Source organism: Marmota monax, unplaced genomic scaffold (genome assembly GCF_021218885.2).
Source record: "Marmota monax isolate L192 unplaced genomic scaffold, Marmota_monax_Labrador192_F-V1.1 WCK01_AAM20220418_F8-fsc00583, whole genome shotgun sequence".
Lineage (NCBI taxonomy): Eukaryota > Metazoa > Chordata > Mammalia > Rodentia > Sciuridae > Marmota > Marmota monax.
The window spans coordinates 38959-111047 of NW_026692367.1; positions in this window are offsets into that span (position 1 = coordinate 38959).

Here is a 72089-nt window from a genome sequence, read left to right on the forward strand (position 1 = left end):
ATAAAAGTATATTTTGAAAATGAATTAAACAAGCAAATTCAAATGGCAATCAATGAGCTTTACCAGGAGATAGAGATCTTTAAAAAAAATCAAACAGTAATCCTAGAAATGCAGGAAACTATAAACCAAATTAAAAACTCAAATGAGAATATTACAAATAGACTAGATCAAGTAGAAGTCAGAACATCAGATAATGAAGACAAAGTTTATCAACTTGAAAAGAATATAGTCAACACAGAAAAGATGCTTAAATCCCATGAGCAATCTATTCAAGAGATATGTGATGTCATAAAAAAAAATTTGAGAGTCATCAGGATAGAAGAAGGCATAGAGATTCAAACCAAAGGAATGGACAACATATTAAATGAAATAATTCTAGAAAACTTCCCAGAGATGAAAGATGGATTGGACTGCCAAATCCTGGAAGCCTACAGGACCCCAAACATTCAAAACCATAATAGACCAACTCCAAGACATATAATGATGAAGATAAACAACATACAGAACAAGGAGAGAATATTAAACACTATAAGAGAAAGAAGGCAGATTACATTCAGGGGTAAACCCATTAGGTTAACGGCTGATTTATCATCAAAGACTTTGAAAGTGAGAAGATCCTAGAACAATGCATTTCAAATGCTGAAAAATAATGGATTCCAAACAAGAATACTGTATCCAGCAAAATTAAGCTTCAGATTTGAAAATGAAATTAAAGTCTTTCAAGATGAACAAAAGCTAAAAGAATTCGCAGCCAGAAAACCAGCACTGCAAAGCATTTTGAGCAAAATACTACAAGAAGAGGAATTGAAAAATAGTGCCCAAAACTAACAGAGGGAGGTATCTCAGTAAAGGGGGAGGAAAATAACCAAAAAAGTAAAAACTAGCCAAACTAAAATATAATAAATAAATAAACATGACTGGAAGAACAAATCATATTTCAATTGTAACCTTAAATGTTAATGGCCTAAACTCACCAATCAAGAGACATGGGCTAGTAACCTGGATCAAAATAACAAATCCAACAATATGCTGCCTTCAGGAGACTCATATGATAGGAAAAGACATACACAGGCTGAAGGTAAAAGGTTGGGAAAAATCATACCACTCACATGGCCCTCAGAAGCAAGAAGGAGTGGCCATACTCATATGGAATAAAATCAACTTCAAACCTAAGTTAATCAAAAGGGATAAAGAAGGACACTATTCTGTTAAAAGGAATGATCCACCAACAAGACATAACAATTATCAATTTGTATGCACCAAGCAATGGAGCTGCAACGTTCATAAAACAAACTCTCCTCAAGTTCAAGAGTCAAATAGACTACAACACAATAATTATGGGTGACTTCAACACACCACTCTCGGCATTAGACAGATCCTCTAGACAAAAACTGAATAAAGAAACTATAGAACTCAACAGCACAATCAATAACCTAGACTTAACCGACATATATAGAATATATCAACCATCATCAAGTGGATACACGTTCTTCTCAGCAGCACATGGTTCCTACTCAAAGATAGACCATATATTATGCCATAGGGCAATTCTTAGTAAATATAAAGGCATGGAGATAATACCATGCACCATATCTGATCATAATGGAATGAAACTGGAAATCAATGATAAATGAAGGAAGGAAAAATCCTACATCACATAGAAAATGAACAACATGCTACTGAATGATCAATGGGTTACAGAAGACATAAAGGAGGAGATAAAAAAATTCTTAGAGACAAATGACAATACAGACACAATGTACCAGAATCTATGGGACACAATGAAAGCAGTTTTAAGAGGGAAATTCATCTCTTGGAGTCCTTTCCTCCAAAAAAGAAAACAACCAACAAATAAATGAACTCACACTACACCTCAAAAACCTAGAAAAGGAAGAGCAAAACAACAGCAAATGTAGTTGAAGACAAGAAATAATTAAATTTAGAGCAGAAATCAACAAAATTGAAACAAAAAAAAAACATTGAAACATTGATAAAACTAAAAGTTGGTTCTTTGAAAAAATAAATAAGATCCACAGGCCCTTAGCCATGCTAACGAAGAGAAGAAGAGAGAGAACTCAAATTACTAACATACGGGATGAAAAAGGCAATATCACAACAGACACTACAGAAATACAGAAGGTAATTAGAAAGTATTTTGAAACACTATACTCCAATAAAATAGAAGATAGTGAAGATATCGATAAATTTCTTAAGTCAATCGATCTGCCCAGATTGAGTCAGGAAGACACACACAATTTAAACAGACCAATAACAAAGGAAGAAATAGAAGAAGCCATCAAAGACTACCAACCAAAAAAAGCCCTGGACCGGATGGGTATACAGCGGAGTTCTACAAAAACTTCAAAGAAGAATTAATACCAATATTTTTTCAAGCTATTTCAGGAAATTGAAAAAGAAGGAGCTCTGCCAAATTCATTCTATGAGGCCAACATCACCCTGATCCCGAAACCAGACAAAGACACTTCAAAGAAAAAAACTACAGACCAATATCTCTAATGAACTTGGATGCAAAAATTATCAATAAAATCCTGGCGAATCGAATACAAAAGCATATCAAAAAAATTGTGCACCATGATCAAGTAGGATTCATCCCTGGGATGCAAGGCTAGTTCAATATACGGAAATCAATAAATGCCATTCATCACATCAATAGACTTAAAGACAAGAATCATATGATCATCTCAATAGATGCAGAAAAAGCATTTGACAAAGTTCAGTATCCCTTTATGTACAAAACACTAGGAAAACTAGGGATAACAGGAACTTACCTCAACATTGTAAAAGCTATATATGCTAAGCCTCAGGCTAGCATCATCCTAAATGGAGAAAAACTGAAGGCATTCCCTCTAAAATCTGGAACAAGACACAGATGCCCTCCATCACCACTTCTATTCAATTTACTTCTTGAAATACTAGCCAGAGCAATTAGACAGACAAATAAATTAAAGGCATAAAAATAGGAAAAGAAGAATTTAAATAATCACTATTTGCAGATGACATGATAATATATTTAACAGACCCAAAAGGGTCTACAAAGAAACTGCTAGAGTTAATAAATGAATTCAGCAAAGTGGCAGGATATAAAATCAACATGCATAAATCAAAGGCATTCCTGTATATCAGCAACAAAACTTCTGAAATGGAAATGAGGACAACCACTCCATTCACAATATCCTCAAATAAAATAAGATACTTGGGAATCACCCTAACAAAAGAGGTGAAAGAAGTATATAATGAAAACTACGGAACCCTAAAGAGAGAGATAGAAGAAGATCTTAGAAGATGGAAAAATGTACCATGTTCATGGATAGGCAGAACTAACATCATCAAAATGGCGATATTACCCAAAGTTCTCTGCAGGTTTAATGTGATGCCAATCAAAATCCCAACAGCATTTCTTGTAGAAAAAGATAAAGCAATCATGAAATTCATATGGAAAAACAAAAGACCCAGAATATCAAAAGCAACTCTAAGCAGGAAGTGTGAATCTGGAGGTATAGCGATACCAGAGTTCAAACTGTACTACAAAGCAATAGTAACAAAAAGAGCATGGTACTGGTACCAAAACAGGCAGGTGGACCAATGGTACAGAATAGAGGACACAGAAACCAATCCACAAAATTACAACTTTCTTATATTTGAAAAAGGGGCTAAAAGCATGCAATGGAGGAAGGATAGCATCTTCAACAAATGGTGCTGGGAAAATTGGAAATCCATATGCAACAAAATGAAACTGAATCCCTTTCTCTCACCATGCACAAAAGTTAACTCAAAATGGATCAAGGAGCTAGATATAAAATCAGAGACACTGCGTCTGATAGAAGAAAAAGTTGGCTACGATCTACATACTGTGGGGTCGGGCTCCAAATTCCTCAATAGGACACCCATAGCCCAAGAGTTAATAACAAAAATAAATAAATGGGACTTACTTAAACTAAAAGTTTTTTCTCAGCAAGAGAAACTATAAGAGAGGTAAATAGAGAGCCTACAGCCTGGGAACAAATTTTTACCCCTCACACTTCAGATAGAGCCCTAGTATCCAGAATATAAAAAGAACTGAAAAAATTAGACAATAAGATAACAAATAACCCAATCAACAAATGGGCCAAGGACCTGAACAGACACTTCACAGACGAGGACATACAATCCATCAACAAGTACATGAAAAAATGCTCACCATCTCTAGCAGTCAGAGAAATGCAAGTCAAAACCACCCTAAGATACCATCTCACTCCAGTAAGATTGGCAGCCATTATGAAGTCAAAAAACAACAAGTGTTGATGAGGATGTGGGGAAAAGGTACACTTGTACACTGCTGTTGGGACTGCAAATTGGTGAGGCCAACTTGAAAAGCAGTATGGAGATTCCTGGGAAAGCTGGGAATGGATCCAAAATTTGAACCAGCTATCGCCCTTCTCGGACTATTCCCTGAGGATCTTAAAAGAGCGTACTATAGGGATACTGCCACATCAATGATCATAGTGGCACAATTCACAATAGCTATACTGTGGAACCAACCTAGATGCCTTTCAATAGATGAATGGATAAAAAAATGTGGCATCTATACACAATGGTGTATTATGCAGCACTGAAAAATGACAAAATCATAGAATTTGCAGGGAAATGGATGGCATTAGAGCGGATTATGCTAGGAGAAGCTAGCCAATCCTTAAAAACAAATGTCAAATGTCTTCTTTGATATAAAGAGAGCAACTAAGAATAGAACAGGGAGGAAGAACATGAGGAAAAGATTAACATTAATCAAAGACAAGTGGGGGGAGAGAAAGGGAGAGAGAAGGGAAAGCATATGGAAATGGTAGGAGACCCTCAATGTTACACAAAATTACTTATAAGAGGTTGAGAGGGGAAAGGGGGGGCAAGGGAGAGAAGTGAACAACAGCAGATGAGGTAGAGAGGGAAGATGGGAGGGGAGGGGAGGGGGGATAGTAGGGGATAGGAAATGTAGCAGAATACAACAGTCACTAATATGACATTATGTAAAAATGTGAATGTGTAACCGATGTGATTCTGCAACTCGTATTTGGGGAAAATTGGGAGTTCATAACCCAATTCAGTCAAATGTATGAAAGATGATATATCATGAGCTTTGTAATGTTTTGAACAACCAATAAAAAATAAATAAATAAAGGTTTAAAATTGATTGGGAAGAAATCAGCTAAAAAAGGGTTGAGATGCATTCATTTTGCTAAGCAGAAACTTCGTTTTGTGTAGTTGTAACTATCACAAATTTATTTTACCAGAAAACTGGCTTTTGAAAATGCACATAATTGAGATTAAAGGATAATCCACCTACCTTCATGAAAAATTCATAGCATTTCCTATATTTTTCATATTTCATTTTTTTCGTGAATATTTTGTCATGGACCAGGTCTAGTCTTAGGCTATTCTTCCAGAATACTACCTCATCTGACAAATTGGTACAATGTGTTGGATTGTTCTTTTCATCTTTTATTTAATAGTTTCTAGCTGATAATGTGTATTTTTCCTTATCTTTGCATTTTATGTTTTACTGGGGAAGAGACTCATCAAAAGCTCTTTATTATATGTATCAACAATCAAACATTTAGAGCATGGAATTATTCTTAATTTTGCATGAAAATATCTTTGTAGCATTTTTCTTATAAAGATTTAGAATTATTAATACTGTCCCTACTGTAATAAGTACTTACAAGAAGAATTAAACAATTGACTTTATATCAATTATGAATATGAAAATTACTAAAATAAGTATTTGGCAATTAATACGCAATTGATAGAAATTGAAATCACAAGAAAGCCATTTAAAATGTCAGTGCATATGGCCCTTAAATAATAGGTTGTTCAAAAAAAATTTCTGTAATTCATAAGAGTTAATATGCCATGTTACAGCTTAATGTGATATAAAACCTTAAATTATCAGTATTGATAAATAAGAATGATACCTGTTTACTTATATATGTTTATTGGATTTTCACTGTAAGATGTTAATTCTGGAAGACTTGAGAATAAAGAAAGACTTGGCCTATATTATTTCTAACAGGCTAATCAAATTACATATATATATATATATATATATATATATATATATATATATATATATATATATATAATACATATGTATGCATATACATATGTATAATAAATGTATTGTAATATATCTATCAGGTGATTATAATTTTTAAATTTTCTCAAGAAAAAAGAATGACTATAAAAACAGTCTTAAATTTAAATTTCATAGCATACTACTGTTTGTAATGACATGAGAGAAAAATACATATGGAGGGAAAATGAAAAAGGAAGAGAAAGAAGGGGGAAAATGAGGAAGAAAGTGAGTAAAGAAGAGGGAGAGAAGTGTTTGATGATTAGATAAAAGTGGAGGGGCTGGGTTTGTGGCTCAGTGTTAACATTCTTGTCTAGCATGTGTGAGGCACTGGATTATATTCTCAGCACACATACAAATAAATAAAATGAAGGTCTATCAACAACTGAAAAAATAAACAATAAAAAAGGAGAAATATTACCAAAATTCCAAGCTTTTATGAATGTTAAATAAAAAAATTATGTTACATACCCTTATGTAATTTCTAGACTCCCCAAAATAGTCATTAAATATTAGATTACTAGTGCTATAACTAAAAATCCATTGCTCTTTCCTCTACATTCTGTGGCATGCTAGTGTTAAAATAAATTGTATTATAACACGAAAAAAAATTCTAATATTTCTACAGTAACTGACCCAGTTTAACATCAATGCAAGAAGATTCCTATGGGATATAATGTGTATTTTGACGTTCATTTTTATTCAACACTGGTACATTACCATTTCTCCAGTTTATGCACATCATAGGATGTATATTTCATTCACAATTTAGCAAATTTATATGCATTTGTTTTACTTTCAATCACTTCCTGCTTCAGAACACATATATTCCTCCATGTTTCTTGACTTCTCTTTTCATGAGACTTCTTTCCAAACACATTATTTTCGATTTCCATAATCACTTTTGAAGCAAAACTCACACACCCGTCATGATAAACCATTACCCTAATATTACCATTAGATGTAAAACTGGTTGGAATGAATGATTGTATATCAATATAAGATTTCTTCGTATATTTTCAGATATAAATTCAATCCGTTATTTAAAGTGGAATCAGTTATATTATTTATTCACAGTATGGTCTATTCATGCATTATCTCTATATTGATAGACACAAGGTACACCACTGTGTAACCCCAATAATAATTTGAATATCTTCAAAATATTGCTCCCAGAAATGGTGGAAGAAATACTCATGTAAACTGATCTACATATACATTTTATCACAGTAATATTCTGGACACAAAATGCAAGGGTCACACTTATGATTGTCCCAAAGCCTAAATGGAAAGTGAACATGGATTACTAAAAACATCCATGTCCAGGTTGCCTAATGCTCTCAAATGTCAATCATATTGGTGACTACATATGTGTTTCTTCCTAAGATTACATTTTCAATTTCAACCCTGTTGAAAAAGTCTAAACCTATCACTCATTTTATAGTTTGCCTGATTTACTAATCTCTATTGATATCTGCTTTCCTACTTTTTTCCCCAGTTCATCATTGTGACTGACTCTTCACATGTGCTGACATTCATATTCAATCTCTACCCGAAACCCTATTGCTAAAGAACTTTTGGTCCAAATCCTATACTCAATCTTCTTCCTAAACCTACTGACTATCTTCCTAATCCTAGAGACAATCCCTTTTTGACTGGATGTTCTCTTCGTTAATCAATCATCCAAGGTACAAGGTCCTATGCCATTGTATATCGATTTATCTGAGACATATGTGCAGAACATAATTCAAAGCTAAGTATCCCACTCAAGGGCCAAATGCCCTTCTGGGCTTCAAATCTTACCTAGATTTATTTTTCCATACTTATATTTCACCTATATATTCTTGTAAATATCGCAGGTTCCCAATAACATTATTCATTACGCAGAATGATTCCTAACCCATATTGAACATGTTATTAACCCTAACCATACACTGTTCCTCTATCTAACTTTACAGAAGAGCAGAGACAGAGTCGGTCTTACAATACAGGAATGTAGGGATCTTCCTCCTGCTGAGAACCTCAAAGGTCCATGCAGAAATAATCCCTGGAGAAGATGTAGGATGCTATGAAGGACCTGAGAGGGCAAAAGTCATTTTCCATGGCAAACAACATGGTCAGGATGAAGGAATGTGTCAGAATCAGCTTCTCTCTTCTTAATGTAGAGAAGATGGACCAAACCAGGCCTGTGTGGAGAGCTTTTCCCCAGTACCTATGGTTGATATACCATTCTAACTTATGAAAATGTCACAGGAAGTAGGGGCAGCATCAATCTCACGGGAACCTTGGAAGCATCTGTTAGGACACAGTGGTTGCCAGGGCTGTGACCTCATTCAGTTCCTGAAGGAAGTGACCTACCTCACTTCCTTGGTGATGGAACTCTCTGAACTTGGGATCCAGGAAACCAGGCACCCAGAGCCAGTCCCAGTCCCAGTCCCAGTGGTCTCACTTGTTTGGATTTACCAAGGACCGAGTCAGTCTTTCTTGGTACCTACTGATATGAGGATGGCCAAATGCCATAAAAGCTCTGAAGAGGGGCCCTTCATGAGAAAGCAGGTAGTGGATCACCGCTGGCTCCTCACAACTTCACAGAGTTGGCCAAGGAGAACAGATCTGATACAGGACAGGCCATTTTGGGGTAACATAGTATGGCCCACCAGTCAGAGGACACTCCTTATAGTCACAGACCTACCTGGGGGAAGGAGGTGCCTTTGTGGTTGTGGGTGTGAGTTTGTGGTTCTGTCTCATGTTCTGAGAATAGGTACAAAAGGCAGTTTGTTTGGTTTGGAGTGGACTCTTTATAGTAGGTCATTGGACAAGGCGAGTGTTTCTTTGTCTATGTATCCCACTGTGTCCATGGTTGAAGACATTAGAATAGAGAATGCATCAAGGATGTGTCCTGTCTAGTAGAAAGCTTCCCAGCATTCATCCTGCCCAATTAATGAATGGACTGTGGCGTGTCTTATGGATGGGCAACACCTACTAACTTCCTAAGTTCCTGTTTTCTTCCTGAATTCTGGCCACTCTCCAAAATAGGATTTGTGTCCAAGATATGTACAACCTCCAAGCTCTGTGACATGGCCATGTACTGGATAGCTGAAGTGAATGGGAGCATCTCAGAAAACTCAGATATCAGTGTGACCAGTAATGTCTCAGTGGAGAAACCCTGCTTTTGGCCTTTTGCTTACCTATTGTTCTGTTGCCCTGAATGTCAGTAAGGTCTTTGCCTCAGTCCACCCATTTGGGAAGCCTGAAGAAAACTGTTTTCAAATGGAAATGCATGGGCATAACCTGTGGCTCTTTGTTTAATTGCTTTGGAAAGGGATGTGTCTGAATCAGCCTCTTGGACCTGTGTGATGCTGTGGCTTATATTCTCAGCACCTCATGGATCTAAAGAAGGATCCCATGTGTGTATCCAAAACAAAAATGGTAAAAAATCAGTCATTGTGGATGAAGTCTCTTGCCTACCTCTGTTAGGTTCCTGACCTCCATCAAGTGAGAATAGTGATCCTTTGGGTCAAATGAGTTCTCCAAAGCCCTGCAGAGGGTAGACCATAGGTGCTTGAGATTTCTCATGACACCAAATCACATAAAGAATCTATACCTGACAGTCAGTAGGCCTCAAAATGTAGAAGCAGAGCAGTATTAACAGCAGTCCAATTTGATCACTCCTGGTTCACAGGAAGGGTGTCCAGGCCACCCGGACTTCAGGCAAATGAGTGGCAAGGGAGCTTATTTTGGACACTGTCTTAGGCTGCGCCCCTCGTGGAAACCTCCAGCAAGAGGTTATGATGAGTGTCTATATGGAAGAGGATGAGGGCCATGTGGGAGTGTTTTGGTTTTAATTGTGGTCATTTGTGTGGCGGTTGTAAGAGATGACTGGGTCCACCTGGGCTTGAACTCTGGTGTGATTCCCCTTAGAGACTGAGATCTGTAACTGATGTCAGAGAAGTATTGCAATGAATTGTGTTGGGATTTTAGGAGGCCATGCATGAGAGTCGCCCTTGGGAACTGAGATCTTGGCCCAGGGTGGCTTTCCACAGAGCACTGGGAATCTCAGCCAGGATATCCCATGATTTCATTCTGAAAGACTTGGCAGCCATAGTTGAGAGTCAAAACACACATGGACCTCATATTGTATACCTAAATGGGCCTGGCTTCATTTGACCTTTTGGCCACTTTTTGGGAAGCATTGCATGTGACAATTCTCCAGAGCTTTCATTGAAATGAGCTTCCTCAACATTTAATGGTTCCTGAATGAATTGAAACGCACAGTGCCTCCAACTTCGTCCTTGAAAAATGGCTAGATAAATACCATGAAATTTTTGAAATTCCCATGACCAGGTGGCACTGGAGAACCATTGGATATCCTGCTGCTGATCATGAGTGTACCAGACAGTGCCTTGATTGACTGGGTTTCATGAAAATGGCGTAGAACAGTGATGCCAGTAAGTTGGACCCTCCAGAGTAGTGGGCCTAGAGACTTGGTGGACACGAGTGTGATAAAACATCTGTGTTGGGATAATGTGGATCTGCCATTGGCTTCCAAATGGCTTGTAACTAACATGGTGCAGCCAGCATACCCTTATATGTAAAGGCATCTTGTTATATGGAGAGGTTCCAGGGAAATGTTCAGAATCAGGTTGCTATGGTCAAGGGGGCAAGCTATGTGGGATAGAAGCCTGGTTGGTGCATTCTCCTGCAGACCCTGACCCATCATATTTGACAGAACTCCCTCCAGCACTGTGTCCCAGTTGAACTCCTTGTATTTCATGAAGCAAATACCAAACTCCCAGTGCAGCAGCAAGAAATACCATGAAAACTGGAGGATGACGAAATAGCTTCACAGTCCAAATGGGGAGACACTTAGCCCCCAGTGGCCACAGTTTACCTACAAAGAGAGAATTCAGCACTGCTGCCTCATGTTCATTGGAAAATAAGAAACAATATCCTCCAAGTAACATAGATGCAGACCCAGCTTTGATGGTCTCACTAGAAATTAACCTAAAGCTCCTGACAACAATATATATTTCAAGTGCCCAACCTCAGAGGCAGTTTCTCAAGAAGTTTTTAGGCCAGCAGAGCTCCATGTTTGTGGAGTGTTTACCCTTTCCCTTACTTTTGGAAACTCCTCTACCACCTCCAAGGTTGTGAACTCTTGAGCATTTTCCATTCCAGATATATATTCACAGATTTTCTAATTCTTCTCCTCTAATTGTGTCTTACTTGGGGCGAAGGTAATGTCAAGGCATTTTTCTGGATGAGATCAGGAAGATTTTTTGTAGCATATGTTTGCATACACATTGGATTCATTTTCCTATTTTCCATTAGAAATACTGAATCCCTGACACTAACACATACGGTACTAGACTCTGACTACTAATCCTAATATGTTGGAGAAAAAAAACCCAAACAGAATAGAAATACAATCAGTTCAGAGTAGGCATGGTATATACTTGGACTTGCCTTTTGAATGATAAAGGGTAGGTGTTATAAATCTAGTCAATTTTTAATTGATATTGTCCTCCATGTGTTTTTAAAGTTAAGAAATATGTGAATTCCTGTCTCCCTTTCTCTGTATCCTATTCTGTACATGTATTTTTATATGCACATATAGAATCCTACATTTTATCACACGTATACTTTTGTGAGGTGGCTGACTTGGCAGATACAAATTTTGAGAAGAGATCACTCCTCCTAAATGCTGTTGTAACTGAAAATTCAACCTATGGGTGAGCTTCCTAGGAGAACAACATTATACATAAATCCATGTTCAGTGAAATGAATATTTTTGCATCTGTGGATGATATATATTTCATGATGAATTTCGATTGGCATATATATTGCTACATTTTAATGTCTCTGTGTGTGTTTTGTGTATATATATATATATATATATATATATATATATATATATATACTCTACAGATTTTTCAAAATATGAAATATATGTGTCTTATATACACTCCCTAAATTCATTCATGTATGTGGATTTACAATCAACTTTTCACAAGATTATTCTCAGAAATATTCATCCACCTGAAATACATATCTGTTTCCTAGTACTGAAAACTAACTTCAGTGAATGGTGCTTACAAATCCTAATATTTCTACAGTAACTGACCCAGATAAACATCAATGCAAGTAGTTTCGTATGGGACATGATATATATTATGACATTCATTCTTATTCAACACTGGTACATTACTAATTTTAAAGTTTTTGCACATCATAGGATATATATTTCATCCACAAGTTCACAAATTTATAGGCATTTGTTTCACTTTCAATCACTTCCTGCTTCAGAACACATGAATTCCTCCATGTTTCTTGAATGGACTTTTCATGAGACTTCTTTCCAAACACATTATTTTCGATTTCCATAATCATTTTGTTGCAAAACTCACACACTCTTCATGATAAACCATAACACTAATGTTTCCATTAGACAAATAACTGGATTGAATGAATGATTTTATATCCATATAAGATTTCTTATACATTTTCAGATATCAATTCAATCTTTATTTAAAGTGGCACCAGTTATACTATTTATTCACAGTATGGTCTATTCATGCATTATCTCTATATGCATAGACACAGTTTACACGTCTTGTACACATAATACTCATTTATACGTCTTCAAAATATTGCTCCAGAAATGGTGAAAGAAATACTCATGTCACCTGATCTACATATACATTTTATCACAGTAATATTCTGGACACAGAATGCGAAGATCACACTTATGATTGTACCAAAGCCTAAATGGAAAGTGAGCCTGGATTACTAAAAACATCCATTTCCTGGTTGCCTAATGCTCTCAAATGTCAATCCTATTGGTGACTACATATTTGTTTCTTAATAAGATTATATATTCAACCTAAACACTGTTGAAAATGTCTAATCCTATCACTCACTTTATACTTTGCCTGATTTTGTAATGTCTCTATTGATATCTGCTTTCCTACATATTTTCCCCAGTTCATCATTGTGACTGACTCTTCACATGTGCTGACATTTACATTCAATCTCTACCCGAAACCCTATTGCTAAAGATCTTTTGTTCCAAAACCTATACTCACTCTTCTTCCTAAACCCACCGACTATCTTCCTGATCCTACCGACTATCCCTTTTTGACTGGATATTCTCATTTACATTCAATCATCCAAGGTACAAGGTCCTATGCCATTGTATATCAATTTACCTGAGACATTTGTGCAGAATGTAGTTCAACGTTAAGTATCTCAATCAAGGGTCCAATGCTTTTCTGGGCTTCAAATCTTACTTGGATTTCTGTTTTCATACATATATTTCACTATATATTCTTATATATAAGAATATATAATCATCCATCAGTATGATTCCTAACCCAAATCGAACATGTTATTAACTCTAACCATACACTGTTCCCTAAATCTAACTTTACAGAAGAGCAGCAACAGAGTTGGTCTTACAATACAGGAATATAGGGGATCTTCCACTTGCTGAGAACCTCAAAGGTCCATGCAGAAATGATCCATGGAGAAGATGTAGGCATCTATGAAGGACCTGAGAGAGCAAAAGCCATCTTCTATGGCAAACAACCTGGTCAGGATGAAGGGTTGTGTCTGAATCAGCCTCTCTCTTCTTAATGTGGAGAAGATGGACCAAACCAGGCCTGTGTTTAGAGCTGTTCATGGGTGCCTATGGTGATATACCATTCTAACTTGTGAAAGTGTCACAGGAAGTAGGGGCAGCCTCCATTAATTGGTACCCTTGGAAGCAACTGTTAGGACAAAGTGGTTGCCAAGGCAGTGACCTCATTCAGTTCCTGAAGGAAGTGACCTCACCTCAATTCCTTTGTGATGGAACTCTCTGAACTTGGGATCCATGAGGCCAGGCAACCAGAGCCAGTCCAGTCCCAGTCCCAGTGGTCTCACTTGTTTGGATTTACCAAGGACAGTGTCAGTCTTTCTTGGTACCTACTGATGGGAGGATTGCCAATTGCCAGGAGAGCTCTGAAAAGGGGCCTTTCCTGAGAAAGCAGGTAGTGGTTCACCGCTGGCTCCTGACAACTTCACAGAGTTGGAAAAGGAGACCAGATCTGAGACAGGACAGGCCATTTCTGGGGAACATGGTATGGCCCACCAGTCAGAGGACACTCTGGATAGTCACAGACCTACTTGCGGGAAGGAGGTGCCTTTGTGAGTGTGGGTGTGGGTTTTTGGTTTTGTCTCATATTCTGAGAATAGGTAGGAAAGGCGGTTTGTTTGGTTTGGAGTGAACTGTTTCTAGTAAGTGTTTTGACAAGGCGAGTGTTTCTAAGTCTGTGTATCCCACAGTGTCAGTAGTTGTAGACATTAGAAAAGAGAATGCATCAATGGATGTGTCCTGTCTAGTAGAAAGCTTCCCAGCATTCATCCTGCCCAATTTATTAATCGACTTTGGCTTGTCTTATCGATGGGCAACACCTGCTATCTTGCTATGTTCCTGTTTTCTTCTTGAATTCTGGACACTCTCCAGAATAGGCTCATTGTTTTGTGTCCAAGATATGTACCACTTCCAAGCTCTGTGACATGGCCATGTACTGGATAGCTGAAGGGAATGGCAAGCATCTCAGAAAACTCAGATATCAGTATGACCAGTAAAGTCTCAGTGGAGAAACCCTGCTTTGGGCCTTTTGATTACCTGTTGTTATGTTGCCCTGAATATCAGGAAAGTCTTTGTCTCAGGCCACCCCTTTGTGAAGCCTGAAGAAAACAGTTTTAACATGGAAATTAATGGGCATTACCTTTGTGTTTTACAATAAAACCTTCACAAATTTGGATCTCATTAACTTAAAAATACATTTAGATTGTATCTCAGTGTAAAAAGTATCATGGAACTGTACATTATTATTGATAACAAGTCCAATTATAGAACACAAATGATATACATAAATCTCCAACATGTTTTTCTTTTTAGCCTAGAATTACCATACAACCTTAGAACACCAGCTTGATACAATGCTCTTTTGAAGCTTCTACCTTACAGACATGTATACCTGGAAGATATGAACACATTAACACCACAATTACATTGATGTTTTTGTATTAACCAAGTTTAGCTTTTTAAAGAAATAACATGGCACAATTTTATAAAAACAGTACTTGTTTAACCAGCTGTTTAATTTTTTAAGATTACTTGCTCAAAACTTACACATATAACCCACTTACACAAACCTTTTTTTATTATTTACTTAAACCCTTTTAATTACTTAATCATATAGACTCTCTTATCCAGAAACACATTTTCCTTCTATTAAATCTATATCTAGATACTTTTAGTTTCTCTTTTCCATCTGTTTACCTCTTTCTGTTCACATTTTGAAAAATACTTGTAAATTTCTGAATTTAAGCAGATTATTTTATAGACATCAACATTTTATTAGGGCCTTTTTGAACACCTAGAAAACTTATAGGCCTAATTTTAAAGACATCTTTATTTTTATCTGTTTACCCAATTTGAATTGAACCATTTGAATCACGTGAATCAAAGATATTTGGATCCATTTTTAAATTTTTCATGAGCGCTCCTCATCTGTCAATTGTCATATCACTGCATGATATATGGACATACACACATACAGACATACCGACATACAACACGTAACACAAATGTAACACATAACACAATAGTAAAGGCCTTGTAGCTTTCTCAGGTGAAATCTCCACTGCAATGTTTAAAAACTCCACAGTTGATCAAAAATAGAACTGATCAGAAAACATTAACCCGTCTGCAGGATCAAGATCATGAGCTCAAAAAAAAAAAAAAAAAAAAAGTACAGAATCTAAGTAAAAGCAAGAGTCCTAAAAAAGATGACTGGCCAGTAATTAGTAAATACCATATAATGTACTTTTTAGTTGGGTCTAGTTTGAGTTCAGGTAAAAAGACACTTTTACTTCTTTTTATCTGTCTCCTGCTGAGTGCTGAAGGCTTCTTTTATTTGCATATCAACTTAAGTCCTGGCTGAGGTCTGGAAAACTGGAAAGACTGGAATTCTGAGCAGAAACCTCATGCCTAAGGCATTTTAGCTATAAGTCATAATTTCCAGGTTTGGATGTTGAAAATTATGATGCAAGTTTAAGATGTAATTCTCAAAATTTTATCATTAGATTTTTCTACACTAGAAAAACTTGCTCACACAAAATTGAGAATAGGATCATTTTTTGATAATATAAAAGCCACCATCAGAAGAAGTTTCTATAGGATCATTAAGCCACTTTCTTTGTTCTGAAGTTTCTAAAGTAGTATTAAGTTACATTAAATTGGCTGAAAAATTTTTAAAAAGAACCACACACTACCATGTGTATCCAAATTTAAGCTTTTAAAATTTCCAAGACTGTTGCTAATTAATGTCTTTTCAATAAGCCAGACCAACATTTTAATTTAGCACCTTTTTTAGAAATCTTACACACTGACAGGAAGAGATACCATATCACAATTTATTATCTTTGCCCAAGTTAATGCACTGGTATATCTAGTGAAATTTTCTCAGGCTACCTAGTTCAAAATTAAAACTCTTTAATTTTTTTTTATCCTAAGTATTTAAGTTTCCTAGCATGAACTATCTGAAATCAAACTAAACAATTGTTTAAACCCAACTTTTAACTGTAAGATAGTGCAATGCTTTAGAAACCCATTTAGATACCAGATTGTTACAATAAAAAAAATCATTTTTAGATACACATTCAGCCAAGGTCATCCCTAAGAAACAATCTATAATATCAACATATTACTGCATTCATTGTCCCTTTTGTTAAGTAAACAGAGGTGGAGTAATCCTTAAAGTGCAGGTAAGGAATAAGGGAGTTCCCCACAGCAAAATGGCTCTGGCAGCTGCTGGGAGTCCCTTAGCCTCACCATCTTCTTACAGGATTATTTCCTCTGGTTTGGTTTGACCCCAGGCACCAGGCATATTCTATATCTCCCAACTTTTCAGTAGTCAGCTCCCAAAAAGTTCATCCTCTGCTTGCAGTTGTTTTGAGTGCTAGGCTTCCCCAAGAGGGCAGAGTGGGGTTCATTTAAAGTCCCCTCTGGGGTGTCAAAATTTATGACTGAAGGTTTGGTTCCCATCCCCAAAGCCAATTAATGCAAATTTAATAATGAGGGCAGGGTTTTGAGAAAAGTTTAAGCAAGATATCAAAGTTCTTAGACTGCAGGCATTTCCCTCTGCAGTGGGCGTGATCAAGCCAACTACAGGAAGAAAAGGAAACACTGCTTCCCTAATCTCGCTTAACAAAGGGGAGTAAAGTTTATCAAAGTTCTTTAAAACACAGCTAAGAGAGGTGTAAAAGGTGAGAATAGAAAAGCTGGTGGTTCTATTGACTTTTGCTCCCTCACAGGAGAAGCATTAGGTTAAAATTTAGCTAAAGTTACTTACACACATCTAAGGCAGGTTGGAACTTGGGACTCTGCATCGGTCCAAACAATGCCATCACATTTAACAGACAGTGAATTCAACCTGAGGGAAAAAAGTAGCTGGCAAGACCTGATGGGTTGGCAGCAGAGTCACCTAATGAGGGCTCATCCGTCCCTCCTCACCTAATGAGGGCACTTACGCTCTCAGCTTGCAGCCACTCTGCCAACCCAAACCGAAAACTGAAAAACTGAACACGAACAAAAAGCTCTGAGCCATCACAAGGAAAAATGGAAAGAGGCACCTTACTTACCCCCAGAGGAGTCCGTTGGGGTCTCCTTGTCTGGTGATGTGCGATTCCTGGCCAACGCACCAAATGTAAGTGTCCAGCGAACGTCGGAGGAATAGACCACCAAGAGACCGCGGCTCACACAACAGCAAAAGGTGTTTATTGAGGATCCAATCCAGCATGCTGGGGCTCCATGCTCACTCAAGAAGGGAGAGCAGCCCAGAGCCCGGAGCAGGGGTTGAGCAGTGCTTAAGTACACTTTTTGGGGAGGGCAGGACTTTACATATATCACAGTCTCCTTTAACAAATCATCATACACCATGGGAAAATCAAACAACAATTCCTAAACATGATTAGTTCACTCATTGGTGGGAACAGGTCAGGCGGGAGTGATAGGTCACTCCTAAAGTGGGGTACACATTCAAACTGATTGGTTTAGGCCCTGCAATGCCTATGTGCCAGGCCACACAGGGTCCTAGGTTATTACACAACCAGGCAGTCAGGGGGAATATTTACTGGGCAGTCCGGGAATTGTCCTACAAGCTACAGGAATTTCAGGTTTTGCGTTTAGCATAGGAATTTAACAATACCTGGTCCTTTATATTTTAACTCAGGTCTTGCAGCTTAGAAAATTTACAACACTCGGTCTTTTACACTTTAACTTTTACACCTTAATTTCAATTTCTTTTACCCTTACAGATCACTCCTGGTTCACAAGAAGGGTGTCCAAGCCACCCTGACTTTAGGCAAATGAGGGGCAAGGGAGCTTATTTTGGACACTGTCTTGGGCTGTGCCCCACATGGAAACCTCCAGCCAGATGTTATGATGAGTGTCTTTATGCAAGAAGATGAGGGCCATGTAGGAGTGTTTTGGTTTCAATTGTGGTCATTTGTGTAGCAGTTAGAAGAGATGACTGGGTCCACCTGGGCTTGAACTCTGGTGTGATCCCCCTTAGAGACTGAGTTCTGGAACTGATCTCAGAGAAGAATTGCCATGAATTGTGTTGGGATTATAGGAGGATGCACATGAGATTCACCCTTGGAAACTGAGATGTAGGCCCAGGGTGGCTTTCCACAGAGCACTGGGAATCTCAGCCAGGATATCACATGATTTTTTTTCTGAAAGACTTTGCAGCCATAGTTGAGACTCAAAACACACATCGACTTCACATTGTAAACCTCAATGGGCCTGGCTTCATGTGACCTTTTGGCCACTCTTTGGGAAGCCTTGCCTGTGAGAGTCCTCCAGAGCTTTCATTGAAATGAGCTTCCTCACCATTTAATGGTTACTGAATGAATTGAAATCCACAGTGCCTCCAACTTCATCCTTGAAAAATGGGCTCGATAAATACCATGAAATTTTTGAAAATCCCATGACCTGGTGGCACTGGAGAACATTTGGATGTCCTGTTGCTGATCATGTGTGTACCAGACAGTGCCTTGATTGACTGGGTTTCATGAAAATCTTGTAGAACAGAGATGCCAGTAAGTTGGAGCCTGCTGATAGTGGGCCTAGAGCTGTGTTGGGCAGGTGTGAGATAAAACATTTGTGGTGGTTTCATGTGGATCTGCCATTGGCTTCCAAATGGATTGTGATTGACATGGTGCAGCCAGCAGACCCTTATATGTAAAGGCATCTTGTTATATGGATATGTTTCAGGGCAATGTTCAGAATCAGGTTGCTATGGTCAAGGGGGCAAGTGATGTTGGACAGAAGCCTGGTTGGTGCATTCTCCTGCAGACCCTGACTCACCACATGTGACAGAACTCCCTCCAGCACTGTGTCCCAGTTGAACTCCTTGTATTTTGTGAAGCAAATACCGAACTTCCAGTGCCACAGCAAGAAACATCATGAAAATTGGAGGATGACCAAATGGCTTCACAGTCCACACGGGGAGACACTTAGCTCCCAGTGGCCACAGTTGACCCAGAAAGAGAGAATTCAGCACTGCTGCCTCATGTTCATTGGTAAATAAGAAACCATATCCTCCAGGTCACATAGATGCAGACCCAGCATTGATGTTCTGACTACAAAGGAAGCTAAAGCTCCTGAAAACATATATTTCAAGTGCCCAACATCAGAGGCAGTTTCTACAGAAGTTTTTAGGCCAGCAGAGCTCCATGTTTGTGGAGTGTTTACCCTGTCCCTTACTTTTGTAAACTCCTCTTCCACCTCCAAGGTTGTGAACTCCTGAGCATATTCAATTCCAGATATGTATTCACAGATTTTCTAACTCATCTCCTCTAAATGTGTTACTTGGGGTGAAGGTAATGTCAAGGCAGTGTTCTGGATGAGAGTGGGAAGATTTTTGTGTAGCACATATATGCATACACATTGGATTCATTTTCCAATTTTCCATTCGAAATACTGAATCCCTGACACTAACCCATACCCTACTAGACTCTGACTACTAATCCTAACATGATGGAGAAAAATAACCCAAACAGAATAGAAATACAAGCAAATCAGAGAAGGAATGGTGTACAGTTGGACTTGCCTTTTCCATTATTTAGGGTAGGAGTTATAAATCTAGTACATTTTTTGTTGAAAGAGTTCTCCATGTGTTTTTAAACTTATCAAATATGTGAGTTCCTGTCTCCCCCATTTCTCTGTATCCTATTCAGCACATGTATTTTTATATGCATATATAGAATCATACCTTGTATCACACGTACATTCTTGTGAGGTGGCTGACTTGGCAGATACAAATTGTGAGAAGAGATCACTCCTCCTAAACGCTGTTGGAACTGAAAATTCAACCTATGGGTGAGCTTACTAGTTGAATAACTTTATACATAAATCCAAGTTCAGTAAAATGAATAATTTTGGATACGTGGATGATATATATTTCACGATGAATTTCAATTGGCATATATATTGCTAGATTTTAATGTCTGTGTGTGTGTTTGTGTGTGTGTGTGTGTGTGTGTGTATATATATATATATATATATATATATATATATATATATATATATACACTGTCCAGATTTTTCAAAATATGAAATATATGTGTCTTTTGGCCACTCTTTGGGAACCCTTACCTCTGAGAGTTCTCTAGAGCTTTCATTGAAATTAGCTTCCTCAACATTTAATGGTTCCTGAATGAATTGAAATCCACAGTGCCTCCAACTTCATCCTTCAAAAATGACTTGATAAATACCATGAAATTTTTGAAATTCCCATGACCAGGTGGCACTGGACAACCTTTGGATGTCTTGTTGCTGATCATGAGTGTACCAGACAGTGCCTTGACTGACTGGGTTTCATGAAAATTGTGTAGAACAGAGATGCCAGTAAGTTGGAGCCTGCTGAGAAGTGGGCCCAGAGATGTGGTGTGCAGGTGTATGATAAAACATCTGTGGTGGGGCCATGTGGATCTGCCATTGACTTCCAAATGGCTTGTGGCTGACATGGTGCAGCTAGCAGACCCTTATATGTAAAGGCATCTTGTTATATGGAGATGTTTCAGGGCAATGTTCAGAATCAGTTTTCTATTGACAAGGGGGCAAGCTATGTGGGATAGAAGCCTAGTTTGTGAATTCTCCTGCAGACCCTGACCATCCACACATGACAGAACTAGCTCCAGCACTGTGTCCCAGTTGAACTCCTTGTATTTCATGAAGCAAATACCAAAATCCCAGTGCAGCAGCAAGAAACACCACGAGAATTGTAGGATGACCAATTGGCTTCACAGTCAAGACGGAGAGACACTTAGCCCCCAGTGGCCACAGTTTACCTACAAAGAGAGAATTCAGCACTGCTGCCTCATGTTCTTTGGAAAATAAGAAACCATGTCCTCCAGTTCAGATAAATGCAGACCAATCTTTGATGGTATCACTACAAAGGAAGCTAAAGCTCCTGACAACAACATATATTTCAAGTGCCCAATCTCAGAGGCAGTTTCTCAAGAAGTCTCTAGGCCAGCAGAGTTCCATGATTGTGGAGTGTTTATCCTGTCCCTTACTTTTGAAAACTCCTCTACAACCCCAAAGGTTGTGAACTCCTGAGCATTTTCCAACCCAGATATGTATTCACAGATTTTCTAACTCTTCTCCTCTAATTGTGTCTTACTTGGGGTGAAGGTAATGTCAAGGCATTGTTCTGAATGAGAGTGGGAAGATTTTTTGTAGCACATATTTGCATACACAATGGATTCATTTTCCTATTTTCCATTTGAATTACTGAATCCCTGACACTAACCCATACCCTACTAGACTCGGACTACTAATCCTAATATGATGAAGAAAAATAACCCAAACAGAATAGAAATACAAGCAGTTCAGAGGAGGCATGGTGTATAGTTGGACTTGCCCTTTGCATGATAAAGGGTAGGTGTTATAAATCTGGTCAATTTTTAATTGAAATAGTTCTCCATGTGTTTTGAAAGGTATCAAATATGTGAATTACTGTCTCCCTTCCTCTGTTACCAATTCAGCACATATATTTTTAGATGCATATATAGAATCCTACCTGGTACCACACGTACATTCTTGTGAGGTGGCTGACTTGGCAGATACAAATTGTGAGAAGAGATCACTCCTCCTAAACGCTGTTGGAACTGAAAATTCAACCTATGGTAGAGTTTCCTAGTTGAACAACATTATACATAAATACATGTTCAGTAAAATAAATATTTTTGGATATGTGTATGATATGTATTTCATGATGAATTTTGATTGGCATATATATTGCTACTTTTTAATATCTCTGTGTGTGTTTTGTGAAAAATATACACTCTCTAGATTTTTCAAAATATGAAATATGTGTGTCTTATATTACACTCCCTAAATTCATTCATTTTCATGTATGTGGTTTTATAATCAACTTTTCACAAGATTATTTTCAGAAATATTCCTCCAGCTCAAGTACATATTTGTTTTCTAGTACTGAAAACTCACTTCAGAGAATGGTGCATACAAATCCTTATATTTCTACAGTAACTGACCCAGTTTAACATCAATGCAAGTAGATTCCTATGGAACATGATGTGTATTTTGATGTTCATTTTTATTCAACACTGGTACATTACTATTTCTTCAGTTTATGGACATCATAGAAAATACATTTCATCCATAGTTCACAAATTTAAAGGCATTCAGTACACTTTCAATCACTTCCTGCTTCAGATCACATGTATTCCTCCTTTTTTTTTTTTTTTTTGACTGGTCTTTTCAAGAGACTTCTTCCAAACCCATTATTTTTGATTTCCATAATCATTTTGAAGCAAAACTCACACACTTTTATGATAAACCATAACCCTAATATTACCATTAGATGTATAACAGGTTGGAATAAATGATTGTATATCAATAGAAGATTTCCTGTATAATTTCAGATATCAATTTATTCCAATTTCTAAAATTGGAACCAGTTATATTATTTATTCACAGTATGGACTATTCATGCATTATCTCTATATTCATAGACACAGGGTACACCTATTTGTATCCCCAATACTTATATATAAGTTTTCAAAATATTGCTCCCCATAATGGTGGAAGAAATACTCATGTCACCAGATATACATATACATTTTATCACAGTAATATTCTGGATAAAAAATGCAAAGATCACACTTATGTTTGTACCAAAGCCTAAATTGAATGTGAGTATGGATTACTAAAAACATCCATGTCCAGGATGCCTAATGCTCTCAAATGTCAATCCTACTGGTGAATACATATATGTTTCTTCCTAAGATTATATATTCAACCTCAATCCTGTTGAAAATGTCTAATCCTATCACACACTTTATATTTTGCGTGATTTCCTAATGTCTCTATTGATATCTCTTTTCCTACATATTTTCCCCAGTTCATCATAGTGACTGATTCTTCATATTTGCTGACATTTACATTCACTTTCTAACCAAAAACCTATTACTAAAGAACTCTTGGTCCAACTCCTAGACTCACTCTTCTTCCTAAACTTACAATCTTCCTTATCCTACTGACTACTACTTTTTGACTGGATGTTCTCTTCTACATTCAATCATCTGAGGTACAGTGTTTTATTCCATTGTGTATCGATTTATCTCAGACCTCAGTGCAGAATGTAATTCAAAGCTAAGTATCCCAATCAAGGGCCCAATGCCTTTCTGGGCTTCAAATCTTACCTAGATTTCTGTTTCCATACTTATATTTCTCCTATATATTCTTATAAATATTGCAGGTTCCCAATACAATTATTCATTCAGCAGAATGATTACTAACACAAATCGTACATGTTATTAATCCTAACTGTACACTGTTCCCTCAATATAACTTTACAGAAGAGCAGGGAAAGAGTTGGTCTTACAATACAGGAATGTATGGGATCTTCCACCTGCTGAGAACCTCAAAGGTCCATGCAGAAATGATCCCTGGAGAAGATGTTGACAGCTATGAAGGACCTGAGAGAGCAAAATTCATCTTCCATAGCAAACAACCAGGTCAAAATGAAGGGATGTGTCTGAATCAGCCTCTCTTTTCTTAATGTAGAGAAGATGTACCAAAACAGGCCTGTGTGGAGAGCTCATTTGCCTAAAGTCAGGGTGGCCTGGACACGGTACCTGTGAACCAGGAGTGATCAAATAGGCCTGGCTTTAATACTGCTCTGCTTCTCCAGTTTGAGGCCTACTGACTCTGCGTTTTAGATTGTTTATATGAATTGGAGTCATGAGAAAACCCAAGCACCTATGGGCTAGCCTCTGCAGGGCTTTAAAGAATTCACTTGACCCAAAGGATCCCTATTCTCACTTAATGGAGGTCAGGAACCTTACAGAGGAAGGCGAGAGACTATATCCACAATGACTGCTCTTTTGGCCATTTTGGTTTTGGATGCACACCTGGGATTTTTCTTTAGATCCATCATGTGTTGAGAATCTAAGCCACAGCCTCACATAGTGCCAAGAGGCTGATTCAGATACATCCTTTTCCAAAGTAATTAAGCAAAGAGCCACAGGTGATGCCAATTCATTTCCATTTGAAAACTATTTTCTTCAGCCTTCACAAAGGTGTGGCCTGAGGCAAAGACCTCCCTGACATTCAGGGCAACAGAACAATAGGTAAGCAAAAGGCCCAAAGTAGGATTTCACCACTGAGACTTTCTTGTTTACACTGATATCTCAGTTTCCTGAGATGCTCCACATTCCCTTCAGCTATCAAGTACATGGCCTTGTCACAGAGCTTGGAGGTGGTACATATCTTGGACACAAAACCATGAGCCTATTCTGGAGTGTAAGCAGAATTCAGGAAGAAATCAGGAACTTAGGAAGATAGCAGGTGTTGCCCATCCATAAGGCAAGCTGCAGTCCATTCATAAATTGGGCAGGATGAATGCTGGGAAGCTTTCTACTAGACAGGACACATCCATTGATGCATTCTCTTTTCTAATGTCTACAACAACGGATACAGTGGGATACACAGACATAGAAACATTCGCCTCGTCAAATGACTTACTAGAAACAGTTCACTCCAAACAAAACAAACCACCTTTCCTACCCATTCTCAGAACATGAAACAAAACCACAAACCCACACTCATTCCCACAAAGGCACCTCCTTCCCCCAAGTAGGTCTGTGACTATCCGGAGTGTCCCCTGACTGGTGGGCCATACTATGTTTCCCCAAAATCTCTTGTCCTGTCTCAGATGTGGTTTCCTTGGCAAACTCTGAGAAGTTGTCAGGAGCCAGCAGTGAGCCACTACCTGCTTTCTCAGGAAAGGCCCCTCTTCAGAGCTTTCCTGGCATTTGGCCATCCTCACATCAGTAGGTACCAAGAAAGTCTGACTCTGTCCTTGATAAATCCAAACAAGGGAGATCACTGGGACTGGGACTGGGACTGGCTATGGGTGCCTGGCTACCTGGATCTCAAGGTCAGAGAGTTCCATCACCAAGGAAGTGAAATCTGGTCACCTGCACACCACTGCTATATCCCCATTCCTCAAAATACATGGAGAACTATTTCAATGAAAAATTAACTAGTTTTATAACACCAACTTTTATCATGCAAAAGGGAAGTCCAACTATACAACATGCCTTCTCTGAACTCCTTGTATTTCAATTCTGTTTGGGTTATTTTTCTTTATCATATTAGAATTAGTAGTCAGAGTCTAGTGGGGTATGTGTTAGTGTCAGGGATTCAGTATTTCGAATGGAAAATGGGAAAATGAATCCAATGTGTATGCAAATATGTGCTACAAAAAAATCTTCCAACACTCAATCAGAACCATGCCTTGACATTACCTTCGCCACAAGTAAGACACAATTATTGGAGAAGAGTTAGAAAATCTGTGAATACATATCTGGAACGAAAAATCCTCAGGAGGTCACAACCTTGGAGGTGGTAGAGGAGTTTCCAAAATTAAGGGACAGGGTAAAAACTCCACAACCATGGAGCTCTGCTGGCCTAAAGACTTCTGGAGAAACTGCCTCTGAGGTTGGGCAGTTAAAATATATGTTGTTGTCAGGAGCTTTAGCTTCCTTTGTAGTGAGACCATCAAAGCTGGGTCTGCATCTATGTGACCTGGAAGACATGGATTCTTATATTCCAATGAACATGAGGCAGCAGTGCTGAATTCTCTCTTTGTAGGTAAACTGTGGCCATTGGGGGCTAAGTGTCTCCCCATGGGGATTGTGAAGCCATTTGGTCATCCTCCACTTTTCGTGGTGTTTCTTGCTGCTGCATTGGGAGTTTGGTATTTCCTTCACAAAATACAAGGAGTTCAACTGGGAAACAGTGCTGGAGGGAGTTCTGTCACGTGTGGTGGGTCAGGGTCTGCAGGAGAATTCAACAAACATGCTTCGATACCACATTGCTTGCTCCCTTGACCATAGCAACCCGATTCTGAACATTTCCCTGGAACCTCTCCATATAACAAGATGCCTTTACAGACAAGGGTCAGCTGGCTGCACCATGTCAGTGACAAGCCATTTGGAAGCCAATGACAGATTCACATGAAAACAAAACAGATGTTTTTTCACACACGTGCACACCACTGCTCTAGGCCTACTACTCTGCAGGCTCCAACTTACTGGCATCTCTGTTCTACACCATTTTCATGAAACCCAGTCAATCAAGGTACTGTCTTGTACACTCATGATCAGCAACAGGACATCCAAAGGTTCTCCAGTGCCACCTGGTCATGGGAATTTCAAAAAATTCATGGTATTTATCTAGCCATTTTTGAAGGATGAAGCTGGAGGCATTGTGGGTTTCAATTCATTCAGGAACCATTAAGTGTTGAGGAAGCTCATTTCAATGAAAGGTCTGGAGAACTCTTGAAAGGGTCATGTGAAGTGTCGGAGAAAGAGACCACCAAGTGACCACTCATGAAATTGACAGAAGGGGATTTATTGAACCAGCATGCTGGGGCTCCGTGCCCACTCAAGAAGGGAAAACAGCCCAGAGCCCGGAGCAGAGGATGAGCACTGCTTAAGTACACTTTTGGGAGGGCTGGGATTTTACATACATCACAGTCTCCTTTAACAAATCATTATACTCCGTGGGAAAATTAAGCAACAACTCCTAAATATGATTAGTTCATTCATTGGCGGGAACAGGTCAGGCTGGAGTGACAGGTCATTTCTAAATGGGGTACACATTCAAACTGATTGGTTTTAGCGCCTAAAGGACTATGTGACCAGTTACACAGAGTCCCGAGTTATTGGACAACCAGGGAGTCAGTGGGAATATTTACTGGGCCTTTCCAGTATTGTCCTAATAGCTACAGGGTTTTCAGGTTCTGCAGGTAGCATGGAAACCTAACAATGCCTAATCCTTTACATTTTAACTCAGACCTTGTAGCTTAGAAACTTGGCAACACCCAGTCTTTTACCCTTTAACTTTTATGCTTTAACTTCAATTTCTTTTACCCTTACATTCCCCACTCCTCTTTTTCTTACTACTTTTAATCTTAAAAGTAATGCATCATGATTATTGAAGGGTTTCACATTTTATGAGTTGTTTTACGTTCCCTGGAATCATTTTCAGCATGGCCTCCATTTTAGATTTCACTCGGTATTAGACCCCAATTTATCTAACTACACTGACTACCTAACTTTAAATCTCTCTTCATTCCCCCCCTCTAATTTGGGAACTACCTACTGCTGTAAGGAAGGGGGGGGTGAAGAGAATCTTTCTGGCTTCTTCAGGCTGAAAAGGGACAGTGTGGGGCAAGCAGTTTAGAGTCCCCCTTTAATATCATGTCTATCGAGTGGTCCATGATAAAAGTCCAGTTGAGTAGTATTAGTCTGGAGGGCCATTTGAGTGATGGGTGGTGTATAAGAGAAACAAGAATTTATTAATTTACTGGAACCATATTGATGCAGCAATAAATGTTACAGCACAGGAATATGCCAATGAGTATAATGGCCAAGACAGAGACTAACAATGTTTTTTACCAGGAAGTACCAAGAACCAGAAGCTAAGATATTGTTTTCATGACAAAGTTGCTGAGGACCTGGCTTCTATCTGAGCATGTAAATCTTTAAGGATATTTGTCACCTTGCCAGAAATGTCAGGGATGTAAACACAACAACTAACATTTAGGTTTACAGATGTCCTTTCCTTTAAGATATAGTCTAATAATATAATGTCATCTGATCTTGCAAAATCCTTTTACTAGTATGACCTGTGTGTCTAATAGAGAAACCTTTAATTCTGTTACTTAGGGCTGGATAACCATACTAGCAAACACCAAGCCTACCTGTGTAGGTTAGGAATATCTGTGGGCCTTAAACTAAAAACTACTCTGGCAGTTTCTTTTAATAGTTATCAGGCATTCCCGTCTGAGAATCTCTTTTGTAGCCTCCAGTTTACTTATATTTGGAAGTTACATTTAACTATTATTATCATTTAAAATGTCCAGGAACAACTGTGCTTTAGCTTTAATTGTCTTTGCTAAGTGTTTAAGATGAAGCAAGTCAAACTGACTTTTGTTCTTATCTATTGTCAACAGTCAGCTGAGTTTCCCTGGTAGTCCTCAGGGGAACTTTATAGTAGCTTCTCAGTTCTGCTAGTGCCATTTACCTTAGGATGGGTCCAGGCCTTGCTTGACCATGTGGCTTCCCTCAGAAACATCAGGGATGTCTCCCTTTTCTGATGACCCTCCTCTTTACAGCAAATGCACTGATTGGCTTTCTGTCCTCCACTGGTCTCATTAATCTCCCTGCTCAGGAGGTTATGTTGCCTAGAGTTGCAGAGCCCTTTGGAGAAGTCCCCTATTCCCTGATTCAGACTGACTCAGAGGGCAAGAGCCAAATATTGGTTTTCTTGGCCCTTTTAATTTAACTAATTTTAAAAACTTGTTCTTAAACTTCCAGCAAATAAGTTAACAGCCTTATATTAAGAGCACTGGGCTTTAATGTCTATCTCTCTATCCTGTAGGTGATAACTCCTTATCTTATGTTGACCCAGGTTGTGTCCTTAAAGCAATACCTCTTTAAAACATTAACAGGCAATCCTTAAACCCTCTATAAGCAAACTACAAAACAAAACTAACTAGGGTAAAAACATATTTAGCTTACATAATAGCTACCTTAAATTCTGGCAGGGTTATACATCATAATTTCCTATTTGAGATCCTAGTAATCTTGGCAGAAACCTACTTTTGGGCACAACTTTAACTGTACCGAAATCTGGCTTACTTCTTTTATAGCCACTTTCACATGTAGTGAGATGGGACAGAGCCTTATCTCAAGGAAGGCAGGGCTCTTTATAAATCTCAAGCACTATAGTTCTGAAGTTGATCATTTTACAAAGTTTGCATAAATTGTTGTTCAAGTTTACATGAACATTAGCTAACACAACATAATATCACACCTAAAACATGAATTCAAGAAAGGCTGAAAGCTTTTAACCCTTTTGTAGAAATGTAGCAAAGTACTTTTGTGTTTTAATATTGTATCTCAGTGTGAAAAGTAACATGGAACTGTACATATCTTATTGATAACAAGTCCAATTGTAGAACACAAATGATATGAACAAATCTCCAACATGTTTTTTTAAGTCCAGAATTACCACACAACTTTAGAACACCAGCTTGATATAATGTTCTTTTGAAGCTTTTACCTTACAGACTTGTATACCTGGAAGATATGAACTCATTAATAGCACCATAATTAACCTTGCAAAAAGCTGTGTGCTTATATAGAACTAAGGGGGAGATGGTAGGGTTTAGATAAATGGCAGGCAACCCATTTATTGGTAAGTTCTTCCAGATAGGAGCCATGTTGGCATTACCAGCACCTGAAGAAAATCAGAGCGAATAAAAACAGAACGAAAATAAAGATTAAAGCAAAGGTCAATTTTTGGCAGAAGTTCCATGCTGGGGGACTGACAGAAAAGAGACCAAGGGCCATGAGGAAACTTAGAAGGACATAAAGACTCATGAATCCAGGATGGCAGATTAAGAGGTTCTCCGAACTTGTTGTCTCCCACTGTCTGGTGTCCATTTCATTCCATCGTGCCTGGTAGTGAGCTTCAGCACTGAGTGAACTGTTCTCTTGAAGATGCTGGGGGTTCATCGGTCATCAGAGGCCGGTAGTGCCTAAGCAGAAGCTGGTTGAAAGTCTAATTAGAAACTTTCTGCAATTGGTTTTGGAAGAACTTCATTATGCAGAGTAAGAGAGCACAAAAAAAGTACTGAAAAATAACAGTTGTTAAACCATAGTTGTATAATTTTTAATTTTTTTTAAGATTACTTGCTCAAAAACTTACACACATAACCAACTTACACAGACCTTTTTTATCACTTACTTAAACCCTCTTAATTACTTAATCATATAGATTCTCTTATCCAGAAACACATTTTCCCTCTATTAAATCCATATCTAGAACCTTTTAGTTTCTCTTTTTCATCTGTTAACCTCCTTTTGTTCACACTTTAAAACAATATCTGTAAATTTCTGAATTTAAGCAGATTATTTCATAGACATCAACATTTTATTAGGGTCTTTTTGAACACCTAGAAAAACTTATAAGCTTAATTTAAGACCTCTTTATTTTTATCTGTTTACCCAATTTAAATTGCACCATTTGAATCACGTGAATCAGATATTTGGATCCATTTTTAAATTTTTTTTATGAGCACTCCTCATCTGTCAATTGTCATATCACTGCAGGATATATGGACATACACACATACAGACATACCGACATACAACACATAACACAAGTGTAACACCCTTGTAGATTTTTCAGGTGAAATCTCCATTGCAACGTTTCAAAACTCCACAGTTGATCAGAAAAACATTAACCTAGGTGTGTAGGACCAAAATCATGAGCTCAAAAAAATACATAATCTAAGAAAAAGCAAGAGTCCTAAAAAAAGATGACTGGCCAGTAATTAATAAATACCATATAGTTTACTTTTTGGTTGGTGTCTAGTTTGAGTTCAGGTAAAAAGATACTTTAACCTTTTTTTTTTCCCTTGGGCCTGAAATCTGTCTCCTGCTGAGGGCTCCAGTCTTCTTCTATTTGCATATCAGCTTAAATCCTGGCTGAGGTCTGGAAGGAACTGGGAAAACTGGAATTCTGAGCAGAAACCTCATGCCTAAGGCATTTTAGCTATAAGTCATAATTTCCAGGTTTAAGATGTAATTTTTAAATTTTATATCTTTATATCTATTTATATTAGAAACACTTGCCCACACAAAACTGAAAATAGGATCATTTTCTGATAATATAAAGGCCACCATCAGAGGAAATTCCCTCAGGATCATTAGGCTGCTTCCTTTGTTCTGAAGTTCCTAAAGTAGTATTAAGTTCTACCATGTATATCCAAAATCAAGCTTTAAAAATTTTCAAGACTGTTGCTAATTAATGTCATTTCAATAAGCCAGACCAATGTTTTAATTTAGCACCCTTTTTTTCCCCTGAATCTTACACACTGAGGGGAACAGATATCATATCATAATTTATTATCTTTGCCCAAGTTAATGCACTGGAATACCTAGTGAAATTTTCTCAGGCTACCCAGTTCAAAATTGAAACTTTCTAATTTTTTATCCTAAATATTTATGTTTTCTAGCATGAACTATCTGAAATCAAACTAAACAATTCCTTAAACCCAACTTTTAACTGCAAGATAGTGCAATGCTTTAGAAACCTATTCAGATACCAAATTGTTACAATAAAAAAATCATCTTTTAGATACACATTTAGTCAAGATCATCCCCAAGAAACAATCTATAATATCAACACATTACTGTATTTGTTGTCCCCTTAGTTAAGTAAACAGAGGTGGGGTAATCCCTAAAGTGCAGGTAAGGAAGGAGGAAACTCCCCAAAGCAAAATAGCTTTGGAAGCTGCTGGGAGCCCCTTAGTTCCACCTTTTACTTATAGGATTAGTTCCTCTGGCATGGTCTGACCCCAGGCACTAGGCATTTCTCACATCTCCTAACTTTTCAGTAGTCAGCTTCCCAAAAATTTCACCTTCTGCTTGCAGTTGTTTTGAGTTTGAGAAAAGTTTAAGCGAGATATCAAAGTTTTTAGACCCCAGGCATTTCCCACTGCAGTGGGCATGCTCAAGCCAACTACGGGAAGAAAAGAAAACACTGCTTCCCTAATCTCACTCAACAAAGGGGAGTAAAGTTTATCAAAGTTCTTTAAAACACAGCTAAGAGAGGTTTAAAAGGTGAGAACAGAAAAGCTGGAGGTTCTATTGGCTTTTGGTCCCTCACAGGAGAAGCATTAGGTTAAAATTTAGCTAAAGTTACTTCCACACATCTAAGGCTGTTTGGAATTTGGGACTCTGCATCAGTCCAAAGTAAAACAATGTCATCACACTTAACAGAGACACAGACAAAAAGACACACAAATATCATCATGCAACTCCCATTCATTCACAACCCCAAGATCTACAATCTTGCGACTCAGGGAGAATGGAGGGAAAAGGGGGAGGAGCAGAAGGATTGAGTGATAGGATCTTGGGGGAAGGGGTCAAAGTGGAGGCAGGGACCAGGAAAGGCTTCACCCATATGGGAGGAAATTTACAGAGGTCCAGTCAGGTTAAAATATATGGCTGCTGGTCTGGATGGCCACGTGGCCCCGGCTGAAAGACAATATCTCTGACTTTGCAGATTAGAGGGAGGTGGAAGGGCCCTCCTGGGGGCCATTCAACTCCAAAGGTGGGCCATTCTGAAGTGCAGAGTGTCTGCCAGGTCCAGTGTTTCACTGAAAAAGAAAGATTCTGGGCCCTTGAGCGGACATCCTCCCAATGATCAAGGGTCAGGGACAGAGGCGTGGAATGGCTTTGTCCCATACTGGGAGTTACTCAAACAAAGACAGGGACAGGACAATACGAACATGACACTAACAGGGACACACAGTAAACGTTTAACACAATTTCAGAAGCAAAGATTAAAGGCAAACAGTGAACTCAACCTGAGAAGAAAAGTAGCCGGCAAGACCTGACGGGTTGGCAGCAGAATCCCTTCTCACCAAATGAGGCTCCATCTGCCCCTCCCTGAGTCCTTGCAAGGCATCCCTTGCAAGGAAGTGGCCTGTGGCTTAAAGGACACGTCTGCCCACCACCGCCAGGGGGAGTTCACACTCTCCGCTGGCAGCCACTCTGCCAACCCAAACCAAGAAACCGAACCCCCAAAAAAAGCTCTGAGAGCTCACACTCTCCTCCGAGCCAAAAATCAAAAAGCTCTAAGTGATCGCAAAGGAAAAACAAGAAGGAGAAGAAGAGGAGGAAGAAGAAGAGGAAGAGTCGCCCTACTTACCCCCTAAAGGAGTCCATTGGAGCCTCTTTGTCCAGCGATGCACACTTCCCAGCCAACACAACAAATGTATGGGTCAGGCAAAGTGTCAGAGAAAGAGACCACCAAGTGACCACTCATGAAATTGGCAGAAGGGGATTTATTGAACCAGCATGCTGGGGCTCCGTGCCCACTCAAGAAGGGAAAACAGCCCAGAGCCCGAAGCAGGGGATGAGCACTGCTTAAGTACACTTTTGGGAGGGCGGGGATTTTACATACATCACAGTCTCCTTTAACAAATCATTATACACCATGGGAAAATTAAGCAACAACTCCTAAACATGATTAGTTCATTCATTGGCGGGAACAGGTCAGGCTGGAGTGACAGGTCATTTCTAAATGGGGTACACATTCAAACTGATTGGTTTTAGGGCCTAAAGGACTATGTGACCAGTTACACAGAGTCCCGAGTTATTGGACAACCAGGGAGTCAGTGGGAATATTTACTGGGCAGTTCCAGTATTGTCCTAACAGCTACAGGGATTTCAGGTTCTGCAGGTAGCATAGAAACCTAACAATACTTAATCCTTTACATTTTAACTCAGACCTTGTAGCTTAGAAACTTGACAACACCCGGTCTTTTACCATTTAACTTTTACACTTTAACTTCAATTATTTTTACCCTTACACTCTCACAGGCAAGGCTTCCCAAAGAGTGGCCAATATGTCACATGAAGCCAGGCCTAGTGAGGTCTAAAACGTGAGGTCCATGTATCTTTTGACTCTCAACTATTGCTGCCAATTCTTTCAGAATAAAATCATGTGATACCCTGGCTGAGATTCCCAGTGATCTGTGGAAAGCCACCCTGGGACTAAATCTCAGTTTTCAAAGGCGACTCTCATGTGTGGCCTCCTAAATCCCAATCCATTTCATGGCAATACTTCACTGAGATCAGTTCCACAACTCAGTCTCTAAGGGGAATCACACCTGTGTTCAAACCCAGGTGGACCCAGTCATCTCTTCCTACCGACACACAAATGACCACAATTAAAACCAAATCACTCCCACAAGGCCCTCATCTTCTTCCATATAGACACTCATCATAACCTCTGGCTGGAGGTTTCCATGAGGGGTGCAGCCCAAGACAGTGTCCAAAGTAAGCTCCCTTGCCCCTCATTTGCCTAAAGTCATGGTGGCCTGGACACCCTTCCTGTGCATCAGGAGTGATAAAATAGGCCTGCCGTTAATACTGCTCTGCTTCTCCAATTTGAGGCATACTGACTGTCAGGTATAGATTCTTTATGTGATTTGGAGTCATGAGAAAACCCAAGCTCCTCTGCAGTGGTTTGAAGAACTGATTTGACACAAAGGATGCCTATTCTCACTTGATGGAGGTCAGGAACCTAAAAGAGGAAGGCAAGAGGCTTCATTCACAATGACTGATATTTTTCACATTTTGGTTTTGGATACATACATGTGATCTCTCTTTAGATCTATCTGGTGCTGAGAATGTAAGCCACAACCTCACACAGGGCCTAGAGGCTGATTCAGACACATCCCTTTCCAAGACAATTTAGCAAAGATCCACAGGTAATGCCCATTCATTTCCATTTGGAAACTGTTTTCTTCAGGCTTCAAAAAGTTTGGCCTAAGGAAAAGACCCTCCTGACATTCAGGGTAAGAGAACCATAGGTAAGCAAATGGCCCAAAGCAGGGTTTCTCCAATGAGACTTTCCTGGTCACAATGATATCTGAGTTTTCTGAGATGCTCCTATTCCCTTCAGGTATCCAGTACATGGTCATGTCACAGAGCTTGGGGGTGGTACATATCTTGGACACAAAACCATGAGCCTATTCTGGAGAGTGTCCAGAATTCAGGAAGAAAACAGGAACTTAGGAAGATAGTAGGTGTTGCCCATCAATAAGGCAAGCCGCAGTCCATTCATAAATTGGGCAGGATGAATGCTGGGAAGCATTTTACTAGACAGGACAATCCACTGATGCATTCTCTTTTCTAATGTCTACAACAACGGACAGAGTGTGATACACACACATAGAATCACTTGCCTTGTCAAAAACTTACGAGAAACAGTACACTCCAAACCAAACAAACTGACTTTCCTACCTATTCTCAGAACATGAGAAAAAACCACAAACACACTCCGACACCCACAAAGACACCTCCTTCCCTCAAGTAGGTCTGTGACTATCCGGAGTGTCCTATGACTGGTGGGCCATACTATGTTCCCATGAAATGGCCTGTCTTGTCTCAGATCTGGTCTCCTTGGCCAACCCTGTGAAGTTGTCAGGAGCCAGCAGTGAGCCACTACCTGCTTTCTCAAGAAAGGCCACTCTTCAGAGCTTTCCTGGCATTTGGCCATCTTCACATCAGTAGGTACCAAGAAAGACTGACTCTGTTCTTTTGTAAATCCAAAAAAGTGAGGCCACTAGGACTGGGACTGGGACTGGCTCTGGGTGCCTGGCTTCCTGGATCCCAAGTTCAGAGAGTTTCATCACCAAGGAAGTGAGGTGAGGTCACATCCTTCATGAACTGAATGAGGTCACTGCCTTGGCAACCACTGTGTCTTAACAGTTGCTTCCAAGGTTCCCATGAGATGGAAGCTGCCCCTAATTCCTGTGACAACTTCACAAGTTAGAATGGTATATCAACCATAGGCACCCAGGAAAATCTCTCCAGACAGGCCAGGATTGGTCCATATTCTCTACATTAAGAAGATAGAGGCTCATTCAGACACATCCCTTCATCATGACCAACTTGTTTGCCATGGAAGGTGACTATTGCTCTCTCATGTCCTTCATAGCTGCCTACATGTTCTCCAAGGATCATTTCTGAATGGAACTTTGAGGTTCTCAGCAGGTGGAAGATCCCCAACATTCCTGTATTTTAAGACCAACTCTGTCCCTGCTCTTCATTAAAGTTAGATTGAGGGAACAGTGTATGGTTAGGGTTAATAACAGGTTTGGTTTGGGTTAGGAATCTTTCTGAGGGGTGAATAATGGTATTGGGAACCTGCAATATTTATAAGAATATATATGTGAAATATAAGTATGTAAACATAAATCTAGGTAAGATTTGAAGCCCAGAATGGCATTGGGCCCTTGATTGGGATACTTAGCTTTGAATTATGTTCTGCACAGATGTCTCAGATAAATCAATATACAATGGCATAGGACCTTGTACCTTGGATGACTGAATGTCGAAGAGAACATCCAGTCAAAAAGGGATAGTCGGTAGGATTCGGAAGATAGTCGGTAGGTTTAGAAAAAAGAGTGTGTATAGGATTTATACCAAAGTTCTTTGCCAATAGCGTTTGGGGTAGAGAGTGAATGTAAATGTCAGAACATGTGAAGGGTCAGTCACAATGTTGAACTGGGGAAAATATGTAGGAAAGCAGATATCAATAGAAACATTTGGAAATCAGGCAAAATATAAAGTGAGTGATAGGATTAGACATTTTCAACAGGCTTGAGGTTGAATATATAATCTCAGGAAGAAACAAATATGTAGTCACCAATAGGATTGACATATGAGAGAATTAGGCATCATGTACATGGATGTTTTTAGTAATCAATGCTCACTTTCCATTTAGGCTTAGGTACAATCATAAGTGTGAACTTTGCTTTTTGTTTCCACAACATTACTGTGATAAAATATATATTAGATCAGGAGACATGAGTATATCTTCCACCATTTCTGGGAACAATATATTGAAGACGTATAAATTACTATTGGGGGTACAAATAGGTGTACCCTGTGTCTATGTGTATAGAGATAATGCATGAATAGACCATATCGTGAATAAATAATATAACTGGTTTCACATATATAATGGATTGAATTGATATCTGAAAATATATAAGAAATCTTATATTGATATACAATCACTCATTCCTACCAGTTATACATCTAATGTTAATATTAGAGTTATAGTTTATCATGAAGAGTGTGTGAGTTTTGCTTCAAAAGTGATTATGGAAATCGAAAATAATGTGTTTGGAAAGAAGTCTCATGAAAAGTCCAGTCAAGAAACATGGAGGAATACATGTGTTCTGAAGCAGGAAGTGATTGAAAGTGAAACAAATGCCTACAAGTTTGTGAACTTGTGGATGAAATATATATCCTATGATGTGCATAAACTGATAAAATAGTAATGTACCAGTGTTGAATAAAAATGATCGTCAAAATACATATCATGTCCCATAAGAATCTACTTGCATTCATGTTAAACTGGGTAAGTTACTGTAGAAATATTATGATTTGTATGCACCATTCACTGAACTAAGTTTTCAGTATTTCAGGTGGATGAATATTTTGAGAATAATCTTGAGAAAATTTGATTATAAATTAACATACATGAACATGAATGAATATAGGGAGTGTATTAAGACACATATATTTCATATTTTGAAAAATCTGGAGAGTGTATATATATATATATATATATATATATATATATATATATATACAAAAACCACACACACACAGACATTAAAAAGTAGCAATATATATGCCAATCGAAATTCATCATGAAATATATATCATCCACAGATGCAAAAATATTTATTTTACTGAACATGGATTTATATATAATATTGTTTAACTAGGAAGCTCACCCATAGTTTGAATTTTCAGTTCCAACAGCATTTAGGAGGAGTGATCTCTTCTCACAATTTGTATCTGCCTAATCAGCTACCTCACAAAAATGTATGTGTGATACCATGTAGGATTCTATATGTGCATTTAAAAATACATGTGCTGAAAAGGCTACAGAGAAAGGGAGACAGGAATTCACATATTTGTTAACTTTAAAAACACATGGAGAACTATTTCATTTGAAAACTGACCAGATTTATAACACCTACACTTTATCATGCAAAAGGCAAGTCAAACTATTCCATGCCTCCTCTGAACTACTTTTATTTCATTTCTGTTTGGTTTATTTTTCTGCATCATAAGAGTCTAGTAGGGTATGGGTTAGTGTCAAGGATTCAGTATTTCGAATGGAAAATTGCAAAATGAATCCAATGTGTATGCAAATGTGTGCTGTAAAAAAATCTCCCCACTCTCATTCAGAACAATGCTTTGACATTACCTTTCCCCCAAGTAAGACACATGAGAGAAAAAGAGTTGGAAAATCTGTGAATACATATCTGGAATGGAAAATGTTCAGGGGTTCACAACCTTGGAGGTGGTAGAGGAGTTTCCAAAAGTAAGGGACAGTGTAAACACTCCACAAACATGGAGCTCTGCTGACATAAAGACTTCTAGAGAAACTGCCTCTGAGGTTGGGCACTTGAAGTATAGTTGTTGTCAGGAGCTTTAGCTTCCTTTCTAGTAATAAAATAAAAGCTTGGTCTGCATCTATTTGACCTGGAAGACATGGTTTCTTATTTTCCAATGAACATGTGTCATCAGTGCTGAATGCTCTCTGTAGGTAAACTGTTGCCACTGGGGGTAACCTGGACATGAATGTTTTTAGTAATCCATGCTCACTTTCCATTTAGCATTTGGTACAATCATAAGTGTGACCCTGCTTTTTGTTTCCACAATATTACTGTGATAAAATGTATATATAGATCAGGTGACATGAGTATTTCTTCCACCATTTCTGGGAGCAATATTTTGAAGACGTATAAATTAGTATTGGGTGTACAAATAGGTGTAATCTGTGTTATATGAATATAGAGAAAATGCATGAATAGACCATATTGTGAACAAATAATATAACTAGTTCCAAATTTAAATAATGGATTGAATTGATATCTGAAAATATACAGGAAATCTTATATTGATATTCATACATTCATTCCAACCTGTTAAACATCTAATGGTAATATTAGTGTTACGGTTTACAATGAAGTGTGTTTGAGGTTTGCTTCTAAAATGATTATAGAAATCGAAAATTATTTGTTTGGAAAGAAGTCTCATGAAAAGAGCAGTCAAGAAACCTGGGGGAATAAATGTGTTCTGAAGCAAGAAGTAATTGAAAGTGAAAAAAAAATGCCTATAAATTTGTGAATTTGTGGGTGAAATATGTATCCTATTATGTGCAAAAATTGAAGAAATATTAATGTACCAGTGTTGAATAAAAATGAACGTCAAAATACACATCATGTCCCATAGGAATTTACTTGCATTGATGTTAAACTGGGTCAGTTACTGTAGAAATACTAGGATTTGTATGCACCATTCACTGAAGTTAGTTTTCAGTACTAGGAGACAAATATTTATTTCAGGTGGATGAATGTTTCTGAGAATAATCTTGTGAAAAGTTGATTATAAATCCACATACATCAACATGAATGAATTTAGGGAGTGTATAATAAGACACATATATTTCATATGTTGAAAAATCTGGAGAGTATATATATATATATATATATATATATATATATATATATATATATATACACACACACACACAAACAGACATTAAATAGTAGCAATATATATGCCAATCGAAATACATCATGAAATATGTATCATCCACAAATCCAAAAATATTCATTATACTGAACATCAATTTATGTATATGTATAATGTTGTTCAACTAGGAAGCTCACCCATTTTTTGAATTTTCAGTTCCAACAGCATTTAGGAAGAGTGATATCTTCCCACAATTTGTATCTGCCAAGTCAGCAACCTCACAAGTATGTACGTGTGATACCAGGTAGGATTCTATATGTGCATATAAAAATACATGTGCTGAATAGGGTACAGTGAAATGGATACAGGAATTCACATATTTGTTAACTTTAAAAACACATGAAATATATGTGCCCAACCTCAGAGGCAGTTTCTCAAGAAGTCTTTAGGACAGCAGAGCTCCATGTTTGTGAAGTGTTTAACCTCTCCCTTACTTTTGGAAACTGTTCTACCACATCCAATGTTGTGAACTCCTGAGCATTTTCAGTTCCACATATGTAATCACAGGATTTTGAACTCCTCTCCACTAATTGTGTCTTACTTGGAGCGAAGTTAATGTCAAGGAATTGTTCTGGATGAGAGTGGCAAGATTTTTGTGTAGCACATATTTGCATACACATTAGATTCATTTTCCTATTTTCCATTTGAAATACTGATCCCTGACACTAACACATACCCTACTAGACTCTGACTACTAATCCTAATACAATGGATAAAAAGAAACCTAACAGAATAGAAATACAGGCCTTCCATAGGAGGCATGGTGTATACTTGGATTTGCCTTCTGCTTTATCAAGGGTATGTGTTAGAAATCTTGTCAAATTTTCATTGAAATATTCTCCATGAGATATATATATATATATATATATATATATATATATATATATATATATATATATATATATATATATATATACATTCTCTAGATTTTTCAAAATATGAAATGTATGTGTCTTATTAAACACTCCCTAAATTCATTCATGTTCATGTATGTGGATTTATAATCAACTTTTCACAAGATTATTCTCACAAATATTCAACCACCTGAAATACATATTTGTTTCCTAGTACTGAAAACTAACTTCAGTGAATGGTGCTTACAAATCCTAATATTTCTACAGTAACTGACCCAGTTTAACATCAATGCAAGTAGATTCCTATGGGACATGATGTGTATTTTGAAGTTCATTTTTATTCAACACTGATACATTACTATTTCTTCAGTTTATGGACATCATAGGATATATCTTTTCATCCACAAGTACACAAATTTATAGGCATTTGGTTCACTTTCAATCACTTCCTCCTTGAGAACACATGTATTCCTCCATATTTCCTTATGGTCTTTTCACTAGACTTCTTTCTAAACACATTATTTTTGATTCCATAATCATTTTTGAAGCAAAACTCACACACTCTTCTTGATAAACCATAACCCTAATATTACCATTAGATATATAACTGGTTGGAATTAATGTATGTATATCAATATATGATTGATATCTGCTTTCCTACATATTTTCTCCGGTACATCATTGTGACTAACTCTTCACATGTGCTGATATTTACATTCACTCTCTAAACGAAACCCTATTGCTAAAGAACATTTTCTCCAACTCATAGACTCACTCTTCTTCCTAAACCTACTGAATATCTTCCTAATCCTATGGACTATCCCTTTTTGACTGGATGTTCTCTTCTACATTCAATCATCCGAGGTACAGGGTCCTATGCCATTGTATAACGATTTATCTGAGACCTTGGTGCAGAACATAATTCAAGCTGAGTATCTCAATCAAGGGCCCAATGACGTTCTGGGCTTCAAATCATTCCTAGATTTCTGTTTTCATACATATATTTCACGTGTATATTCTTAAAATATCACAGGTTCCCAATACAATTATTCATCCAGCAGAATCATTCCTAACCCAAATCGACTATGCTATTAAACCTAACCATACACTGTTCCCTCAATCTTACTTTACAGAAGAGCAGGGACAGATTTGGTCTTACAATACAGGAAGGAAGGGGATCTTCCACCTGCTGAGAACCTCAAACGTCCATGCGGAAATGATCCCTGGAGAAAATGTAGGCAGATATGAAGGACCTGAGAGAGCCAAAGTCATCTTCTTTGGCAAACAACCTGGTCAGGATGAAGGGTTGTCTCTGAATCAGCCTCTCTCTTCTTAATGTAGAGAAGATGGACCAAACCAGGCCTGTGTGCAGAGCTGTTCCCGGGTGCCAATGGTTGATATACCATTCGAACTTGTGAAAGTGCCACAGGGAGTAGGGGCAGTCTCCATCTCATGGGAATCTTGGAAGCAACTGTTAGGACAAAGTGGTTGCCAAGGCAGTGACCTCATTCAGTTCCTGAAGGAAGTGACCTATCTAACTTCCTTGGTGATGGAACTCTTTGAACTTGGGATCCAAGAAGAAAGGGAACGAGAGTCAGTCCCAGTCCCAGTCCCAGTGGGCACACTTGTTTGGATTTACCAAGGACAGAGTCAGTCTTTCTTGGTACCTACTGATGTGAGGATGGCCAAATGCCAGGATAGCTCTGAAGAGGGGCCTTTCCTGGGATAGCAGTGAGTGGCTAAATGCTGGCCCATGACAACTTCAAAGAGTTGGCCAAGGAGACCATTTCTGAGACAGGACAGTCCATTTTGTGGGAAAATAGCATGGCCCACCAGTCAAAGGACACTCCGAAGAGTCACAGACCTAATTGGGGAAGGAGGTGCCTTTGTTGGTGTGGGTGTGAGTTTGTGGTTTTGTCTCATGTTCTGAGAATAGGTAGGAAAAGCAGTTTGTTCGTTTTGGAGTGGACTGTTTCTAGTAAGTCGTTTGACAAGGTGACTGTTTCTATGTCTGTATATCCCACTTTGTCTGTGGTTGTCGACATTAGAAAAGAGAATGAATCAATGGATGTGTCCGGTCTAGTAGAAAGCTTCCCAGCATTCAACCTTCCCAATTTAGGAATGCACTGCAGCTTGCCTTACGGATGAGCAACACCTACGATCTTCTGAAGTTCCTGTTTTCTTCCTGAATTCAGTCCAATGTGTAGAATAGGCGCATGTTTTTGTGTCCAAGATATGTACCACTTCCAAGCTCTGTGACATGGTCATGTACTGGATAGCTGAAAGGAATGGCGAGCATCTCAGAAACCTCAGATATCTGTGTGACCAGGAAAGTCTCAGTGGAGAAACCCTGCTTTGGGCCTTTTGCTTACCTTTTGTTCTCTTGCCCTGAATGTCAGGAAGGTCTTTGCCTCATGCCACCCCTTTGTGAAGCCTGAAGAAAACAGTTTTCAAATAGAAATGAATGGGCATCACCTGTGGCTCTTTGCTTAAATGCTTTGGAAAGGGATGTGTCTGAATCAGACCCTTGGCCCTGTGTGAGGTTGTGGCTTAGGTTCTCAACACCAGATGGATATAAAATAGATCCCATCTGTGCATCCAAAACCAAAATGGCAAAAAGATCAGTCACTGTGGATGAATTCTCGCCTTCCTTTGTAAGGTTCCTGACCTCCATCAAGTGAAAATAGGGATCCTTTGGGTCAAATGAGTTCTTCAAACCACTGCAGAGGATCTTGGGTTTTCTCATGACTCCAAATCACATAAAGAATCTATACCTGACAGTCAGTATGTCTCAAATTGGAGAAGCAGAGCACTATTAATGGCAGGCCTATTTGATCACTCCTGATGCACAGGAAGGGTGTCCAGGCCACCATGACTTTAGGCAAATGAGGGGCAAGGGAGCTTATTTTGAACACTGTCTTGGGCTGTGCCCCTCATGGAATCCTCCAGCCAGTGGTTATGATGTGTGTCTATATGGAATTAGATGAGGGCCATGTGGGAGTGTTTTGGTTTTAATTGTGGTCATTTGTGTGGCGTACGGAAGAGATGACTGGGTCCAACTGGGCTTGAACTCTGGTGTGATTCCCCTTAGAGACTGAGTTCTAGAACTGACCTCAGACAAGTATTGCCATGAATTGTGTTGGGATTTTAGGAGGCCACGCATGAGAGTTGACCTTGTAAAGTGAGAGCTAATCCCAGGTTGGCTTTCAACAGAGCAATGGGAATCTCAGCCAGGATATCACATGATTTTATTCTGAAAGACTTGGCAGCCATAGTTCAGAGTCAAAACACACACAGAACTCACATTGTAGACCTCAATGGGCCTGGCTTCATGTGACATTTTGGCCACGCTTTGGGAAGCCTTGCCTGTGAGAGTTCTCCAGAGCTTTCATTGAAATGAGCTTCCTCAACATTTAATGGTTCCTGAATGAATTGAATCCCAGAGTGCCTCCAACTTCATCCTTGAAAAATGGCTCGATACATGCCATGAAATATTTGAAATTCCCATGACCAGGTGGCACTGGAGAATATTTGGATGTCCTGTTGCTGATCATGAGTGTACCAGAGAGTTCCTTGATTGACTGGGTTTCATGAAAATCATGTAGAACAGAGATGCCAGTAAGTTGGAGCCTCTTGATTAGTGGGCCTAGAGCAGTGGTGTGCAGGTGTGTGATAAAGCATCTTTGTTAGGGCCATGTGGATCTTCCATTGTATTCCAAATGGCTTGTTACTGACATGGTGCAGCCAGCAGACCTTTCTATGTAAGGGCACCTTGTTATATGGAGAAGTTTCAGGACAATGCTAAGAATCAGGTTGCTATGGACAAGGGAGCAAGTTATGTGGCATAGAAGCCTGGTTGGTGCATTCTCCTGCAGACCCTGACCCACCACACATGACAGAACTGTCTCCAGCACTGTTTCCCAGTTGAACTCCTTGTATTTCGTGTAGCAAATACCAAAATACCAGTGCAGCAGCAAGAAACACAATGCAAATTGGAGGATGTCAAAATGGCTTCACTGTCCACACGGGGAAACACTTAGCCCCCAATGGCCACAGTTTACCTACAAAGAGAGAATTCAGCACTGCTGCCTCATGTTCAATGGTAAATAAGAAACCATGTCCTCCAAGTCACATAGATGCAGACCCAGCTTTGATGGTCTCACTACAAAGGAAGCTAAAGTTCCTGACAAAAATATATATTTCAAGTGCACAACCACAGAGGCAGTTTCTCACGAAGTCTTTAGGCTAGTAGAGCTCCATGTTTGTAGAGTGTTTACCTGTCCCTTACTTTTGGAAAATACTCTGCCACCTCCAAGGTTGTGAACTCCTGAGCATTTTCCATTCCAGATAAGTATTCACAGATTTTCTAAATTTTCTCCTCTAATTGTGTCTTTCCTGGGGTGAAGGTAATATCAAGTCATTGTTCTGGATGAGAGTGGGAAGATTTTTGTGTAGCATATATTTGCATACACATTGGATTCATTTTCCGATTTTCCATTCAAAATACTGAATCCCTGACACTAACCCATACCCTACTAGACTCTGACTACTAATCCTAATATGATGGAGAAAAATAACCCAAACAGAATAGAAATACAAGCAGTTCAAAGGAGGCATAGTGTATATTTGGACTTGCCTTTCGCATGAAAAAGCATAGGTGTTATAAATCTAGTCAAGTTTTAATTTAAATAGTTCTCTATGTGTTTTAAAGTTAACAACTGTGTGAATTCCTTTCTCCCTTTCTCTGTAGCCTATTCAGCACATGTGTTTTTATATGCACATATAGAATCCTACCTGGTACCACACTTACATTCTTGTGAGGTGGCTGACTTTGCAGATACAAATTGTGAGAAGAGATCACTCCTCTTAAACACTGTTGTAACTAAGAATTCAATCTATGGGTTTGCTTCCTAGTTGAACAACATTATACATAAATCCATGTTCAGTAAAATGAATATTTTTGTAACTGTGGATGATATATATCTCTTGATCAATTTCTATTGGCATATATATTGCTACATTTTAATGTCTCTGTGTGTTTTTGTGTATATATATATATATATATATATATATATATATATATATTCTCCATATTTTTCAAATATGAAATATATGTGTCTTATTATACACTCCCTAAATTCATTCATATTCTTGTATGTGGATTTATAATCAACTTTTTACAAGATTATTCTCAGAAATATTCATCCACCTGAAATACATATTTGTTTCCTAGTACTGAAAACTAACTTCAGTGAATGGTGCATACAAATCCTAATATTTCTACAGTAACTGACCCTGTTTAACATCAATACAAGTAGATTCCTATGGGACATGATGTGTATTTTGACGTTCATTTTTATTCAACACTGGTATATTACGATTTCCTAGGTTTATGCACATCATAAGATATATATTTTATCCACAAGTTCACAAATTTATAGGCATTTGTTTCACTCAATCTCTTCCTGATTAAGAACACATGTATTCCTCCATGTTTCTTGACTGGTCTTTTCATGAGACTTCTTTCCAAACACATTATTTTCAATTTCCATAATCACTTTTGAAGCAAAACTCACACACTCTTCATGATAAACAATCACCCTAATATTACCATTAGATGTATAACTGATTGGAATGAATGATTGTATATCAATGTAAGATTTCTTATATAATTTCAGATATCCAGCAAAATTAAGCTTCAGGTATGACAACGAAATAAAAATCTTTCATGATAAACAAAAGCTAAAAGAATTTGCAGCCAGAAAACCGGCATTGCAAAGCGTCTTGAGCAAAACACTATAAGAGGAAGAAATGAAAAACAACAACCAAAATCATCAGTGGGAATTGCGTCGGTAATGACAGAGGGCGGGGGGAAAGCTAATCATGGAGAAACCAACTAAATTAAAAAAAAGATAAATAATCAAACATGGCTGGCAGTACAAACCATACATCAATAGTAACTCTAAATGTTAATGGCTTAAACTCTCCAAAAAAGTGACATAGGCTGGTAACTTGGATTAAAAAAACAAATCCAACAATATGTTGCCTCCAGGAGACACATCTGAATGGAAAAGACATACACAGGCAGAAGGTGAAAGGTTGGGAAATATAATACCATGCACACGGTCCTCATAAGCAAGCAGGGGTGGCCATCTTCATGAATAAAATCGACTTCAAGACTAAGTTAATCAAAAGGAATAAGGAAGGACATTTTATACTGTTAAAAGGAACCATTCACCAACAAGACATAACAATTATCATTATTTACGCACCAAATAATGGTGTTGCAATGTTCATAAAACAAATTCTCATCAAGTTCAAGAATCAAATAGACCACAACATAATAATTATGGGTGACTTCAACACACTTATCTCACCATTGGACAGATCCTCCAAACAAAAGTTGAATAAAGAAACTATAGAACTCAATATCACAATCAATAACCTAGACTTAACTGACATATACAGAATATATCAACCATCATCAAGTGGATATACTTTTTCTCAGCAGCACATGGATCCTTCTCAAAAACAGACCATATATTATGCCATAGGGGAACCCTCAGTAAATATAAAGGGGTGGAGATAATACCAGGCATTTTATCTGATCATAATGGAATGAAACTGGAAATCAATGATAAAAGAAGGAACGAAAAATCCTACATCACATGGAAAATGAACAATATGTTACTGAATGATCAATGGGTTGCAGAAGACATAAAGGAGGAAATCATAAAATTCTTAGAGATAAATGAAAATACAGACACAACATACCAGAATCTATGGGACACAATGAAAGCAGTTTTAAGAGGGAAATTCATCACCTGGAGGTAATTCCTCAAAAAAAAAAAAAGGAAAAAACAACAAATAAATGAGCTCACACTTCATCTCAAAGCCCTAGAAAAGGAAGAGAAAACAACAGCAAATGTAGCAGAAGGCAAGAAATAATTAAAATCAGAGTGGAAATCAACGAAATTGAAACAAAAGAAACTATTGAAAAAATTAACAAAAATAAAAGTTGGTTCTTCGAAAAAATAAATAAGATCGACAGACCCTTTGCCATGCTAATGAAGAGAAGAAGAGAGAGAACTCAAATTACTAACATATGGGATGAAAAAGGCAATATCACAACAGATGCTACAGAAATACAGAAGACAATTAGAAATTATTTTGAAAACCTATATGACAATAAAATAGAAGATAGTGAAGACATCGATAAATTTCTTAAGTCATATGAATTGCCCAGACTGAGTCAGGAGGATACACACAACTTACATACCAATATCAATGGATGAAATAGAAGAAGCAATCAAAAGACTACCAACCAAGAAAAGCCCAGGACTGGATGGGTATACAGCAGAGTTTTACAAAACCTTTAAAGAAGAATTAACACCAATACTTTTCAAGTTATTTCAGGAAATACAAAAAGAGGGAGCTCTGCCAAATTCATTCTATGAGGCCAACATCACCCTGATTCTGAAACCAGACAAAGACACCTCAAAGAAAGAAAACTACACACCAATATCTCTGATGTACCTAGATGCAAAAATCCTCAATAAAATTCTGGCGAATTGAATACAAAGGCACATCAAAAAAATTGTGCACCATAATCAAGTAGGATTCATCCCTGGGATGCAAGGATGGTTCAATATACGAAAATCAATAAATGTTATTCACCACATCAATAGACTTAAAGATAAGAATCATATGATCATCTTGATAGATGCAGAAAAAGCATCCAACAAAGTACAGCATCCCTTTATGTTCAAAACATTAGAAAAACTAGGGATAACAGGAACTTACCTCAACATTGTAAAAGCTATCTCTGCTAAGCCTCAGGCTAGCATCATTCTGAATGGAGAAAAATTGAAGGCATTCACTCTAAAATCTGGAAGAAGACAGGGATGCCCTCTACCACCACTTCTATAAAATATAGTTCTCGAAACACTGGCCAGAGCAATTAGACAGACGAAAGAAATTAAAGGCATAAAAATTAGGAAAAGAAGAACTTAAATTATCACTATTTGCTGGTGACATGATTCTATACATAGAAGACCCAAAAGGGTCTACAAAAAAACTACTAGAACTAACAAATGAATTCAGCAAAGTGGCAGGATATAAAATAGACACGCATAAATCAAAGGCATTTATGTATATCAGCGACACAACTTCTGAAAAAGAAATGAGGAAAAACACTCCATTCACAATATCCTCAAAGAAAATAAAATACTTGGGAATCAACCTAAAAAAAATAGGTGAAAGATTTATACAATGAAAACTACAGAACCCTAAAAAGAGAAGTAGAAGAAATCTGAGAAGATGGAAAAATATACCCTATTCATGGATAGGCAGAACTAACATCATCAAAATGGCGATATTACCAAAAGTTCTCTACAGGTTTAATGCAATGCCAATCAAAATCCCAACGGCATTTCTTGTAGAAATAGATAAAACAATCATGAAATTCATATGGAAAAATAAAAGACCCTGAATAGCAAAAGCAATTCTAAGCAGGATGTGTGAATCAGGTGGTATAGCGATACCAGATTTCAAACTATATTACAGAGCAATAGTAACAAAAACAGCATGGTACTGGTACCAAAACAGGCGGGTGGACCAATGGTACAGAATAGAGGACACAGAGACTAATCCACAAATCTACAACTATGTTATATTTGATAAAGGAGCTAAAAGCATGCAATGGAAGAAGGATAGCATCTTCAACAAATGGTGTTAGGAAAACTGGAAATCCATATGCAATGAAATGAAACTGAATCCCCTCCTCTCGCCATGCACAAGAGTTAACTCAAAGTGGATCAAGGAGCTAGATATCAAATAAGAGACTCTGTGTCTGATAGATGAAAAAGTTGGCTCTGATCTACATATTGTGGGGTCAGGCTCCAAATTCTTTAATAGGACACCCATAGCACAAGAGTTAATAACAAGAATCAACAAATGGGAGTTACTTAAACTGAAAAGTTTTTTTCTCATCAAGAGAAACAATAAGAGAGGTAAATAGGGAGCCTACATCATGGGAACAAATTTTTACTCCTCACGCTTCAGATAGAGCCCAAATATCCAGAGTATACAAAGAACTCAAAAAATTAGACAATAAGATAACAAATAACCCAATCAACAAATGCGCCAAGGACCTGAACAGACACTTCTCATAGGAGGATATACAATTCATCAACAAGTACATGAAAAAATGCTCACCATCTCTAGCAGTCAGAGAAATGCAAATCAAAACCATCCTAAGATACAATCTCACTCCAGTAAGATTGGCAGCCATTATGAAGTCAAACAACAACAAGTGCTGGAGAGGATGGGGGGAAAAGGGTACTCTTGTACATTGCTGGTGGGACTGCAAACTGGTGCGGCCAATTTGGAAAGCAGTATGGAGATTCCTGGGAAAGCTGGGAATGGAACCACCATTTGACCCAGCTATTCCTCTTCTCTGACTATTCCCTGAAGATCTTACAAAAGCGTATTTCAGGGATACTGCCACATCTATGTTCACAGCAGCACAATTCACAATTGCTACACTGTGGAACCAACCCAAATGCCCTTCAATAGATAAATGGATACAAAAATGTGGCATTTATACACCATGGAGTATTACGCAGCACTAAAAAAATGACAAAATCATGGAATTTGCAGGGAAATGGATGGCACTAGAGCAGATTATGCTTACTGAAGCTAGCCAATCCCTAAAAAAATACCAAATGTCTTCTTTGATATAATTAGAGCAACTAAGAACAGAGCAGGGAGGAAGAGCAGGAAGTAGAGATTAACATTAAACAGAGTCATGAGGTGGGGGGGAAGGGCGAGAAAAGGGAAATTGCATGGTAATGGAGGGAGACCCGCATTGTTACACAAAATTACATATAAAACGTTGTGAGGTGAATGGGAAAATAAACAAGGAGGAAAATGAATTAGAGTAGATGGGGTAGAGAGAGAAGATGGGAGGGGAGGGGAGGGGGGATAGTAGAGGATAGGAAAGGTAGCAGAATACAAAAGTTACAAATAGGGCATTATGTAAAAATGTGGATGTGTAACCAATGTGATTCTGCAATCCGTATTTGGGGTAAAAATGGGAGTTCATAACCCACTTGAATCTAATGTATGAAATATATTTGTCAAGAGCTTTGTAATGTTTTGAACAACCAAAAAAATAAAATAAAATAATTGAAGAAAAACACATGGAGAACTATTTCAACAAAAAATTGACTAGATTTATAACTCCTACCTTATATAATGCAAAATGCAAGTCCAACTATACACCATGCCTCCTCTGAAATGCTTGTAATTCTATTCTGTTTGGGTTATTATTTCCGATCATATGAGGATTAGTAGTCAGAGTCTACTACGGTATTGGTTAGTGTCAGGGATTCAGTATTTCGAATGGAAAATTGGAAAATGAAACCAATGTGTATGCAAATATGTGCTACACAAAAATCTTCCCACTCTCATCCAGAACAATGCCTTGACATTACCCTAGCCCCAAGTAAGACACAATTAGAGGAGAAGAATTAGAAATTCTGTGAATACATATCTGGAATGGAAAATGCTCAAGAGTTCACAACCTTGGAGGTGGTAGAGGAGTTTCCAAAAGTAAGGGACAGGGTAAACACTCCACAAACATGGAGCTCTGCTGGTCTAAAGACTTCTTGAGAAACTGCCTCTGAGGTTGGGCACTTGAAATATATGTTGTTGTCAGGAGCTTTAGCTTCCTTTGTAGTGAGACCATCAAAGCTGGGTCTGCATCTATGTGACCTGGAGGACATGGTTTCTTATTTTCCAATGAACATGAGGCAGCAGTGCTGAATTCAATATTCATAGGTAAACTGTGGCCACTGGGGGCTAAGTGTCTCATTCTATCATTCTATAGATCCATCAGGTGCTGAGAATCTAAGCCACAGCCTCACACAGAGGAAGAGGATGATTCAGACACAACCCTTTCCAAAGCAATTAAGCAAAGAGCCCCAGGTGATGCCCATTCATTTCCATTTGAAAACTGTTTTCTTCAGGCTTCACAAAGGAGTGGCCTGAGGTAAAGACCTTCCTGAAATTCAGGGCAACAGAACAATAGGTAAGCAAAAGGCCCAAAGCAGGGTTTCTCCACTGAGACTTTCCTGGTCACACTGATATCTGAGTTTTCTGAGATGCTCGCCATTCCCTTCAGCTATCCAGTACCTGGCCATATCACAGAGCTTGTAGGTGGTACATATCTTGGACACAAAAACATGAGCCTATTCTGGAGAATGGCCAGAATTCAGGAAGAAAACAGGAACTTAGGAAGTTAGTAGGTGTTGCTCATCCATAAGGCAAGCCACAGTCCATTCATCAATTAGGCAGGATGAATGCTGGGAAGCTTTCTACTAGACAGGACACATCCATTGATGCATTCTCTTTTCTAATGTCCACAACCATGAACAGAGTGGGATACACAGACATCGAAGCACTCTCCTTGTCAAACGACTTACTAGAAACTCTCCACTCCAAACCAAACAAACCCCCTTCAGTACCTATTCTCAGAACATGAGACAAAACCACAAACCCACACCCACACCCACAAAGGCACCTCATTCCCCCAAGTAGGTCTGTGACTATCCGGAATGTCCTCTGACTTGAGGGCCATACTATGTTCCCCCGAAATTGCCTGTCCTGTCTCAGATTTGGACTCCTTGGCCAACTCAGTGAAGTTGTCAGGAGCCAGGAGTGAGGCACTACCTGGTTTCTCAGGAAAGGCCCCTCTTCAGAGCTTTCCTGGCTTTTGGCCATCTTCATATCAGTAGGAACCAAGAAAGACTGACTCTGTCCTTGGTAAATCGAAACAAGTGAGCCCACTGGGACTGGGACTGGAACTGGCTTTTGTGCCAGGCTTCCTGGATCCCAAGTCCAGAGAGTTCCAACACCAAGGAAGTGATGTGAGGTCACTTCCTTCAGGAACTGAATGAGGTCACTGTTTTCGAACCACTTTGTCCTAACTGTTGCTTCCAATGGTCCCATGAGATGGAGGCTGCCCTACTTCCTATGACACTTTCACAAGTTAGAATGGTATATCAACCATAGGCACCTGGGAACAGCTCTCCACACAGGCCTTGTTTGGTCCATCTTCTCTACATTAAGAAGAGAGAGGCTGATTAAGACTCAACCCTTCATCATGACCAGGTTTTTTGCCATGGAAAATAACTTTTGCTTTCTCAGGTCCTTCATAGCATCCTACATCTTCTCCAGGGATCATTTCTGCATGGAGCTTTGAGGTTCTCAGCAGGTGGAAGATCCCCTACATTCCTGTATTGTAAGACCAACTCTGTCCCTTCTTTTCTGTAAAGTTAGATTGGGGGAACAGTGTATGGTTATGGTTAATAACATGTTCGAATTTGTTTAGGAATCATTCTGCTGGATGAATAATAGTATTTGGAACCTGCGATATTTCCAATAATATAGAGGTGAAATATAAGTATGAAAACAGAAATTTAGGTAAAATTTAGAAGCCCAGAAGGGCATTGGGACCTTAATTGGGACACTTAGCTTTGAATTACGTTCTGCACAGATGTCTCAGATAAATCGATAATCATTGGCATAGGACCTTGTACCTTGGATGATTGAATGTAGAAGAGAACATCCACTCAAACAGGGATAGTTATTTAACAATAGGGTTTCGGTTAGAGAGTGAATGTCAATGTCAGCACATGTGTAGGGTCAGTCACAATGATGAACTGGGGAAAATATGTAGGAAAGCAGATATCAATAGAGACATTATGAAACCATAGTATGGGCAGGATGAATGCTGGGAAGCTTTCTACGAAATCAGGCAATGTATAAAGTGTGTGATAGGGTTAGACATTTTCAACAGGGTTGAGTTTGGATATATAATCTTAGGAAGAAACAAATATATAGCCACGAATAGGATTGACATTTGAGAGCATTAGACAACCTGGAAATGGATGTTTTTAGTAATCCATGCTCACTTTCCATTTAGGCTTTGGTACAAACATAAGTGTGAACTTTGCATTTTGTGTCCACAATATTACTGTGATAAAATGTATATGTAGTTCAGGTGACATGAGTATTTCTTTCACCATTTCTGGGAGCAATATTTTGAAGACGTATAAATTAGTATTGGGGGTACAAAGAGGTGTACACTGTGTCATAGAATATATTGATAATGCATGAATAGACCATAATGTGAATAAATAATATAACTGGTTCCACTTTAAATAATGGATTGAACTAATATCTGAAAATATATAAGAAATCTTATATTGATATACAATTATTCATTCCAACGAGTTATACATCTAATGGTAATATTAGGGTTATGGTTTATCATTAAGGGTGTGTGAGTTTTGCTTCAAAAGTGATTATGGAAATCGAAAATAATGTGTTTGGAAAGAAGTCTCATGAAAAGACCAGTCAAGAAACATGGAGGAATACATGTGTTCTGAAGCAGGAAGTGATTGAAAGTGAAACAAATGCCTATAAATTGGCTAACTTGTGGATGAAATATATATCCTATGATGTGCATAAACTGAAGAAACAGTAATGTAGAAGTTTGAATAAAAATGAACGTCAAAATACACATCATGTCCCATAGTAATCTACTTGAATTGATGTTAAACAGGGTCAGATACTGTAGAAATGTTAGGATATGTATGCACCATTCAAAGAAGTTTGTTTTCAGTACTAGGAAACAAATATGTATTTCAGGTGGATGAATACTTCTGAGAATAATCTTGTGAAAAGTTGATTATAAATCCACATACATGAATATGAATGAATTTAGGGAGTGTATAATAAGACACATGTTTCATATTTTGAAAAATATGGAGATTGTATATATATATATATATATATATATATATATATATATATATATATATGAAACACACACACAGACATTAAAAATAGCAATATATATGCCAATCGAAATTCATCATGAAATATATATCATCCACTGAAGCAAAAAAATTTATTTTACTAAACATGAATTTATGTAAAATGTTGTTCAACTAGGAAGCTCAGCCACAGGTTCAATTTTCAGTTCCAACAGCATTTAGGAGGAGTGATCTCTTCTCACAATTTGTATCTGCCAATTCATCCACCTCACAAAAATATATATTTGATACCAGGTAGGATTCTATATGTGCATGTAAATATACATGTGCAGAATAGGCTTCAGGGAAAGGGAGACAGGAATTCACATATTTGTTAACTTTTAAAAACACATGGAGAACTTTTTCAATTAAAAATTTACTAGATTTATAACACCTTCCCTTTATCATGCAAAAGGCAAGTCCAACTATACAATAGGCCTCCACTGAACTGGTTGTATTTCTATTCTGTTTGGGTTATTTTTCTCCACCATATTAGGATTAGTAGTGAGAGTCTTGTAGGGTATGGGTTAATGTCAGGGATTCAGTATTTCAAATGGAATTGAGCAGATATCAATTCAAACCATTATTTAAAGTGGAAAAAGTTATATTATTTATTCACTGTATGGTCTATTCATGCATTGCGTCTATATTCATAGACACAGTGTACACCTGTTTGTACCCAAAATACTAATTTATACGTCTTCAAAATATTGCTCCCAGAAATGGTGGAAGAAATATTCATGTCACCTGTCTACATATACATTTTATCACAGTAATATTCTGGACACAAAGTGAAAAGGTTACACTTATGATTGTACCAAAGCCTAAATGGAAAGTGAGCATGGATTACTAAAAACATCCATGTCCAGGTTGCCTAATGCTCTCAAATGTCAATGCTATTGGTGACTACATATTTGTTTCTTCCTAAAATTATATATTCAACCTCAACCCTGTTGATTATGCCTAATCCTATCACGTCCTTTATACTTTGCCTGATTTCATAATGTCTCTATTGATATCTGCTTTCCTACATATTTCCCCCAGTTCATCATTGTGCCTGACTCTTCACATGTGCTGATATTTATATTCACTCTCTACCCAAAACCCTATTGCTAAAGAACATTTGGTCCAAATAGTATACTCACTCTCCTTACGAAACCTACCGACTATCGTCCTAATCCTACTGAATATCCCTGTTTGAGTGGATGTTCTCTTCTACATTCAATCATCCAAGGTACAAGGTCCTATGCCAATGATTATTGATTTATCTGAGACATCTGTGCAGAACGTAATTCAAAGCTAAGTGTCCCAATCAAGGTCCCAATGCCCTTCTGGGCTTCTAAATCTTACCTAAATTTCTGTTTTCATACTTATATTTCACCTCTATATTATTGGAAATATTGCAGGTTCCCAATACCATTATTCATCCAGCAGAATGATTCCTAAACCAATTCTAACATGTTATTAACCATAACCATACACTGTTCCCTCAATCTAACTTACAGAATTCTTGTTTGGCATTCCATTTCAGTGTTTGAAATACGTTGTTCCAGGATCTTCTCGCTTTCAGCATCTGTGATGAAATATCCGTTGTTAAACTTATTGGTTTACTCCTGAATGTAATCTGCATCCTTTCTCTTGTAGCTTTTAATATTTTCTCTCTGTTCTGTATATTGGATATCTTCATAACAATGTGTCTTGGTGTTGGTCTACTGTGATTTTGTGTGCTCGGTGTCCACTATGCATCTACAATATTTGTATCCGTTTCCTTTTTTTTTATTTCTGGAAAGTTTACTGTAATTATTTCATTCAGCAGGTTACTCACTGGGTTTCATGAAAATGGTGTAGAACAGAGATGCCAGTATGTTGGAGCCTGCTGAGTAGTGCCCCAGAGCTGTGGTGTGCAGGTGTGTGATAAAACATCTGTGGTGGGGCCATGTGGATCTGCCATTGACTTCCAAATGTCTTGTGGCTGACATGGTGCAGCCAGGAATGCCTTATATGTCTGAAACCTCTCCATATAAAGGCATCTTGTTATGTGGAGAAGTTTCAGGGCAATGTTCAGAATCAGGTTGCTTTCTTCAAAGGGGCAAGCTATGTGGGATAGAAGTCTGGTTGGTGCATTCTCCTGCAGGCCCTGACCCACCACACATGACAGAACTCCCTCCAGCACTGTGTCCCAGTTGAACTCCTTGTATTTCATGAAGCAAGTACCAAACTCCCAGTGCAGCAGCAAGAAACACCACAAAAAGTGGAGAATGACCAAATGGCTTCACAGTCCACACGGGGAGATACTTAGCCTTCAGTGGCCACAGTTTACCTACAAAGAGAGAATTCACCACTGCTGCCTCATGTCCTTTGGAAAATAAGAAACCATGTCCTCCAGTCACATAGATGAAGACCCAGCTTTGATGGTCTCACTAGAAAGGAAGCTGAAGCTCCTGACAACAACATATATTTCAAGTGCCCAACCTCAGAGGCAGTTTCTCAAGAAGTCTTTATGCCGGCAGAGCTGCATGTTTGTGGAGTGTTTACCTGTTAGACCAGGACGTAAGAAAGGAACACTGATACCAATTAAAATCAAATTAAAGCAAGCTTATCATTTCCACCTGCCAGGCTGCCCCTCCCTCCCCAAACGGCGGGAACAAGTCAGCAATCCCACCTTTCCTACAGCCCAGATTTATAGACCAGAAAGTTACACAAAAGGGGGGTTACAAATAACAGAACTCTGACAAGCATCACACTAAGGGTAGTTTACATTTTTTTTTTTGCTGGCCCCAACATCAGAATTTATGAGGACCATTAGAGCCTCAGAGAGGGTCATTGTCTGGCCAGGGATGGCCAATATTTATGAGGTGACACTAAAGTTTCAGAGAGGGCTGCTATCTGGTCAGAGAACCAGGCATGGGTGAGTTCAAGGCATGGACAGGCATTCCAAGCAGGTTCAGAATTTGCAGTAATTTATAGTAAAGCCAAAATTATCTTTTCATGGCTTTGTGACAAGATGGCTCCCAATTTTAATAAAAGATCAGGTTGGGTCTATCATTCCCCCCTTTTCTTATGTGTCCTTTTCAAATCTTTGATACGGTAGGGGAAGAGCATTGAGGAAATTTTAATCCCTCAGGTAACAGTCTCCAAATTTGTAGAACTCACCAAAAACCAGTCTCCCTGATTTTACCTGATTTAATATATTACTTATATTGATAGTCTGTTTATTTTTGGTTCCATTGTTGAAGAAGAGAGGCGTCACTCATTTTGGCTTCTTCTGAGCTGAGAGAGGGTGACGTGAGGGGGCACGGTGTGAGGGACATGAGTTGCCCTTTAGAAGTCAGTTGAGGGACATGACTTGCCTTTTAGAAGTCAGTTCGTTTTGAAGTCTCGTTGGGGAAGAACAGGTTGTAAAGTCATCTGGGGATGGGTTCTTCTATGAGAGAAACAAAAACCATGAGTACTGAATAAATGTTGCAGCAGCTGGAACATGTCACTGTATAGAAGTTCCCTCACCAGTCTTTAATATCCCCAGTTATCAGGACTGTCTACTTAATATTTAACTTTTAGTGTTAAAGTTGTCCCTCCCCATAAGATACAGTTTAATAATTTAATGTCATCTGATCTTGCAAAATCCTTTTACTAGTATGACCACTGTGTCTAATAGAGAAACCTTTAATTCTATTCCTCAGGCCTGGATAATCGTACTAGCAAACACCAAGCCTACCTGTGTAGGTTAGGAATATCTGTAGGCCTTAAACTAAAAACTTCTGCCTCTGGCAGCTCCTCTTTATAGTCTCTTTTTATAGTTATTAGGCATTCCTGTCTGAGAATCCTTCTTTGTAGCCAACAGTCTTACTTATTTTGGGAGGCTAACATAAAGTGTATACCTTAAAATATTATTATTATTATTATTATTATTATTATTATTATTATTATTATTATTATTTAAAATGCCCAGGAATGGCTGTATTTTGGTTTTAACTGTCTTTGCTAAGTGTTTAAGATGAAGCAGTCAAACTGACTTTTGTTTCTATCTAATGTTAATAGTCAGCTGAGATTCTATGGGTGTCATTTCTGGGGAAACTTGAGAGCAGCTTCTCAGTTCTGCTAGTGCCATTTGCGCTAGGTGGGTCCAGGTCTTGCTTGACCATGTGGCTTCCCTCGGAAGCATCAGGGATGTCTCCCTTCTCTGATGACTCTCCTCTTTGTAGCAAATGCACTGATTGGCTTTCTGTTCTCCAGTGGTCTCATTAATCTCCCTGATGGGGAGGTTATGTGGCCCAGAGTTGCAAAGCTCTTTAGAGAAGTACCCTGTTCCCTGGATTCAGACTGACTCAGAGGGCAAGAGCCAAATATTGGTTTTCTTAGCCCTTTTCATTTAACTTTAATTTTAAATCCTAATCTTAAACATCCAGCAAATAAATTTTAACAGCCTTATATTAAGAGTACTGGGCTTTAATGTCTATAACTTTATAATTATTTATCTTTTTATTAATTGGGATCTGTATTATTCTGTCTGTCTTGTAGGTGATGACTTATTATCTTAAATTAACCCATGTTGTGTTCTTAAAGCAACACTTCTGTAAAACACTAACAGGGAATCTTTACATCACTTATAAGGAAATTACAAATTAAAATTTTTAAACAAGAGTAAAAATACTTAGTTCATGTAATAGCCACCCTGAATTTTTTGGCTGAGTTATACATTATATCCTCTGTTTGAGATCCTAGTAATCTTGACAGGAAAAAAAAAAAAACAACAACTTTTGAACATAACTATAAATGAAATAAAATCTGATCTACTGCTTTCGTAGTCATTCTCATACTTAGTAAGATGGTACACAGAGCCTTATCTCAGGTAAGGCAGGGCTCTTTATAAATCTTAAGTGTTTTAGTTCTAAAGCTGATCTTTGTTTTTTAAATATCATTTTACAAAGTTTACATAAATTGTTTGAGGTCACATGAACATTAGCTAACACCATATGATATCACATTTAAAACATGAATTAAAGAAAGGCTGAACGTTCTTAACCTTTGCATAGATTAGGCTCTCATTAACTTAAAAATATATTTAAATTGTTCCCAATGTAAAAAGTAACATAAAACTTTAAATATCTTATTAATAAGAGGTAAATGAATTCCGAATATATGTATTTTTTACCATACAACTTCAGAACACCAGCTTGATATAATGCTCTTTTAAGTTTCTACCTTATAGACTTGTATACCTGGAAGATATGAGCACATTGATAGCATCACAATTGAATTGATGTTTCTACATTAACCAAGTTTAGCTTTTAAAGAAATGGCAGTACAGTGCTCTAAAATAACAGTTCTTATTTAATCAGTTGTTTAATTTTTATGGTTGCTTGCTCTAGAAGAAATAAAACTTCATAAACACAATGTTATGGGTAAACTTATGTTTTCAGAAATTGTTGTCTCTTTAACACATGACTGATTTTTACAATCTTATACAGACTTTAGTACAAACTTATACAGACCTTAGTAAATCAATCAGATATCTAACAAAAGTACTCATGAATGAGTAATCCCATATCAAATTTACTTTACTTATTTATCAAAATATTAGACAAATGTATTGAACAGTGTAAACCATTTTTTTTGAAGGAAAAGTCCTAGAACCAAGGCATATTAGACCTTTTGTAGACATTATTTTTTTATTATATTTTTGAACACCTAGAAAACCTTGTAAGCTTAAATTTAAAGACATTTATTTTTATCTGTTTATCCAATTTAAATTGAACCATTTAAATCACATGAATTAAAGATCTTTGGATCCACTTTTTAAAATTTGTTTTTATGAGATCTTTTTTTATGAGTGCTCCTTATATATGTTAATTTGTGTGTCATATATATGATATAAGGACATATGTATATATATAGACATACAACACATAACAAAATTGTGCACACATAATAATAGTAAAGGCCTTGTAGCTTTTCGCAGGTGAAATCTCCATTGCAATGTTTCAAAAACTCCACAGTTGGTCAAAGATAGAACTGATCAGAAAAACATTAACATAGGTCTGTAGGATCAAAATCATGAGCTCAAAAAAAATAAAGAAAATAAGGAAAAAAATAAGAGTCCTAGAAAAAATGACTGGCCAGTAATTAGTAAATACCACACAATTTACCTTTTTATGTTTCCCTTAGGTCTCAGATCTGTCTCCTACTGAGCTTGCAGGCTTCTTTCATTTGCATTTCAACATAAGTCCTGGCTGAGGTCTGGAAGGAGCAGGAAAAAAACTGCTATTCTGAGCAGACACCTCAGGCATAAGGCATTTTAACCATAATTTTCAGGTTAGGATGTTGAAAATTATGATACAAGTTTAAGATAACATTCACAAAATTTTATATCTTTACATCTTGTTTTGTCAACAGATACCATACTATGATTTACTATCCTTGTCCAAATTAATCCACTGGTACACACAGTGACATTTTCCCAGGCTACCCAATTCAAAATTGGTGAAAAAAAAAAAAGACTGAATGATTGGGAAGTTACTTGCCAACTTGGAAGTAGAGTTCTTTAGTTTTCCATCCTAAGTATTTAAGTTCTCTGGCATGAATTATCTGAAATCATAAACTGAACAATTATATAAACCCGACTTTTAACTGCAAGTCTCTGCAATGCTTCAAAAACCCATTCAGAAACCAGATTGTTACAATGAAACATCATCAGTTAGACACACATTCAGCTAAGATCATTCCCAAGAAACAATTTATAATATCAACACATTATTGCACATGTCTTAAAGGGCCAGAAACAAAGACACAAGACAGACAGAAAGGAGCTCCAGACTATGGCTGCCAGACAGAAGCCTTTAAAACAGAGCAGATAAGAGAAAAATCTCCTACACCAGTGGCATGATAGATGTCCCCACAAGGGGACCAGATGTTTTCACAGAGGGGCAACCTGAAATGTAAAATCAAGGGTCTCCATGGTGACTTTACTGCATTTAGTGTCCCCTTTTTCTTTTTCTCTTTTTTAAGAAGACAGAGGTGGAATAATCCTTGCAGTGCAGGGAAGGAAGGAGGGAATTCCCTGAAGCAACATGGCTTCGGCAGCTGCTGGGAGTGCTTCAGTCCCTCCATTTACTTACAGGATTAGCTCCTCTGGTTTGGTTCCACCCCAAGCATGCTGCATCTACTAACATTTCAGTAGTCCCCTCTAAAAAAGTTCAGGGACTCGGGGGATATCAAATTTGTAACTTAAAGTTCGGTTCCTGACCTTGAAGTCAATTAATGTCAATTTAATAATGAGGACAGGGTTTTGAGAAAAAGAAAAAGGGAGGTTTATTGCTTTGCTAACAAAGGAGAAACACAGGGGACTATGCCCAAAGGTTGTGACTCTCTTGATCTGGAGGGACAAGGGGTTTTAAAGGAGTTTCACTTGTTAACCTGGGAGATACTCAGTTCTTTGGTCCCCACCAGGCATTGCCCTCTGCAGTGGTTTTGCTCCAGACAGCCAGCTAGGGGCTTCTCTCATCCTGCTTAACAAAAGGGGGTAAAGTTCATCACAGTACCTTAAAACACAGTGAAAGGGGTGTCAGGCTTACTTGATTGATTTATTACCCATTTTCACGTGCAATATCCTTAAATTTTTACCACAGAAATCACACAACAAAACGCACAAAAACAAACAAAGAAAAAACATATAGAACACAGAACAAAACACAAAAAAACAGTAACCCGGTGCTGAAACAGAAAAACAGAGGAGCAATGCAACGTCTTGCTAAAGCTCCAGGGTAGGAGCGCGTGCTTACCCGTCGGCACCTCTCTACCCTTCCAGAGGAATTCCCTACAGAACAGAACAGAGGACAGAACGATTCTCATTACTGTCCCAGACAGGAGTATATGTGAGCCTCCCCAGGCCACCTCTCTGTTATCAGAAGACATCTCCCTTAACCGGATATCAGATGTTATAAAGGCACCTCTTACCTATTGAGGCCTCCTCCACCAGGTGCTTGCTAATAGTTTTAGTGCGGTGGTTCACTGCAGTGCTCCCTGGACCGAAGGCTCACTCCAAGGCCTTGGAACATCTCAAGTTGTGCACCCCCTAGAGTGGCTCTCCAGCCCAGAGCCCTGGAGGAAAGGCCAGCTTCAGAATTTCCAGCAGTTTGGTCTTGTGATCTGGTTGTGCAGGGTAATCTCGCTGGGGAACTCCAAAATGTTACGCCAGGATGCAAGAAAAGATCACTGACTCCAATTAAAATCAAATTAAGGCAAGCTTATTATTTCAACTGGCCAGGCTGCCTCTCCCTCCCAAAACAGCGGGAACAAGACAGCAACCCCACCTTTCCTACAGCCCAGCTATATAGCCCAGAAAGTTACACAAAAGGGGGGTAAAGACAACAGAACTTTGACAAGCATCACACTAAGGGTAGTTTACATTTTTTTTTTGCTGGCCCTAACATCAGAAATTATGAGGACCATTAGAACCTCAGAGAGGGTCGTTGTATGGCCAGGGAAGGCCAAAATTTATGATGTGTCACTAAAGTTTCAGAGAGGCCTTCTATCTGCTCAAATCCAGGCATGGGTGAGTTCAAGGCACGGGCAAGCATTCCAAGCAGGTTCAGAATTTGCAGTAATTTATAGTAAAGCCAAAATTATCTTTTCATGGCTTTGTGGCAAGATGGCTCCCAATTATAATAAAAGATCAGGTTGGGTCTATCAACCCTGTCCCTTACTTTTGGAAACTCCTCTACCACCACCAAGGTTGTGAACTCCTGAGCATTTTCCATTCCTGATATGTACTCACAGATTTTCTAACTCTTCTACTCTAATTGTGTCTTACTTGGGGCGAAGTTAATGTCAAGGCATTGTGCTGGATGAGAGTGGGAAGAATTTTTTGTAGTACACATTTGCATACACATTGGATGCATTATCAATTTTCCATTCGAAATACTGAAACCCTGACACTAAAACATACCCACTAGACTCTGACTACTAATCCTAATATGATGGAGAAAATAACCCAAACAGTATAGAAATACAAGCACTTCAGACGAGGCATTGTATATAGTTGGACTTACCTTTTGCATGATAAAGATTTGGTGTTATAAATCTAGTCAATTTTTCATTGAAATAGTTCTCCATGTGTTTTTAAAGTTAACAAATATGTGAATTCCTGTCTCCATTTCTCTGTAGCCTATTCAGCACATGCATTTTTATATGCAACATAGAATCCTACCTGGTATCACACGTACATTCTTGTGAGGTGGCTGACTTGGCAGATACAAATTGTGAAAAGAGATCACTCCTCCTAAACACTGCTGGAACAGAAAATTCAATCTATGTGTGAGCTTCCTAGTTGAACAACATTATACATAAATCCAAGTTCAGTAAAATAAATAGTTTTGGATCTGTGGATGATATATATTTCATGATGAATTTCGATTGGCATATATATTGCTACTTTTTAATGTCCGTGTGTGTGTTTTGTGTGTATATATATATATATATATATATATATATATATATATATACTCTCCAGATTTTTCAAAATGTGAAATATATATGTCTTATTATACACTCCCTAAATTCATTCATGTTCATGTATGTGGGTTTATAATCAATTTTCACAAGATTATTCTCAGAAATATTCATCCACCTGATAGACATATTTGTTTCCTAGTACTGAAAACTAACTTCAGTGAATGGTGCATACAAATCCTAATACATCTACAGTAACTGACCCATTTTAACATCAATGCAAGTAGATTTCTATGGGACAGGACATGATGTGTATTTTGACGTTCATTTTTATGCAACTGTGATACATTACTATTTCTTCAGTTTACGCACATCATAGGATATATATATTTCATCCACAAGTTCACAAATTTATAGGCATTTGTTTCACTTTCAATCACTTCCTGCTTCAAAACACATGTATTCCTCCAGGTTTCTTGACTGGTCTTTTCATGAGACTTCTTTCCAAACACATGATTTTCAATTTCCATAATCACTTTTGAAGCAAAACTCACACATTCTTCATGAAAAACCATAACGCTAATATTACCATTAGATGTATAACTGGTTGGAATGAAGGATTGTATATCAATATAAGATTTTCTGTATATTTTCAGATATCAATTCAATCCATTATTTAAAGTTGGAACCAGTTATATTATTTACTCACAGTATGGCCTATTCATGCATTATCTCTATAATCATAGACACAGGTTACACCTATTTGTACCTCCAATACTAATTTATACGTCTTCAAAATATTGCTCCCAGAAATTGTGGAAGAAATACTCATGTCACCTGATCTCCATATACATTTTATCACAGTAATATTCTCGACACAAAAAGCAAAGTTCACACTTATGATTGTACCAAAGCCTAAATGGAAAGTGAGCATGGATTACAGAAAACATCCATGTCCATGTTGCCTAATGCTCTCAAATGTCCATCCTATTGGTGACTACATATTTGTTTCTTCCTAAGATTATATATTCAACCTCAAGCCTGTTGAAAATGTCTAATCCTATCACTCACTTTATACTTTGCCTGATTTCCTAATGTTTCTATTGATATCTGCATTCCTACATATTTTCCCCAGTTCATCATTGTGACAGACTCTCCACATGTGCTGACATTTACATTCACTCTCTACCCGAAACCCTATTGCTAAAGATCTTTTCATCCAAATCCTATACTCACTCTTCTTTCTAAACCTACGGACTATCTTCCTAATCCTACCAATTATCCCTCTTTGACTGGATGTTCTCTTCAACATTCAATCAACCAAGGTACAAGGACCTATGCCATTGTATATCGATTTATCTGAGACATCTGTGCAGAATATAATTCAAAGCTAAGTATCCCAGCCAAGGGCCCAATGCTGTTCTGGGATTAAAATATTACCTAGATTTCTGTTTTCATACTTATATTTCACTTATAGTCTTATAAATATCGCACGTTCCCAATACCATAATTCATCCCGCAGAATGATTCCTAACCCAAGTGGAACATGTTATTAACCCTAACCATACACAGTTCCCTCAATCTAACTTTACTGAAGAGCAGGGACAGAGTTGGTCTTACAATACAGAAATTAGGGGATCTTCCACTTGCTGATAACCTCAAAGGTCATTAAAGAAATGATCCCTGGAGAAGATGTAGGCAGCTATGAAGGACCTCACAGAGCAAAAGTCATCTTCCATGGCAAACAACCTGGTTAGGATGAAGGGTTGTGTCTGAATCAACATTTCTCTTCTTAATGCATAGAAGATGGACCAAACCAGGCCTTTCTGCAGAGCTTTTCCTGGGTGCCTATGGTTGATATACCATTCTAACTTGTGAAAGTGTCACAGGAAGTAGGGGCAGCCTCCATCTCATGGGAATCTTGGAAGCAACTGTTAGGACAAAGTGGTTGTAAAGGCAGTAACCTCATTCAGTTCCTGAAGGAAGTGACCTACCTCATTTCCTTGGTGAAGGAATTCTCTGAGCTTGGGATCCATGAAGACAGGCACCCAGAGCCAGTCCCAGTCCCATTCCCAGTGGGCTCACTTGTTCGGTTTTACCAAGGACAGGGTCAGTCTTTCTTGGTACCTACTGATGTGAGGATGGCCAAATGCCAGGAGAGTTCTGAAGAGGGGCATTTCCTGAGAAAGCAGGTAGTTGCTCACCGCTGGCTCCTGACAACTTCACAGAGTTGGCCAAGGAGTCCAGATCTGAGACAGGACAGGACATTTCGGGGGAACATAGTGTGGCCCTCAAGTCAGAGGACACTCCGAATAGTCACAGACCTACTTGAGGGAATGAGGTGCCTTTGTGGGTGTGGGTGTGGGTTTGTGGTTTTGTCTCATGTTCTGAGAATAGGTAGGAAAGGCGATTTGTATGGTTTGGAGTGGACTGTTTCTAGTAAGTCGTTTGACAAGGCGAGTGTTTCTATGTCTGTGTATCCCACTGTGTCCGTGGTTGCAGACATTAGAAAAGAGAATGCATCAATGGATGTGTCCTGTCTAGTAGAAAGCTTCCCAGCATTCAACCTGCCCAATTGATGAATGCACTGCGGCTTGCCTTATAGATGGGCAAAACCTACTATCCTCCTAAGATCCTGTTTTCTTCCTGAATTCTGGCCACTCTCCAGAATAGGCTCATGGTTTTGTGTCCAAGATATATACCACCTCCAAGCTCTGTGACATGGCCATGTACTGGATAGCTGAAGTTTATGGGGAGCATCTCAAAAAACTCAGATATCAGTGTGAGCAGGAAAGGTTCAGAGGAGAAACCCTGCTTTAGGCAATTTGCTTACCTGTTCTTCTGTTGCCCTGAATGTCAGGAAGGTCTTTGCCTCAGGCCACCCTTTGTGAAGCCTGAAGAAAACAGTTTTCAAATGGCAATGAATGGGCATCAACTGTGGCTCTTTGCTTAATTGCTTTGGAAAAGGATGTGTCTGAATCAGCCTCTTGGCCCTGTGTGAGGTTGTGGCTTAGATTCTCAGCACCTGATGAATCTAAAGATATATTCCATGTGTACATTCAAAACAGAAATGTCAAAAAGATCAGTCATTGTGGGTGAGTCTCTTGCCTTTCTCTATTTAATTCCTGACCTCCATCAAGTGAGAATAGGGATCCTTTGAGTCAAATGAGTTCTTCAAAGCCCTGCAGAAGTGCTTGGGTTTTCTGATGACTCCAAATCACATAAAGAATCTATACCTGACAGTCAGTAGGCCTCAAATTGGAGAAGCAGAACAGTATTAACGCCAGTCCTATTTGATCACTCCTAGTTCACAGGAAGGGTGTCCAGGCCACCCAGACTTTAGGCAAATTAGCGGCAAAGGAGCTTATTTAGGACACTGTCTTATGCAGCGCCCTTCATGGAAACCGTCAGCCAGAGGTTATGATGAGTGTCTGTATAGAATACATGAGGGCCATGTGCGAGTATTTTCATTTTAATTGTGGTCATTTGTGGGGCGGTTGGAAGAGATGACTGGTTCCACCTGGGTTTGAACTCTGGTGGGATTCCCCTTGGAGACTGAGTTCTGGAACTGACCTCAGAGAAGTATTGCCATGAATTGTGTTATGATTTTAGGAGGCCACACATGAGAGTCGCCCTTGGAAACTGAGATCCAAGCCCAGGGTGGCTTTCCACAGAGCACTGGGAATCTCAGCGAGGATATCAACTGATTTTATTCTGAAAGACTTGGCAGCTATAGTTGAGAGTCAAAACACACATGGACCTCAATGTGCCTGGCTTCATGTGACCTTTGGCCACTCTTTGGGAAGCCTTGCCTGTGAGAATTCTCTAGAGCTTTCATTGAAATGAGCTTCCTCAACATTTAATGGTTCCTGAATTTATTGAAACCCACAGTGCCTCCAACTTCTTCCTTGAAAAATGGCTAGATAAATACCATGAAATTTTTGAAGTTCCTATGACCAGCTGGCACTGGAGAACCATTGGATGTCCTGTTGCTGATCATGAGTATACAAGACAGTGCCTGGATTGACTGGATTTCATGAAAATGGTGGAGAACAGAGATGCCAGTAAGTTGGAGCCTGCTGAGTAGTGGGCCTAGAGCAGTGGTGGGGAGGTGTGTGATAAAACATCTGTGGTGGGGGCATGTGGATCTGCCATTGGCTTCCAAATGGCTTGTGACTGACATGGTGCAGCCAGCAGACCCTTATGTGTAAAGGCATCTTGTTATATGCATAGGTTTCAGGACAATGTTCACGATCAGGTTGCTATGGTCAAGGGGGCAAGCTATGTGGGATAGAAGCCTTGTTGGTACATTCTCCTGCCGACCCTGACCACCACAAGTGACAGAACGCCCTGCAGCACTGTGTCCCAGGTAAACTCCTTTATTTCGTGAAGTAAATACCAAACTCCTAGTACAGCATCAAATAACACGATGAAATGTGAAGGATGATCAAATGGCTTCAGAGTTCACACGGGGAGACACTTAGTCCCCAGTAGCCACAGTTTACCTACAAAGAGAGAATTCAGCACTGCTGCCTCGTGTTCATTGGAAAATAAGAAACCATGTTCTCCAGGTCACATAGATGCAGACTCAATTTGATGGTCTCACTACAAAGGAAGCTAAAGCTCCTGACAACAACATATATTTCAAGTGCCCAAACTTAGAGGCAGTTTCTCAAGAAGTCTTAAGGCCGACAGAGCTCCATGTTTGTGGTATTTACCCTGTACCTTACTTTTGGAAACTCCTCTAACACCTCCAAGATTGTGTCCTCCTGAGTATTTTCCATTACAGATATTTATTAAAGGATTTTCTAACTCTTCTCCTCTAATTGTGTCTTACCTGTAGCGAATGTAATACCAAGGCATTGTTCTGGATGAGAGTGGGAAGATTTTTGTGCAGCATATATTTGCATACACATTGGATATATTTTCCAATTTTGCATTCTAAATTTTGAATCCCTTACACTAACCCATACCCTACTAGACTCTGACTACTAATCCTAATATGATGGTTAAAATAACACAAAAGAAAAGAAATACAAGCAGTTCAGAGCAGGCATGGTGTATAGTTGGAATTGCCTTTTGCATTATATTGGGTAGGAGTAATAAATCTAGTCAATTTTTTGTTGAAATAATTCTCCATGTGTTTTTAAAGTTAACAAATATATGAATTTCTGTCTCCCATTATCTGTAGCATATTCAGCACATGTATTTTTATATGCACATATAGAATCCTACCTGGTACCACACGTACATTCTTGTGAGGTGGCTTACTTGGCAGATACAAATTGTGAGAAGACATCACAGCTCCTAAATGTTGTTGGAACTGAGAATTCAACCAAAGGGTGAGCTTCTTAGTTGAACAACATTATACGTAAATCCATGTTCAGTAAAATGAATATTTTGCATCTGTGGATGATATGTATTTAATGGTGAATTTCGATTGGCATATATATTGCTAATTTTTAATGTCTCTGTGTGTGTTTTCTGTGTGTGTGTGTGTGTGTGTGTGTGTGTGTGTGTATATATATATATATATATATATATATATATATATATATATTCTACAGATTTTTCAAAATATGAAATATATGTGTCTTATATACACTCCCTAAATTCATTCATGTTCATGTATGTGGATTTATAATCAACTTTTCACAAGATTATCCTCATAAATATTTATCCACCTGAAATACATATTTGTTTCCTAGTAGTGAAAACTAACTTCAGTGTATGGTGCATACAAATCCTAACGTTTCTACTGTAACTGACCCAGTTTAACATAAAAGCAAGTAGATTCCTATGGGACATGCTGTGTATTTTGACGTTCATTTTTATTCAACACTGGTACATTGCAATTTCTTCACTTTATGCGCATCATAGGATATATATTTCATCCACAATTTTGCAAATTTATAGGCATTTTTTTCGCTTTCAATCAATTCCTGCTTCAGAACACATGTATTCCTCCATGTTTCTTTTTTTTCAATTTTTTTATTGTTGGCTGTTCAAAACATTACATAGTTCTTGATATATCATATTTCACAATTTGCTTCAAGTGGGTTATGAGCTCCCATTTTTACCCCATATACAGATTGCAGAATCACATCAGTTACACATCCATTGATTTACATATTGCCATACTAGTGTCTGTTGTATTCTGCTGCCTTTCCTATCCTCTACTATCCCCCCTCACCTCCCCTCCCCTCCCCTCCCCTCCCCTCCCCTCTTCTCTCTCTGCTCCCTCTACTGACATTCGTTTGTCCCCCTTATATTATTTTTCCCCTTCCCCTCACTTCCTCTTGTATGTACTTTTGTATAACTCTGAGGGTCTCCTTCCATTTCCATGCATTTTCCCTTCTCTCTCCCTTTCCCTCCCACCTCTCATCCCTGTTTAATGTTAATCTTCTTCTCATGCTCTTCGACCCTACTCTGTTCTTAGTTACTCTCCTTATATCAAAGAAGACATTTGGCATTTGTTTTTTAGGGATTGGCTAGCTTCACTTAGCATAATCTGCTCTAATGCCATCAATTTCCCTGTAAATTCTATGATTTTGTCATTTTTTAATGCAGAGTAATACTCCATTGTGTATAAATGCCACATTTTTTTTATCCATTCATCCATTGAAGGGCATCTAGGTTGGTTCCACAGTCTAGCTATTGTGAATTGTGCTGCTATGAACATCGATGTAGCAGTGTCCCTGTAGCATGCTCTTTTTAGGTCTTTAGGGAATAGACCGAGAAGGGGAATAGCTGGGTCCAATGGTGGCTCCATTCCCAGCTTTCCAAGAAATCTCCTTACTGCTTTCCAAATGGGCTGCACCAATTTGCAGTCCCACCAGCAATGTACAAGTGTACACTTTTCCCCACATCCTCGCCAGCACTTGTTGTTGTTTGACTTCATAATGGCTGCCAATCTAACTGGAGTGAGATGGTATCTTAGGGTGGTTTTGATTTGCATTTCTCTGACTGCTAGAGATGGTGAGCATTTTTTCATGTACTTTTTGATTGATTGTATGTCCTCCTCTGAGAAGTGTCTGTTCAGGTCCTTGGCCCATTTGTTGATTGGGTTGTTTGTTCTCTTATTGTCTAATTTTTTGAGTTCTTTGTATACTCTGGATATTAGGGCTCTATCTGAAGTGTGAGGAGTAAAGATTTGTTCCCAGGATGTAGGCTCTCTATTTACCTCTCTTATTGTTTCTTTTGCTGAGAAAAAACTTTTTAGTTTGAGTAAGTCCCATTTGTTGATTCTAGTTATTAACTTTTGTGCTATGGGTGTCCTATTGAGGAATTTGGAGCCCGACCCCACAGTATGTAGATCGTAGCCAACTTTTTCTTCTATCAGACGGCATGTCTCTGATTTGATGTCAAGCTCCTTGATCCATTTTGAATTAACTTTTGTGCATGGCGAGAGAAAGGGATTCAGTTTCATTTTGTTGCATATGGATTTCCAGTTTTCCCAGCACCATTTGTTGAAGATGCTATCCTTCCTCCATTGCATGCTTTTAGCCCCTTTATCAAATATAAGGTAGTTGTAGTTTTGTGGATTGGTTTCTGTGTCCTCTATTCTGTACCATTGGTCCACCCGCCTGTTTTGGTACCAGTACCATGCTATTTTTGTTACTATTGCTCTGTAGTATAGTTTGAAGTCTGGTATCGCTATACCGCCTGATTCACACTTCCTGCTTAGCATTGTTTTTGCTATTCTGGGTCTTTTGTTTTTCCATATGAATTTCATGATTGCTTTCTCTATTTCTGCAAGAAATGCCGTTGGGATTTTGATTGGCATTGCATTAAACCTATAGAGTACTTTTGGTAATATCGCCATTTTGATGATGTTAGTTCTGCCTATCCATGAAGAGGGTATATTTTTCCATCTTCTAAGATCTTCTTCTATTTCTCTCTTTAGGGTTCTGTAGTTTTCATTGTATAAGTCTTTCACCTCTTTTGTTAGGTTGATTCCCAAGTATTTTATTTTTT